At 38.3% G+C, this 72,089-nt stretch overlaps 4 protein-coding genes across 4 annotated transcripts; 3 read left to right on the forward strand and 1 right to left on the reverse strand.

Moving 5' to 3' along the window:
* Positions 1-22,812: 22,812 nt before the first annotated feature.
* LOC132175042 (amine oxidase [copper-containing] gamma 1) lies at positions 22,813-29,995 on the forward strand. The gene is made up of 4 exons (XM_059586847.2): positions 22,813-24,352; positions 25,892-26,005; positions 26,753-27,300; positions 29,691-29,995. The coding sequence occupies exons 1-4, from the start codon at positions 23,030-23,032 to the stop codon at positions 29,899-29,901; spliced, it is 2,196 nt and encodes a 731-aa protein (XP_059442830.2). The 5' UTR covers positions 22,813-23,029; the 3' UTR covers positions 29,902-29,995.
* Positions 29,996-50,532: 20,537 nt separating this feature from the next.
* LOC132176450 (labd-13Z-ene-9,15,16-triol synthase, chloroplastic-like) lies at positions 50,533-52,422 on the reverse strand. Its single transcript, XM_059588659.2, has 2 exons — positions 51,457-52,422; positions 50,533-51,162 (listed from the first exon to the last, which is right to left on the reverse strand). The coding sequence occupies exons 1-2, from the start codon at positions 52,420-52,422 to the stop codon at positions 50,533-50,535; spliced, it is 1,596 nt and encodes a 531-aa protein (XP_059444642.2).
* A 15,620-nt stretch (positions 52,423-68,042) lies between these two features.
* Positions 68,043-68,777, forward strand: LOC132174265 (uncharacterized). Its single transcript, XM_059585950.2, has one exon. It carries the CDS (start codon positions 68,043-68,045, stop codon positions 68,775-68,777), a length of 735 nt encoding a protein of 244 aa, XP_059441933.2.
* A 150-nt stretch (positions 68,778-68,927) lies between these two features.
* Positions 68,928-70,503, forward strand: LOC148586846 (uncharacterized). The gene is made up of 4 exons (XM_088514363.1): positions 68,928-69,153; positions 69,273-69,639; positions 69,909-70,117; positions 70,214-70,503. Exons 1-4 carry the CDS (start codon positions 68,928-68,930, stop codon positions 70,501-70,503), a joined length of 1,092 nt encoding a protein of 363 aa, XP_088370489.1.
* Positions 70,504-72,089: the final 1,586 nt, after the last annotated feature.

A 72,089-nucleotide genomic window follows, 5' to 3' on the forward strand; every position in this document is an offset into this window, starting at 1 on the left:
CTGAGGGTGCTGAACGATGGTGGACAGCTTAGAAGGAACACCTGCAACAACGACTAGTTGTAGGAGTAATCATTCCTTGGAAGGACTTTAAGGAGGCGTTCTTGGAGCGATTCTTTCCTCAAACAACCAGATAGGCCAAGGCCCAGGAATTTATAGATTTGATTCAAGGATCAATGACAGTAGAGCAATATCCTGCCAAGTTCATTGAACTCTCTCGGTTCGCGCCTTACTTGGTGTTCACAGAAGAGCTCAAAGCAAGAAAGTTTGAACGAGGGTTGCAAACAAGCATTATGAACTAGATTGTGGGATTTGAGATTGGTAAACTGACAGACTTGATCAACAAGCGACAGTAGTTGAGCGGACACAGAAAATCAACTCGGAATACTTTAATCAGAAGAAGAGAACTGCACCGCAAGGAAACTGCTCGGGGGGACAATCATTCCATGCCAATAAGAGGAGACTGAACCAACTAGCAGAGAGGAGTTACACGCCTCAGCAATTCCATAACCAAAGAGGGGGCGAGCAATGCTCATCATGCCAGAAGTGCGGTAGGATGCATACTGGGAATTGCCTCTACGGGCAATTAGGCTGCTGTAAGTGCGGGAAACCTGGACATATTACAAGGGACTGTAGGACTCCTGCCAACAACCAAGCCAATCAGAACCGCCTAGAAGGACAGAGAACCACAACACCTGCTTGGGTGTATGCTTTGACACCAAGCGATGCAGTGGCGTCAAACGACGTAGTAACAGGAACTCTTCCAATTTCATGTGGTAGAGCTTTTGTTCTTTTTAATTCAGGGGCAACACACTCGTTTGTGTCATATTTCTTTGCTAAAGCCTACTATCTAGAGTCTGAAGCCTTAGATGTAAATTTAGCAGTTGCTACACCAGTATGGAGTACAATTTTATGTACCTTAGTAGTTAAGGGTTGTCCTATTCTAGTTGAAAGCCATGTCATGCCAGGGAATCTCGTTATCTTTGAGATGAACGGGTTTGATATTATTTTAGGCATGGATTGGCTATCCATGTATGATTCTTGCATGGATTGTTTCCACTAGGAGATCGTCTTTAAACCACCGGGAGCAGCAGAGTTCAAGATTCGGGAGAATTAGAATACCAGCACATTCAAATTGATATCTGCACTACAGGCGACCAAATTAGTAAGAAGTGGGTGTTCAGGATACTTGGCTTGCTTGACAGAAGAAAAATCGGGATGCAAGATTGAGGAAATACCTATAGTACGAGAATTTGTGGACGTTTGTCAAGAAGAGCTGCCAGGGATACCGCCGGATAGGGAGACCGAATTCACCATTGACTTATTACCAGATACCCACTCATATCCAAGGCTCTGTACAGAATGGTGCCGCTGAAACTCAAGGAACTCAAGGATCAGTTACAAGAACTTCGGGACAAGGGTTTTATCCGCCCTAGTGTTTCTCCATGGGGAGCACCGGTTATTCGTGAAGAAAAAGGATGGGTCGATGAGACTATGCATCGACTATTGGGAACTGAATAAGGTGACAATCAAGAAAAGATATCCACTGCCGAGGATTGATAACCTCTTTGACCAGCTCCAAGGGTCATAGGTATTCTTTAAGATTGACTTTCGTTTCAGCTATCACCAACTCAAAATTCAAGAGAAGGATGTACAGAAGACGGTGTTCTGAACAAGGTATGGGCATTATGAATTCTTAGTAATGCCTTTTGGGTTAACTAATGCTCACTAATGCTCTGGCAGCTTTCATGGATATGATGAACCGGATTTTTGGAGAGCTTGTCAATTGGTGTGTGGTGGTATTTATCGACGACATCTTAATCTACTCAAAGACTCGGGAAGAGCATAAGGAGCATTTGCAGACGGTGTTGAGCATCTTGAGGAAACACCAACTTTATGCGAAATTCAAGAAATGCGAATTTTGGTTAGACAATGTGGCGTTCTTAGGGCATGTTGTTACCAAGGATGGAATCGTAGTAGACCCAGGTAAAGTGGAAGCGATAGTCAATTGGGTGAGGCCATTGAATGCCCATGAGGTGCGAAGTTTTCTCGGTCATGCTGGCTATTATAGGAGGTTCGTTGAAGGATTTTCTTGGTTAGCTGCACCATTGACCAGACTTACAAGGAAGAACGAGAAATTCCAGTGGTCGGAGGAGTGTGAACAAAGTTTCCAAGAATTGAAGTAACGTTTAGTCACCGCACCAGTCCTCACTCTCCCATCAGGATCGGATGGATTTATAATTTATAGTGACGCCTCACACAACGGGTTGGGTTGTGTACTAATGCAGCAAGGGAAAGTAATCACCTATGCCTCAAGATAGTTGAAGACTTAAGAGCATAATTATCCGACTCACGACCTTGAGCTTTCTGCGGTAGTCCTTGCTCTTAAGATATGGCGACACTACTTATACGGGGAGTGTTGTGAAATCTACACAGATCATAAAAGCCTGAAATACTTCTTCACCCAAAAAGAGCTCAATATGCCAAAGGCATTGGCTGGAACTCCTAAAAGACTACGATTGTACGACCAACTACCACCCAGGGAAGGCGAATGTAGTTGATGATGCTCTCAGTAGAAAAACCATAGCTAGAAGCGTATCTGCCATGTTCACTATGCAAAAGGAACTACTCCTTGACCTTGAAAGGGTCGGAGTAGAGATGATGGTGGGGGAAATCCAGTCTTACATGAGTAGCCTAACCTTGGAGGTAACCTTAATGGAGCAAATTCGAACCGCCCAGTTATCGGACAATGAATTTATTAGAAGCCGTACAGAAGTGGAAAAAGGGGTACAATCGGATTTTCATATGGGTGGAGATGGGATATTAAAGTTTCGCAACAGAGTGTGCATTCCCAAGGATGCAGATCTGAAGAGAGTCATCTTGTTAGAAGCCCATTAGTCCCTATATAGAGTCCATCCAGGTAACACCAAGATGTATCGGGATTTACGTAGAAATTATTGGTGGAAAGGAATGAAGAAGGATATCTCATGGTATGTCGAACAGTGCCTCACCTGTTAGCAGGTCAAGGCGGAGCACCAGAGACCTGCAGGACCTTTGCAACCACTACCTATTTCTGAGTGGAAATGGGAACATATTTCGATGGATTTTGTGTCAGGCTTTCCTCAAGCTCCTAGTGGCCAAGATGCAGTATGGGTCATTGTTGATCGGTTGACTAAGGCTGCGCACTTCCTACCCATCAAGATGACCTACAGTATGGACCGACTTGCCGAGATCTACATCAAGGAGATCGTACGATGACATGGGATTCCTGTGTCAATTGTGTCGGATTGTGATCCAAGATTCACCTTTAGATTTTGGCGGAGTTTACAGGAAGCATTGGGAACAAAGCTAACCTTCAGCACAACATTTCACCCTCAAACAGATGGATAGACTAAACGGACGATTCAAACCTTGGAAGATATGTTGCGACTATGTGTTTTGGACTTCAAAGGAAGCTGGATTCAGTACATTCCGTTGATAGAGTTCACTTACAACAATAGCTATCACGCTAGCATCGAGATGGCACCCTATGAAGCCTTGTACGGGAGGCGGTGTAGGTCACCATTATACTGGGACAAAGTAGGTGAAAGGAAACTGCTCGGACCAGAGATCATTCAAGACACCCGTGAGAAGATAACAATGATTAAGCAGAGATTAGCAGCAGCTCAGAGTCGACAGAAGAGCTACGCCGATGTTAGGCGACGAGAACTGGAGTTTGAAGTTAGCACAAAGGTCTTTCTCAAGGTTGCCCCTATGAAAGGAGTAATGAGGTTCAGAAGAAGAGGGAAGCTGAGCCCCATATTTGTGGGTCCCTTTGAGATTCTCGAGAAGATCGGCATAGTGGCATATCATTTGATACTACCACCAAACTTGACAGGAATTCACAACGTATTTCATATATCCATGCTAAGGAAGTACACACCAGACCCCACGCACGTATTGGAAAGCGAGCCTCGTATCTGTTTGAGTGAAAGTTGACGAGGATAGCGAGGTGGACGGGCCTCAAAGCGACTCTGACGCATCAAGTACTTTCCATAGTCGGTTGGTTAGTTTGTTTATCAAATTCCGAGGACAGAATTTTTATAAGGGGGAGGATCATGACAATCCTAAGTCCCTTTAGGGTGTTTTTAGTTGACTCATAGATTTTTAAAAAGGAGTTGGCTTAGGTTAACAATGAGAATAGACGAATTAAAAATATATAATAATAATAATAATAATAATAATAATAATAATAATAATAATAAAATAGTAAAATATAAATAATAAAATAAAGAAGAAAATATATATATATATATATATATATATATATATATATATATATATATATATCCCTAGGCGCCGACTACAAAGGAAAACCCTAAGCGCCTTAAAACCTATTTTCGTGTCTCTTTTGTACAACCTATTTAATGGAATCAAACAAGCTCTTGCCGCACACCAAGAAAGAAAAAAAAAAAAAAAAATTCTGCCGCTCACTGTTTCTCCTCACGTCGCCCTCCTAGTATTTTTTTCACCCAACCCTCAGTATGTGTCAGGTATGGTTTCTCTTGCCTCACAGATTGCTTTTCTTCTTCTTATATATATATATAGTTAGGGGTGGCAAAATAGGTACCTAACACGACCCGATTACAACCCTCGGGTACTCATTACACGATTATGACACGAAAATAGTCGGGTAGCCTGACATGACCCGTTTTACCCGTTTAAAATAATTGGGTCTAATCAGGTTGACACGACCTAATTACCCTAAACTATAAAGTAAAAAATAAAAATTCAAAATTCAAAATAGTAATAATAATACTAAGACATCAATACAGTCAATGCAAAAAATTGAGTTCCAAGATATTAAAGGCTTTAATAAAAGATAAGAAAAAGAAAAAAAAAAAAAAAAAAAAAAAAAGAAGAAGGAAAGTGACCATAATTGACAAATTGTACTCCAAGAGAAATTACTAAACTCATAATTTCACCTAAACTTAAAACAAGCAAGCATATTGACTAAGTTCATTTATTAAAATAATTTTTAGTATAAAGAAATTTAGTTTTGCTCAAATTACATTCCACTAAAAAAGAATTATGTATATTTCAACACAAAATATAATATATGTAATCTGTTGAAATTAAAGGTCTCATAACAGAGATGAATTTTGCAAATCATTTGAAAAAAAAAAAACAAAAAAAAAAAAAATTAAGGGCAAAAAGCAAGAAGAATTTTTTAAATTAAAATCATTTAATTAAATATTTAAATATAAAAAAGGCCCTACCTAAATTTGTTGTCTTAGGCCTCAAAATCTATTAAGTCGGACCTACTCGAGGGGGTGGTTTGGACGCTTGGTTACTAGTAAGCCACTTGGCCCTCATCGTAATACACCTCTAGGTAACTTTGCTCCTAGCTTTTGATAGTTGACATCTCCTTGCAGGCATAAAACTATCTATAAATTGTGTACATAAATATCATAGGAAGAAAATTAAATTTCTGATCACAAGTACAAGGCCAATCTAGGGCACATAGTTCACACAATGTTTTAGATTATAAACAACGGTCTTCAAGCAAACCGGCTACAGAAGTCCATAGAGGACAAATAAGAGAGAGAGAGAGAGACAGAGAGAGAGAGAGAGAGAGATTGCATGATATATGCACTGTTTTTCTTCTTCTAGATCAGTTTTCATACAAATGAAGAAGCTTCCACAAGAATATTAATGAGAAAGCTAAAGTGCCCGCGACGTGTATAAAATGATGCAGAAGATTGCTACACACCTTAGGCACTAGGTGGGATAAAATTAAAATTAAAATATGTGATACCACAAATATACATTGATGACCCATTACAATCATAACAGATGATCAAGAATGCCTCCAATTCTTGCCAGAAAAAATAGGAAAAATATTGAAGAGGTCCCTAAGATTTAACCTTTTATCAAAACAGTCCCTAATGTTTAAAATTAAACGAATCACTCTTTAAGACATGCTCTGCTATCAAATTGCTCCCTTCATATATCTATAGTCATCAATACCTCATAAAGCATAAAGTCTAAGTAGGGACAAAACTAAAATTTCTATTTCAAAATGATCAAAATATGAATGAGATTGAGGGGTAAAAAGTGTCAACATTTCCATCATAGCAATAAAGAAAAAGATAATAAAAAAAAAAAGCTAACAAAAACAAAATAATAAAGAAAAAAAGAAACAAAACTCAAAACTATATCAACATTAGATTCATAATTCCTTGCAAAATACAAATTAGGTTCCCATGGGCCAATGGCTATTATGCCACTTCACTTGAAGTCTTGAAGGATCCATGAAGGCAGCCATGATCCACCCATATAATCAAAGTCCAAAGATATGAATTATAAAACACCACAAATATGATCATTTTAAGAAATATTAATAGATTATGCTCCAAATGAATTTGGAATGTCACAGGAAATTGTTAAAACCTCATCTTCTTTGCCATCCAAGTCCAACTTCATTTGTGTGAGTTTTCTATCAAAAAATAAGAAGAATTAGTGTTATTTTATTATAGTGTAGTAAAAAAATAATACAAGTAAACGAAGAAATTAAATATGCAAATAACCAATATTACCTTCATCTCCATATAACCAATTTCTAGTACAAGCTAATGCCTCAGCAATATCAGGCTTGAGTGAGCTCCTATATTGATCAATCACACGTCCACCAGTGCTAAAAGTGGATTCCGAAGCAACAGCAGAAACAAGAATACTCAAAACATCACGAGCCATGGCAGCTACTTCATGATAACGAAATTGATTTCCTTTCCAAAATGAAAGGATGTCAAATGTATCATCCAAATCTATAGACCTAGGTTCCTCCAAATAAATGTCCAATTGATTCTTTTGGAAATTAATATCATCTCCAGCAAATGCTAAATAGTCCTACATGAAACAAAGAGAATATAAACATAAATAATTGAGTATATATATATATATATACTAAGTTACTAACAAGATAAGAAATTAATAATATTATTCACCCTTTGCCAAGATAGTTTTGCACTAGGTACTTGGGACCGCTGAATAGTTATGGAGCTTGAACTTGAAGTATTAGAAGAAGCACTATACTCCATAAAAATGTTCTTTATTTTCTCACGAACATTCTTGAACTGTATAGAATCCATAACTCCATAGATCTTTGTATAGTAATAATTTAAAAGGTGAAGCTTGTAACGAGGATCTAATATAACTGCTATGGCCAACACTGTACTGAATTCTAACCAATACTTCTCAAATTTAGAGATCATTTGAGTTGCCATTAATCTCTTATGCTTATCTTCGCTCACAAGGTCTTCCTTCAAGGATAAATAAATCATGGCAACTACGGAAAAGTATAAGTTGGCAGTGGGATACTTAGTTGCAGAAAAAACACATGTAGCTTCATAAAAGCAAGCTAAGAAACTACTGATATCACCCACATTTTTCCATTCAAGTGCAATAGGACAATGCGGCTTATAGTTTGAATCAGTCATCTCCAAATAACTAAAAGCACTCCCATAATGAATAGCACTCTCTAGCATAAGATAGGTAGAATTCCATCTGGTTGGCACATCTTATTTTAACCCCTTATGACTGTCCAATGACATTTGATTTACCGTATGAAGAAATTTTTGTTTTCACCCTTGTGATCCCTTAACATACTTCACGCTATCTCGAACCTTTTCGATAACATCATCAATTTCTTTTAATCCATCTTGCACAATCAAATTAAGAATATGGGCACAACAACGCATATGAAAGAACTCACCTTCACAAAGAAGGGCTTTCTCAATGTTCAGTGTTTGCTTTAATAACTCAACACAACGATTATTGGCAGAAGCATTGTCCAATGTTATAGTGAAAATCTTGTTCTCAATCCCCCATTCTTGTAGCAAATCATATATCTTTTCTTTCAAAGAAACACCATCATGTGGTGGGGGTATAAATAAAAAGTTTAACACCCTTTTAGTTAATACCCAATCTTTGTTAATAAAATGTGCAGTAAGGCACATATATCCATCAGTTGTAAAAGAAGTCCACATATCAGATGTTAAACAAATCCTCCCAAGACAAGCATGCAACATAGATTTAATCATTTCTTTCTCCCTCATATGCATCTTAACCAAATCTGCCTTAGCAGTATTTCTAGATATAGATGGTACATCACCACGCAGGTACTGTTGTAATTGTCTTACACCATCATATTCAACAAATGAAAAAGGCAAATCATGCTTAATAATCAAAGCAACCAACAATTTTCTATATATTTTGGGATCAAATTTAGAGTCACTTACTGACAGAGATCCTGCTTTCCTAGTTAAGAGCATCTGCCCAACATCACGAGTGTTGCCCCCCCGCAAACTTGAATGTGCTTTCTCAAATTCCTAGTTCTTTATGAACTTCGAGCCTTGTATTTGTTACCACATGTCTTGCATTTTGCCTATACCTCCGGGTCATTTGGATTAGCATTATTAATGACATCATAAAATTGCCAAACAGTTGAGGTCTTCCTCCGCTTCTTTCCCATTTTGTTACTCCCAGTCCCCATAGAAACAGAGTCATCTTGTAGTGAATGTAATTCAACCACATCGTTGTCAATGTCGAATGCATCTTCAATAAGTTCTTCAATATTCATCTATACACAAAATCATTAGTTCAAGTATATGACTATATGCTATATAACTATAAGGGAAAAATATAAAAAAGCCCCACAAACTACCAGCCGTTTTCGATTTAGCCCCCTAATGTTCCAAAAGTGATAAAGTAGCCCCCCAAACTACCAAATTATTGCATTTTGGCCACTCCGTTAGTCAAAACCGTCAGTTTGGACGGAAACTGCAAAACGACGTCGTTTGTTACAAGTAAGTTACTACAATGCCCTTTTGAGAAAAATATAAAAAAGCCCCCTAAACTACCAGCCGTTTTCATTTTAGCCCCCTAATGTTCAGAAAGTGATAAAGTAGCCCCCTAACTACCAAACAGTTGTAATTTGACTACCCCGTTAGTCATTACTGTCAAATATGATAGAAAATTCAAAACTACGTCGTTTTGACAATGGTAAGTTACTAAAATGCCCTTCTAGAAAAAAAAATCATATTAAAACAAGCACGCTAAATGGCGCCGTTTTGCTTGAAATTAGGGTTTCCTTACACTTACCAAAACGGCGCCGTTTTGATAAGTGTTAGGAATAAAAAGAAAAAACCTTAGACACCACGCAGAAAAAACCCCCAACCCCAGTTTATCTCTCTCCCCCAAACCGCCGACCACCACATCGTTCTATCTCGGGCAACCTTCTCCCTCAAGTGAAAAAAAGGCAACGCCCCTCTCTCTCTTTCTCTCAAAACGACTGCCCCTGCCACCACCATCCATCACCGCCGGCCACACCATCCACTAGCTACGAAGCGCCACCGAAAAATTCTTACCCATTGTAGAAATCAAACAAAAAAATCACGTTCGTAGATAAACAACACCGATCCGACAGCTATACTATGAAATACAATAAAAAGATTGAGTTATGGGTAAGATTTATAGGCTGTCGGAGATAGACGACGTGGTGGCCGGCGGTTTTGGGGACAAAGATAAACTGGGGTTGGGGGTTTTTTCGTGGGTCACCTACGTGGGGTCTAGGGTTTTTTCTTTTAATTCCTAACACATACCAAAGTAGCAACATTTTGGTAAGTGTAAGGAAACCCTAATTTCAAGAAAAACGGTGCCGTTTTGCTTGCTTGTTTTAATATGATATTTTTTTCCAAAAATGGCATTTTGGTAACTTACCATTGCCAAAACGATGTAGTTTTAAAATTTTCATCATATTTGACGGTAATGAATAACGGAGTGGCCAAATTGCAATTGTTTGGTAGTTTGGGGGCTATTTTATCACTTTTTGAATATTAGGGGGCTAAAATGAAAACGGCTGGTAGTTTGAGGGGCTTTTTTATATTTTTCCCAAAAGGGCATTGTAGTAACTTACCTGTAACAAACGACGTCGTTTTGCAGTTTCCGTCCAAACTGACGGTTTTGACTAACGGAGTGGCCAAAATGCAATAGTTTGGTAATTTAGGGGGCTACTTTATCACTTTTGGAACATTAGGGGGCTAAATCGAAAACGGCTGGTAGTTTGGGGGGCTTTTTTATATTTTTCCCTAACTATAAATTGAATATTTAAGAATAAATTAAAAGCCATATATAGCTAAGTGAAATAAAATAATCCAAAGCAAACAAATTCTCTGTATGCCCATTTATGTAAATTCTAAGTGAAATAAATTGATTAAATTCTAAGTGAAATAAAATTCTCTGTATGCCCACTTATGCAAACAAATTCTCACAGACACTGTGTCTAGAAGTTTACTCGTTAAACATATGTACATGTTCCAATAATTCCTCCTAAATCCTAATAAATTATAGTAATTCATCCCCTTGTTATCACAAGCACCAGGAATGCCCAAATCTTGCAAAAGAAACTTTCAATTTTAGTATATTTTTTATAATCAAGATTTTTGGCAGCCAACAAATGCATTACACTATTACAGCCCAAACCACCGAGGGAAAATTACAATTCCTTTAGCCTTTATTATATGAATAAACGTAACTAATGTTTAATGACACTGAACTCAGAAGAGGAAGAAAAAAAGTGTGGATTTTTGTTTGCTTTTCTTACTTTATTAGTTTATTTAATTAGTCCAAGACTTACTTCCAAATCATAACAGATTCACAAAATACCCAAAATCAGAGTCCAAAGATAGAGACTAGAGAGAGTAAGAGACATACAGCCATACCAGAGACAGAGAGGCGCGGCTGACGGCGAGGAGGCGTGGCTGACGGCGATGGTGACTTGGTGAGGACGGCGAGTTGGCAATGGTGAGGATGCCTTGACCCTTGCTAACGCCTAATGGCGATGGCGAGCAGGGAGACCCGAGAGAGAGAGAGAGCCGAGACTCTAGAGGGAGAGTCGGGAGACAGAGGGAGAGTGACGAGTGAGAGAGGCAGGTAGAGGCACGGTTTAGGATTCTAGGTTTATTGAATACTGAGTCTGAGTGCAAGCAATCTGAAGCAGAGAGGCAGAGAGTGCCGTTTGGCCCGTCTGCCTTATCTTGAAAAAAAAAAAAAAAAAAGGGTCGAACCCGCCAGACACAAAATTATCGGGTCTTAATCGGGTAGACACGATTACGACCCGAACCCGATAAGCCCAAACCCAATACCTATTTTTTCGTGTCGTGTTTATGTCGGGTTCACAGTTCGTGTCAAAATTGTTGGCCCTAGTATATAATACTTATTTAAGAGCACAAGTGTTTCGTCAAAATTTTAGTATTTTTCTTGCCTTCGTTGCCGTGTGGTAAGGTAGTATTTTTCTTGCCTTTGTGAACCCTTCACGTGATGCCATAGCTCACATCTAATTTGTCCCTTGTGGGAACAGGTGATGATTATGTGCCATGCTTATATTTTGACCCTAGCTAGTCAAATCTTAATATAGTATCTGCCTACACTCAAACCATTGACCTGCTAATAATCACTGCCATATATATATATAAGGAATAAAATAATTTCTGAATATTGTTGGGAAGCATACCTAGATACCTAAGTAAGTTCATTCTCAATTTATTAGCAAGCCAACTCATAATAGTAATAGAATGCTTTACTGTGATGCGTATGAGGGTAGTAGCGTGCCTGTATTTTTTTTTTCAGGAGATTAGTTAGCAGTCAGAGGTAAGTGAATTTACTATCCCTTCCAGAAAAAATTATCATGTCATGCTATTTACGCAATTTTGTTTCAAACTGCAAATGATTATTTTGTTTATATTATGGAATTATGCTGCATGGATGACAAGTTTGAGAAAAAGAAACATTGTGAAAATAGTGATGCTTATAAAGAGAATTTTGAGAAAATGATAGTAAACCCTCCTACATGATGTCCTACGATGTATCTAGAGATGTACAAAGAAAATACAAGAAGTGAGGAAAGAATGTTTTAAAATGAGGGCACATGTAGGGAGGAGTGTATTTTTGGCCCCAAGAGAAACAAGAGAGAAGCTCGGTACTGATGCTAAGGATGGAGGCGCAACCGTTGAAAGTGGCTCTGTCAGAAGGTGGTTCCATCATAGTTTTTTTTTTTGCCATGCGGAGTGCACCCAGAGTAAATCGGTTGGCCAAGGGACGGGGCTGCGGCCACTGTATCTCATCCCAGGTCGCACGGACTGCGCAACCCTAGTATACAGGGGTAACAATATACATGGGCCTTAGTATGAGATAAAGACTATCAACACTTTTGTTGATGATAATATATTTTATGTGCATTTTGTTTTCCTTAAAAAAATACTAGGAATATACGTAGTTATGAGTTCAAATTTTCAAAACGGGACAAGGAGTAAAACTGCTTATGGTTGTGGATTTCACTTACTGGGCCCTTTTTGGGCTCATCAGTTTTATTTCTTGTTTCAGGCGGTGATCAGGTTGCACTAGGAGGCCGGAATGGGGGCGGGCATATTTAGGATTTCTTATGATTTCATATTAGTCAAGTTAATAAGTGCGTTGGCACAGTTTTCTTTTTGAGATTGACAAATTTGTTTTAATAAGGATCTCTATCTCGTTGTGAGACATATTTTTGTTAAACAGGAACATTTCAGTTTAGATATTATTTTTGGACATGATATTCTAGACTTTCATGCATTCATTGTTATACTAGTATTGTTTAGTTGATAAACCTTATGGATCTTTGCGAGTAAGAAAAATTATTAACAAACCTAACCCTAATGGGCTAGGGATGTTACAATTAGCATGCTAAAGTAGCTTGTCCAGGTCTAGGTCACCTCTAAATTGCTCAAAACACTCGCCCAAAGGGTCCTCAAGACTAGGCTCCTTAACAATATCCTCAACATTTTCCTGATTCCTAAGTGTGGTTGTGGCTTAGACATTCTCATGATAAGAATTACTAGTGTCATCCTCATCAATCAATGTATTGCGCTCTCGCCATCTCCTAACTTTGAAGCTCTTTTTCCTCATTGTCATCCTCTATGCTCTCATTGTCCCAATATTGAGTCATTGGGTCAAGTTGATGTTCAGATGCATGTTCATTCTTACTCTGATCAATTCATTTTCCCATTACTGCGGTAGCTTGAGTGTCGGCATCTTTGAGCTCTTGTATGGATTGTCGTAGTTCTTGTATGCCCTGGTTGGCTATTTCCTTGAACACATTCAGAGTGTCTTCCAATGAAGATTGTTGAGGAGGATAAGTGCACGATAAAGGGGTAGAAAATTGATTGTCGAACTGTGGATATTCAGGATTGTACAGTTCGTAGGAGCGGGGAGCATAATTTTCTGTAGCATGAGCTTGCCACGAGATATCAAAATGATTGCTCTAGTCTGGAGTGTAGAAATTGAAATTTGATTTAGACCCCGAATTGGAGAAGTTGGTGTTCATCTGCTCATCTGAAAAATTGGAAAATTGTCCCCTAGATGGACAATTACTTGAACTATGATAAGGGTTAGAGCAGTATGAATATGGTCTATGTCGGTGAAAATGATGAGAATAGTTGGTAGGAGCGGGTGTCCTACAACTAGGGGTGGTATTAAAATTACCTAAAGGAAAATTCATGTTTATTCTCACTCTTTAAACAAAACACACTTCGACATGAAACATTAACCAATTTTTTTTTTGTTTTTTTTTTAAATAATTTTTTTTTTTTTAAAAAAAAAAACTCACAAAACGGACCAAACATAAGTTTGGCAAAATTTTAGGTGATGGCCCGTTTTGGTGCAGTCTGCGGAGGTGCGCTCGAGCATAAGTGTGCGTGATGTCCACTGCTAGTGCGCTTGATCATCACTGAAGTGCAATCGAGCGTGAATGCGCAGTGTGCTTGAGCGTAGGCCCGAAGTGTCGAGCATAGTTGAGGCTCGCTTGCTGCCCAGGTGTAGGAGTGCGCTCGATCGTAGGTGAGGTGCGATCGAGCTTATTGGCAAGGACAAGATTTCTACGAAATTGCAGAAAGGTAAGAACAACAATTTTTTTTTTTTTTTTTTTTTTTGGTTTTAGTAACTGTAATCAGAAACAAATAAAAACAAAAAGAAACAAATTGTAAAAGAAAATAATTAGTAGAAAAATAAAATCAATTTAAACAAAAATTCATTTGCACAAACAAACAAATCCCCGGCAATGACGCCAAAAACTTGATGTGCAAATTATAATTACTCGAAAGTGCATGAGTTGTGTGTAGTACAGATTATGCAAGTGCGAGGTCGATCCACAGGGAAATGCATTGCAAAAATTAATTTATATCTAAACTAATTATATTCTAACTTAGTTCCAAAGTTTGTCGTGCAAAACGATAAATTAAATAAATAAAAAAAACTGAAATAAAACAAATGATAAACGACACTAAGGTATTTAGCATCCACCTCACCAAATCAAAGCTCACATTCTCATGTTTCATTCATATATCCGTCAAGAAATTAAACTCTATGCATGTTCTATTGTTTTTATAAAATCCTATTGAAACATTCAATGAATCCATCTCTATTACGAAAAACAAAACATATCTAGTTTAGTTCGAAAGATCCAATGTATCCATGCTTTGCACAAAAGACAATGGATATCCAAAGTAAACCAAAAGATGAAATGTATCCGTTAGATGAAACATAATGAATATCCAACGTTTTCAGTATTTATAAACAATAATCAATTACAATTTTGTCACACAATTGAATTAAAGCGAACATACAATACATTAAACGACGGAATTGTACGAACAAATCATGAAAATACGTAAACAAATCAATGGTGAGGCTTTATCTTCAACCTTAGTTGAAGATTTAGCCTTTCATGACAACAGAAATCTTAAGAAAACTAAAGTTCTTCATTCAAATAAAAGTACTTACAAAAGAATTGGAGTTCAAAGCTCCAAAAACCCAGAAACCATGAATTTTGACAAAGTACGGCACCCCTAGCGCTTCTCCGTATGTTTACAATAGAAAAGAATGATATTTACAAGCTAATTTTAGGGTTTCAACATTGCCAGGTCGGCCGAGTGCCCTCGATCACACTCTAGGTGAGATCGATTGCATTCAAGCATGCACTTTCCAATTTCGATGGGCACGAGTGCGCTCGATCACACTATATGTGCGCTCGAGCGCACTACCTATGGAATTAGCTAAATCTTGTGAAATATTACTTTGTAGATCTTTGAGTTAGTTTTCCAATGACACCAAGATCGCTTCAATCCGAGCTCTATAACTTTAGATATGGCCTTTTTAGTGGGACTCGTCGGGTGCGAATCATTGCTCAATCCAAATTTGCTGCCAACGCTTCCTGAAGTGTCTTAAGCCCCAAAATTAATGGATTTTCCCTTTAAAGGCGTCGTTTTCCCTTTGCAACCTACAATACATTAAAACACTAAAACTAACCAAAACATCATAAAATAATAAAGCTAAAGGCTTAGCAAATGCAAATTAAGGGGTCCAAATATGCAATATTTGGCACTCATCACGCACCTCCACAGACAGCACCAACAGACCGGCAGTAGCTGAAAATTTTGCCAAAAATTTATTTTTGGTCCTTTTTGTGAGTTTTTAAGTTTTAGTTTTTTTTTTTTTTTTTTTTTTTTAATTTTTTTTTTTTGGTATTGTGTTAGTCTTTTTTTTTTTTTTTAGTTTATTTTCTTAAAAATAATAATAATAAAACACAATGGTTAATGTTACATGTGGGATATTTGCATGTTAAAGAGTGAGGGTGATGCATGAATTTTCATTTTGATGATTTTAATAATTTTTCTGTACAACATGATTCTCCTAGTTGTGAGACACCAACTCCTATCAACTACCCTCACAATTTTTACCCACATGAACCATGTTCATACTGCTCCAATCCTTAATCATCGTTCTAGTAATTGTCCATCTTGGGGACAATTTTCTAATTTTCCATATGAGCAAATGGACACTAATTTCTCCAGCCTGATGTTTGAATCAAGTTCCAATTTTTACACCAGAGGATGGAACAATCATTCTGATTTCTCATGGTCAGCTCAGGCTATAAAAAATTATGCTCCCCAATTTGATGAATTACACCATTCAGACTATCCGTTGTTTAATATCCAAGTCCTTTATCCTTCATCATGCAATCAAGTGCCACAATCGCAATTATCATTGGAAGACACATTCAAAGCATTCATATAGTCAAATAACCAAACCTTACAAGAGCTTAGGAATGTCACCTTGGGCAATAGCCAGTACATACAAGCTTAAAAATTACACTGTGGAGCTTAATAATGTTACCTTGGGCAATAGCCAGTGCATACAAGCTTAAAAATTACATTGTGGAGCTTAAGAATTCCACGATGGAAATGAAAGGTCTTGCCATGGCCAACACTCAAGCAATTGCCAAGTTGGAAGGACAAATCAATCATTTAGTTGCTAAACTCAACATAATAGAGGAAGAAGAGCTTCAAAGTCAATTGATGGTTGACAGGCACTACATGATTGATGAAGATGACTCCAGTAATTCTTATTATGAGCATGTCCAAGCCATCACCACACTTGAGAGGGAGGAAATTGTGGATAACAATGAGGAGAAAGAAAAAAAAGAGCAAGTTGAACACCCTGAGCAAGTTGAGCATCCAGAGAACAGTGAGTCCCCAGCAAATCCTAATCGGTCCAGTGACAAGTAAGTGAGTACTAAAGCTTCTGCCTGTACCTAGTGAGACACATCAAGAACCCAAAACTTTATCTCCTGAATGTCTCAAATAGCCATTTTATGTCAAGATACTCAAGGACTTATGCACCCAAGTGCGCAAATCTAGGAACCACTTTCTTAAGAAGATCCTTCGAAGAAAGCAAGTTGGCTACATAAGATGGCAAAACATCCTTACAGAGTCCTATGAAGTTTTGAAGAAGAAAGGGTGAAAGGGATTGATTGGACATCCGAATCATTGGGGAAAAGGGCTGTAAAGTTTTCTTTTCCAGTTTATTTTATGCACTTCACCCCATGTTGTGCCAAATACCACCTAAATTAATAGACAATATTCAGTACGTTTTATTCGCAAGTGCACAAACCAAAACGATAGTATAGCAGGCAAATACAAGATCATTTCCATGAGGATTGGTAATTTTGCTTGGAAGTAATTTCCTATTTAATTAAAGGAATTAGACTAAATGTCACAGATTTAATTTAATAATAAAATAAACTAAAAGATTAACTAAGACTAAAAAGGATTAGGGTTTTGAAATCCACAGCTAACCATACTCATATAAGATTAACAATATGCAATCGTTCCAATTATATCAAGATACCTAATGTTTGCCAACCTAAGGACATGGTATCTGCTCCAGCTATTGATTTCCCTAAGCAATGAATTAGGCATGGTATCTACTTTAATTCTTTTCTCTCTCGAAGGATTTAGCATTACACTAAATTGTTCTTCAAGAAAGCATAAATCTATAAAAATCGACAACCACATGAAGCATAGGGCATGGAATCTACTCCCAGTTTCCCATGTTGATTAATCGAAGAACCTATGATGGGGTTCTTTTGTCACTCTATTATACTCAGGACTCGGTCATCCAAATTGACACAAATAACAAATACAAATCCAAACACAGGCCTATGTTTGTCAAGCACATTCATATGAAGAATTTAATTAAACAGGAAATAATCAAGTTAAATATCAAAAACATAATTGTAGCAAAAACACCAATATTGCAATCATACAGAGACATGATTAGGGCTTCAAACTAGCCATAATTAAAATACTAACTACATAATAAAATAAATGGGGAAGAGAAGAAAAACCCAAAACTCTTCTTGATCTAGCCTTCAGTTCTTTATCCCGAGCTTGTGTCTGATTCTCCCTTCTTCTCTCCCTCTATTTGGAGGAATAGAGGATCTATTTCTAGGCTTAGGAATGACCTTGGACGTTCAGAAGCATCTAATCAACTCACAAATCGAGTTGGAATTGGATTTAGAGTTAGAAACTGTGTGGAATCGTGTCTTCAGTTTCCCAGCGCACAAGTGCACTTGATCGCATGCCTGCGATCGATCCCTTGGCTTGGGTGCTCGAGCGCAAGTCTACGCTTGCTCCTGGCTGTGTGCACGATCAAGCGCTGCTGTGCTCGATCCTAGCAGTGCTGCGATCTTGCCTTTTAAGTTTGAGACTTGCCAGAAATGCTTCATTTTCTTCCAAACCTTAATCTACTAGAAAACTCTAAAAAAAAAAAAAAAAAAAAAAAAAAAGAGAAAAAAAAGAGAAAAAAAAAAAGAAAGAAAAAAAAAAGCAAAACATCAAATAATAACAATACTAAGAGATTAACATATGTGAATTATTGGGCTAGAATATGAAATGTTTAGCACTTATCACACCTCCAAACTTACATATTGCTAGTCTCTTAGCAATTCAAAACTAAAAATAAAAACAAACATAAAAACAAAAAGATAAATCATTCTTTTGTTGTACGATTGCATTTAGTGTATGCAACAAGCCTTTTAAACCCATAGGCATCCTTAGAAGATGAGTGAAGTCTCGTGAGGGTTTAACATAAAGGTGACCCACAAACATTATGTATACATGTTATCCCCAAAAATGCAGCATCATAAAAATCATAGTTATCATTCATTAGCAGACTTAATACAACAAACTCCATCTTCACAATTCCAAGAAATTAAGAGTTACTCTCCCTCACATGTCATTATGAGATATCACAAGATTCAGCTAGTGTTCAGTGAACTTAACACATAGTTTTGAGGTCTTTAAAAACTAATCTCAATCATGCATGTATCAATACTCTAAATTCATTAGACTTCCCAATGGATGTAATAACCAAAACATAACTTTCTTTTCTTTCTTTTTGGCCAGGCTGTGCAAAGCTTAATTTCCTTAAGCTTTCTAATTGACCCATGTAGTGAGTGTTAAGCTAATGACTCCCAAACCAAATAGTTTTAGGGCATTAGGTGTAAAGACACCCCTAAGGACTTACTAACTCGAGTCAAAAAGGCTACGAAACCAAACTAGTCATGCTTTTAATCAAATTAAAATTTTCACATTTTGACGCAAGAGGTCCAGTTACTTAGTAAAAATCTCACAATGATCAATTTTTTTTTTTTTTTTAACAATATATGCCCATGTTATTTTTCCAACAAGTTACCTAAGTTCATCCAAGAAAATGACAACACATATTGATTTCAGATTTCATACCCCACAGACTACATGCTAGTGTGCTTGTGAAAATTGAATTGAAACAAGTAATATCTCATGCTGACAAGGAAGGTAACACAACTCTAGCTCCCTAGTCATGTGATCATGTGTTCATTATGCTAAGCTCACCAATGAATTTCAAACAAAAATTTAAAAATCAATTGCATGTTCAAGAACAACATGTGAACCCATACCTCCAAACTTAAATGGCACAATGTTCTCTGTGTGTGGACATATAAAATGAATCAATGTAGGGGATTAGAGTACCTAACCCGTCACTACGGTGTAGAAGATGATGCTCCTGAAGCAGGTGGCAATCGTGCTAGAATGGACCGCAGCAATTCTTCTTGCCTCTCTAATCTTTGGTCTGCCAAGAACTTGTCTTCCCGAGGCTCCCTTCTCTGATCAGCCAGCTCAAACCGGAGGTATGCCAACTCATCACAGATGAAATGATACTCTGAAATGCCCATGGTGACGGTCTCCTCCTCCTCCTCCTCCTCCTTCTCAGCTGCAGGCTCATCCATGTCCATAGGCTCCTCCTCCCTCTCTACTTCAGCTGCTGGCGCCTGTGGTACCCGTGGCATGTGTGAGTAGCTCTGGTTCCATTGGATTCTACCAAATTGCATGTGTTCGGTTACGGGTCCATCCGTTGGAGTGCCCTTAATGCCCTTTTTTTCCGAAGGATCGTGAGTGAGTAGAAAAGGGAAAGGTAATCCCCATTTGTTGGTATTCTCAGCTCCTCATAAATGCACCCCATGCCAGAACTTATGTAGCTGATTCCAGATGATATCAGGAATGGAGCACCAATAGCCTTTATGAAAGGCATATATTGCAGTGAGAAAGAGGTTTCGTCTCTGAGTCTTGTGTCCTAAGGGACACGCATTCCGATGTAGGATAAAGTCTACTAGCCAGAGTCGTGGAGGTAGCTTGGCTTTGCTGGCACAGTTGCAGTGCTCATCGGCGTATTGTCCCTCACACATGTCTTCAATGATGTCTTCAATAGTGGGTGTGGAGGGACAAACTGCAAATTGATCTTTTGACTGGGGGCACTCATCATGGCACTTGAGAGTAGTTGCGATGTCCATAGTAGTGACCTCAATGTCAACTCCCTCAATGGATAAGGAGATGATACCTAGCCGGTTGCAGTCGTGAGTGAGGTGCTCATAAAATTGCTTAATCATGTGCTCGTAGGCGGTTGAGGTGACTGGCTTGAACAAGATAATGATGAGACTTGTAAAACTATGCATGTAAAAGACGACTAAGGTTAATTGCATCATATGACACGGTACACCAACATGTGCAGAATAATGACCATGGGCTTACTATATAGGTTAACTTCATAGTCAAGTGTGTGTGTGTGTGTGGGCCTTGGATCCAGTGATTTTCATGACCGACGCAACCATTGTCATTTGGTTGGTCATTACAGGACGTACATCACTAGTAGCATGGGCTACCCGAGGTCGGACTTGGTTGGGGAGCTAGTGGTAGACGGTAATGTACAATGGTCGGGGCACCAGCATTGTATTACAGGTCCTTCGGGACAGCGTCAACCCTGCTGAGAATGAGTAATATTTCGGGTAGACCATACTGTTGAATTATGACATGATTCTCATATTACATCATATATATTATATCTATATTGCATCTATGATAAATTGTCACCTCATAATACTGCATGTACTTTATAAACAACTAAGTTCACTATTTAATGACGGATACGTCATGTGCGTTTATACTTACTAAGTCGTCAGACTTATCCTTGTATTTTTTCCCCTTTTTCTCTATATGTACAACTATGTTGTTATAGATAGTTTAGCAAAAGATGGATACCGCAAAGCATCCGCTTATAGTGGAGGACTTGATCCGAGTGACACTTGAAGACCTATTGCAAGCTTAGGCCGGTGCTCATGGTAACTAGTACTTATTATGTTGTAGACTTAAGAGTTTTGATGCATGCTTGCATAATAAGGTATAACATAGATCAATTGTAAAGACAACATCTATAGTGTGATTTTAACTACTTTGATGATTCTTGGTAGATGTTCTAGTTATAATAATTAATATTTATAGAATCTTAATGTTTTCACTGTTTAGTATCCTCCATTTTGAAGAGTATAGATCCCTAAGTCTTATTCCTCACAGAATAAGACTCGGATACGAACCGTGTAGTTAATTAATTTCTAGGGCATTACACCCACCCCGAGTCACTTGGTGGTGGACCCTTAGGTGTCGGGAGGTGGTTTGGCTTGGGTAGCCGAACCCATTTTTGTTTTTTTTGTTTTTGTTAATTACCTCCCATAAACTATCACTCATTTACAAGTTGTTTCATGAATTGACAATTGTCACACTTAGGCAGATTGAACTACAATTTTGTTAAAAAAAAAAAAAAAACTTTTTTCGTTAGTCAACATGGTAAATTTAGTTTACATAAATATCTTTAAAATAATAATAAAAAAAAAATTCTAAAAAATAATTAAAAAAAGAAGAAGCATTTAATGCATTGCAGATGACGATGAACAGTTTCTTGGAGAGACCAACATAACAAAATTAATTTCCCACTACATTTAACCATCTTCCTCCCCCCCCTCGGCGCGGGGACAATTAGAGCATTATTAGTAGTCTCAGTAAATTTTATTCACCAAAATAATTAAAAATACATTTTTCTCTATTTTTACTATTAATTTTTTTAGAGCTTTTCTAACGCCTCACTATTTTAACAATCTACTTTCGGTATTTCATTTAAATATTTCTTTTCAAAGATTTGTTTATTTAGAGCATCTCCAGCAGGCTTTTAAACTAACTTTTAAGTTAAATTTAGCAATTTTAGTTCTTCAGCAGACCCTTTAGAATAGTAATTTTTCTAAAATTTGCTATAGTAAACTTTTATATTTAAAAGTTCACTGTAGCATATTCTAAAAAGTTGATTTTGAGGGGCTAACATAGCCATCAACTACTGGAGATGCTCTTATTTATTTAACTATTAAATGATAAGAGCGAAACAAAAAATAAAAAAAAAAAGAGAAAGAGAAACCATTTTTTTTATTCATTTGGTGAGTGAACAGTACTCATTATTAATAGTACTTCACACACTATTTTTTTTTTTTTTTTTTTTTTTCGGGTCAAATTGGTGAGACTAAAAAGAAAGATCTTAAGACTTTTTCATCAAATTGGCTCAACAAAATAACAAAAAGTAGTTTTGGTGAGGCTACAAATAGTGGTCTTAGAGTATTATTAGTAGTCTTACTAATTTTACTCTACACTTGTCTCTAGTTTAACTATTAACTTTTTAAAAATATCTCTAACGGCCTCCCTATTTTAATAATTTACTTTTATTATTTTATTTAAATATTTTTTTTTAAAAAAATTTGTTTATTATTTCTTTGATTATTAAAGTAGGAGAGAGAAACATAAAAGATAAAAGAGGAAAGAGAGAAAGGAAAACTAATTTTTTATTTATTTGATTAGTGAATAATACTTGCTAACGCACTATTACTGTTTACTCAATATTAGTTTTGTTTTATTTTTTTTTTCCTTTTAATTTTTATTTTTGGGTTAAATTGATGAGGCTGAGAAAAAAAAAAAAAAAAATTTTAAAGTTTTTTCACAAAATTGGCTCACTGAAATAACAATAAAAAAAAAAAAAAAAAAGTCTTGGTTACGCTGCAAATATTCTTACATTTGATGTTCGCTCAGAAAAAAAGAAAGAAAAAGAAAAATCTACCATCTACTCTACCTTGGAAACTCAGGCTTATACCCATTTAAGCTTCAAGCTTGCCGTTCATACCTCCAGGCGGTCATTTCTCGCATAGTCGCTGAGAGCCTCCTCTTTACAAACGGCCTCAAGCTCTTTCCTTTTTTTCAGTGAGAGAGAGGCTATGGAAGCCAGAAACATCCTACGCTTCCTGTTTCTGTTTCTCTGTGTCGCTCTTATGCTACTCTTCACCTGGGTTCACCTCCCCTACGCGCCACCTTACGCGAACGAGCTTCTTGACTGCGCCACCAACTCACCATGGTGCACCTCCAAGAACCGCCTCCAATCCAAACAATCCAACCTCCTCACAGAGCCCCCAATCCCCACGCGCCACCGCAACCACGCGTCCGACACACCTCACCACCCTCTGGACCCTCTGACCATCCAAGAGCTCAACAAAGTCCGCTCAATCCTTTCCTCCCACCCACTCTTCAAATCGTCCACCTACGCGCTCCACTCCGTCGATCTCGAAGAGCCCGAGAAAGCGCTCGTCTTGAAATGGGAAAAGGGCGACCAGCTGTTACCCAGAAGGGCCTCTGTGGTCGCACGTGTCAACGGCAACTCGAACGTGTTGACAATAGACCTCAGCACCGGCCAGGTGACCGTTCGCGAAACCGGCTTGCCTTCCGGTTACCCCATGATGACGATCGAGGACATGACCACAGCCACGTGGGCCCCACTCGTTAATGGTGACTTCAACCGCACGATCATCCAGCGTGGGATTAATCTGGCCGACCTCGCGTGCCTGCCGATTTCGACGGGGTGGTACGGGAAGTCCGAGGAGAACAGGAGATTGATTAAGGTGCAGTGCTACTCCATGGAGGGCACTGTGAACTTCTACATGAGACCAATCGAAGGGTTAACTGTGCTCGTTGACTTGGATACGAAACAGGTGGTGGAGATTTCGGATAAGGGCAGCAACATACCCATTCCAAAGGCCGCCAACACTGACTATCGGTACTCCGCTCAGGAGCTCCATCAAGTAATGAACCTACTGAACCCGATATCCATCGAGCAACCCAAGGGTCCGAGTTTTACAATTGAAGATGAGCACTTGGTGAAGTGGGCGAACTGGGAATTTCACCTGAAACCCGATGCGAGAGCGGGTGTGATAATATCTCGGGCCAAGGTCCGGGACCCGGACACCGGGGAGCTAAGGGATGTGATGTACAAAGGGTTTAGCTCTGAGCTCTTTGTGCCTTACATGGACCCCACCGATGCTTGGTACTTCAAGACTTATATGGACGCTGGTGAATACGGGTTCGGGTTGCAGGCCATGCCACTTGACCCGCTTAATGATTGTCCACGGAACGCGTATTATATGGACGGTGTGTTCCCCACCGCTGATGGGACTCCATACGTTCGTTCAAACATGATTTGCGTGTTCGAGAGGTATACCGGCGACATCGGATGGCGTCACTCAGAGAGTCCAATCACGGGCATGCAGGTAAGGATAATTGATTAAGAGTAATTTGGTAGTTAAAACTAATTTTGAGATTTTTTAAAAATAAAAAATTGAGAATAATTTGAAATTATTACATCATAAAATAATTTATATAAAAAAAAATATAGCTTTTAGTATTGCCTTTCAATTAATATCAGCAAATATTGCACTAATTTGTAAGACATCTTAAAACAAAAATATGATTTTGCTCCCTTCATTGGCCGATTTGGGACACCTAAAACTATTTTCTTTTAAGAATAGTTTACTTTAGGAAAAAATATAATTTAACCTTTCAAACTACTAGTCATTTTCATTTTAGCTCTATAATGTTCAAAAAGTGATAAAGTAGCTACTAAACTACCAAACAGTTACAATTTAGCCACTCTGCTAGTCATTACCGTCAAATAGTATGAAAAATTTAAAATTGTGTCATTTTGGTAAGGTTAAGTTACTAATATGTCATTTTGAAAAAAAAAAAATCAATTTAAAAGATTTCCCCTAGAACGACATCATTGTGAGGAAAAAAAAAAATGGTGGTTTAGGGGTGGCTTGCTGGCCACCCCATGACCTATGGGGTGGCTGGCCATGGGGGTGGTTGGGCGGCCACCTCGGGCCTGTTGGGGTAGCTGTCCATTGGCTATGGGGGTGGCCGGGCTAGGGGTGGCTATGGGGTGGCTGGCCATGGGGGTGGTTGGGCGGCCACCTCGGGCCTGTTGGGGTAGCTGTCCATTGGACATGGGGTGGCCGGGCGCCCGGCCACCCCCATGGCCTGGGGGTGGCTCGCCGGCCACCCCAGGCATAAATCATTTTTTTTTTTCAAAACGACGTCGTTTTGGGGAAAAAAAAAATGGTGGTTTAAGGATAGCTCGCCAGCCACCCTCAAGCCTGTTGGGGTGGCTGGGCACATAGGCCATGGGGTGGCCGCCTAGCCACCCCCATGCCTGGGGGTGGCTCGCCGGCCACCCCAGGCATAAAACCACTTTTTTTTTTTTTCTTCAAAACAACGTTGATTTGAGGGAAAAAAAAAAAAACAATGGTGGTTTAGGGGTGGTTGGGTGGCCATCCCATAGGATTGGGGTGACTCCCCGCTAAACCACTTTTTTTTTTTTTTTTTTTTTTTTTCTTTTTCTTTTTCAAAACGATGTCGTTTTGGGGGGTATTTTTTGAATTGATTTTTTTTTTTTTTTCAAAAAAGCATTTTAGTAATTTAACTTTGCTAAAATGGCGTAGTTTTGAAATTTTCATTATATTTGACGGTAATGACTAACGAAATGGCCAAATTATAACTGTTTGGTAATTTATGGCTACTTTATTATTTTTTGAACATTAAGGAACTAAAATAAAAATAACAAATAATTTGGAGAGCTAAATTATATTTTTTCTCTTTATTAAAAAAGGTAAAGATTCCCCAATTACTAGTTTTTTATAAAAAAATAGTATGGAGTATATCTGAGTCATTGGATCAATTTGTGTTGTCCTTTTGTTAATGAGTTGTAATTAGTGCAGCACTAATGATAAAGTTTGCTTTATTTGTTTTGGCAGATTAGAGAAGTGAGGCCAAAGGTAACGTTGGTGGTTAGGATGGCAGCCTCGGTCGCTAACTACGATTACATTGTTGATTGGGAGTTTCAAACGGATGGATTAATTAGAATTAAGGTTAGTGGCATTTTATTATTTTTATTTGTTTTATTAGTGCAAAAGGAGAGAATCTAATGGAAATTGATAAATTAACATTTATGTTGAGGTTTAGGTAAAAATGTAAAGTTAAATATCTAATAGTATAAAAATGTCTCAGAGCTTGATCGTATATGCAAAAATAACAAATTGATTTCTTTGCTAAACTTCTATTTAATATTTTGACAAAAACGTTAAATCCCATATCATCACGAATTATAACACGTGTTGTTCATAATAATAATAATAAAAATTATTGAATATATAAATTTTTGTATTCTAGAAAAAAGAAAGAAAAAAAAAACCCTTAAACCAGAGGTGATGGAGCATGAGGTTTACCTGAATGAGGGTTGCGGAACCACCCAAATGAATAAAGATATAAACTTAATTAACGAGAGGAATGAGATATGGATTCTTTTGAAGGGGCTGAGAAAAATATCCGTTAGAAAAAGATTAAAACAATCCTATTTTTTTATTATTATTTTTATTTTGGGCTTCTTTGTTGCAGATTCCTTTGTTATTCTCTCCATGATTCCCAATTATACAAATATCTAGCTGGCTATGAATCCTACTTTTCGTCTTTTGTCCTCTTTACCAAGTGGATGGTCATCAATGACGATACATGTGCAACTTTTTTCTTCTTATGATATGTACACTGACTAATTTACCAGAAAACATAAAAAAAAAAAGAGAGAATATTCTGCTGATCACTACAATCTTTAATCTCAGGTTGGACTTAGTGGTATTTTGATGGTGAAAGGCACCGAGTACGACAACATAAACCAGATTCCGAATCAAGAAAATCTATACGGAACCCTGTTGTCCGAAAATGTCATCGGTGTTATCCACGATCACTACGTCACCTTCCACCTTGATATGGAGATCGACGGCTCAGATAATTCCTTCGTTCAGGTCAACATCAAGAAGGAGCAGACCTCAGCGGGTGAGTCACCACGGAAAAGCTACCTGAAAGCCGTACGAAATGTGGCTAAGACTGAGAAGGATGCACAGATTAAGCTCAAGCTCTATGACCCGTCTGAGTTCCACGTCATTAACCCATCAAAGAAGACCCGGGTCGGAAACCCGGTTGGATATAAGGTGGTTCCCAGTGGCACAGCGGCTAGCTTGCTTGATCTTCAAGACCCTCCCCAGAAGCGGGGTGCTTTCACGAACAACCAAATATGGGTCACTCCCTATAACCGGAGCGAGCAGTGGGCGGGCGGGTTGTTTGCTTACCAGAGCCATGGTGAAGACACTCTTGCAACATGGTCTGACAGGTATGCCCCTTTGAAAAATTTTACTCTTATTTTCGACTATGCAAAGGTCTTTTTATTTAGGAGTAATTACCTTTTTCCTCGTCAATTACAACGTATTATTACTTTGTCCTCATGAACCGACAACCTTATTGTCTAACCCCATCAAATTATTATTTTGTGCCCAAAATTCCATTCCGTCAATCAAATGTGTTAACTCAGACGGTTAATCCGTTACTTTACCCCCATAAATTACAACACGGTGTCACTTTACCTCCTTAAACTATACCACATTGTCACTTTGCCCCCATAAATTACAACGCATTGTCACTTTAATCGTTTGAGATAACGCTTTTAATTGACGAAATAGGGGTTTTGGGCACAAAATGGTAGTTTGATGGGGTCGGACAGTAGTGTTGTGAGTTCATGGGGGCAAAGTAACAATGTGTTGTAGTTAATGAGGAAAAAGGTAATTACCCCTTTTATTTATTTTTTTAATTTTAATGAGTTTGAGTGATTGAAAATATTAATGCCCATTTTGTTTGCGCAATAGACCCTTGGAAAAGAATGATTATTCCATAGGAATAATCATTCTTTTGTTTGGTAGGGGTTTATTCCTACGATTAGTTATTTCCATGAGAATGACTAATCTCATCCACACAGGGATAGCTATTCCTCTCACTTTTTAGAGGAATAGTTATTCCTTACGATAAGGACAAAGTTTTTTATTAAAATCATTTTTTTTTTCTGAAACTAAAAAAAAAAAAAATAATAATAATAAATCATGTGGGTGGCCAACCATCCCAATAGGTGGCCAGCTACCCACAAAAGGCCTTGCGCCATCCCTGGAGGGCCTCGCGGTGGACCAGCCACCCCCAGGGCCATCCGGGTGGCCTTGATCACCCCTCGGTGAGATTCTGGGGTGGCTCAATTCACATTGGGGGCGAGGTCCTCTGGGGTTGTTGCAGCTACCCCCAATGTGAATCCAAAATCTCGTCAAGGGTGGCCGTGCATGCTGTGGTGGTCAGCCACCACACGTTTAACTTATTATTATTATTTTTTTTTATTTGAGATTTGGAAAAATTAGAAATCAAATGGGCTTTTTAGTAATTTTAATTCAATTTCAATTATGAAACCTGTGTTGTTACCAAACTAGAGAATTAGAATAATTATTCCATTCCAATATCTTCCATTCCTAGTAATAACTATTTCATTTTCCAATAGAATACGCATTTTGCGAACTAAATGAGCCCTTATAGTCTTTATTACTTGCAAGTTATAAACGCTTTAAGTTACCTATTATATTACATGGCATTTTTCTCATTAGTTAATAAATAATTAATTTTATTTGTTAAATTTTGTTGCGTAATTTTTTAATGATTAATGTTATTTTTTAAATTTATCTATCACACTCAATATATATTAGCTAATGTTAAGTGATTTTTAAGTGTTTTTCATGTGACTTGAGGTTAAAAAAAAAAAAAAAAAAAAAAAAAAAAAAAATCTTAAAACATGTTGCATCATAAAAATGTAATAATTAAGTGCAACTAATGTAATAAATTAGTATGAATGATAGGGGTAGGGCTAAAGGGTCTTTCAAGGGTCATGTTCTCGTTCGTGTCCCATTTTTTGAAGGTTTGGATAGGGTTGAAAGGTCTTGTAACAGTCGTGACCATGTCCTCTTCTGTTTTGGTGCCTATACTGCTTTATGTGGCCCAATTTTTGGCTTTTGCCTAAGGTATAGAGGACCATGACATTTTTGACTCCTTTGGGGTCAGTAACACACCCATTTCCTATTTTGTGTTTCGAGTTTAGCACTTATGTTTTCGTTTTGGATTTGTTGTTAGGGAGCCCAACCTTCTTGAACTTTTTTTGACCCCTTTGTGATCATTAGCACACTCATTTCCTATTTGATGTTTCCAGTTTGGTGTTGTTTTTGTTTTGAGTTTGTTATTGGGGACACTACCATTTTTGGACTTTTTGTTTCTTTAACCCCGTCCCTTTTTATTGAAAAAAAGAAAGAAAGAAAAAAGTATGTAGAGGAAGAGAAATGCTACACACACTTTGTAGTGCGTACTTCTTTATATGACAGCGAAAATCATCATTGAATCCAAAATTTAATAATAATTTTTACTGTTACAAAAAGTATGCACCAAAAACAATAAAGAAATGTTTGATTTCATTCTCCAACACGTCTTTTGTTTATCTATGTATAAGTGATGCTTAAATTGACCATTAGACCTTATACATGATATTTTCTCATGCATGACATGACATAATTTTGTTCATGATTCAATGGCTGATGCAGCCTGCCTTGACAAACTTGATATTATCCATTAGATTTTCCCAGTTGGGCTTGACTAGTCAATATTTCAATGGCTAAAGTAATGCCATTAATGGGGTTGATTTTGCAGGGATAGAGCAATTGAGAATAAGGACATTGTCGTGTGGTACACGCTAGGGTTCCATCACATACCATGCCAGGAGGATTTCCCCATTATGCCCACCGTCTCATCAAGCTTTGATCTGAAGCCAGTCAATTTCTTTGAGAGCAACCCTATTCTGCGGATCCCACCTAATGTGGAGAATGACCTCCCTGTTTGCAAGCCTGCCGCTTCAGGTTGAACAAGTACTCTTGGGTCTTTTTGTGTCAATTATCTAGATACTTCTGTATGTACATATTTTCGAGATTTAATGAATAAATGGTAATTATCTTTCACTAGCTTATTTTGAATATGTCTTAAAAAAGAATAGTAAAAATATAAAAATTATTTGTTCAATATAAAAAAAAGTGAAAGAAAAGATAAGTTACAGAGAAATTTATTAAATTTGAACAATTGTTAGATTTTTTTTCCTATGTTAATGGTTGGGTGAATCGAATTAAACCTACGGTAAACAACAAAAAAAGCAGTCATAAAATGCTACTTGTAATAGATTTAGTTGTAAGAAAAGGCAATGTGAGAGGAAATTTGGCCAAAGTACCATGACCATCGCATTCCATGAATTTATAGAAGATTACAAGTAGTGTACACTGTTTACATGATTGTTTACTAGACAAAATAGATAATCTAAACTACTGAAATTAAACACATGATAGGACTCTCATGGCCTCAAATCTATTGTGATTAGAAGAAGACTTTGGGGGGTGGGGGTATTGGAAGGTGAAAAAATTTTGTTTTGAAGCGATTTATTTTATTTATTTGTATAATAGTAAAAAGTGAATGATGTGATAAAAAGTGAGAATATTTTGATGTTTATTTTTGGGGAAAATCTACTTTACCTCCTGAAGTTTTAGAGGTTTTTCAATTTGAACCCAAAAGTTTAAAAATTGACAATGTACCCTCTTAATATTTCAAAAATTTTCAATTAAAACCTTCCGTTACTAATTTTCGTTAAATTGAATGATTTTTTTTTTATTATTAAAAAAAGCCTGAGGGTAATTACATAATTTCATAGATTTCCGTCCAATTTAACGGAAATTAGTAACGGAAGGTTTAAATTGAAAATTTTTGAAACATTAGGGGGTATATTGCCAATTTTTAAACTTAGGGGTTCAAATTAAAAAATTCATAAAACTTCAGGGGGATAAAGTAGATTTTTCCCTTTATTTTTTAAAGGAATGAAGTGAATAGTGTTTGGAGGTGGTGGTATTGTTTGCCAAACAACCCCTTAGTACATGACTCTATATGTGAAGCCAGCTATGTGTCTTCAACATGAGGAATATTGGAACCCAATGTTGCAGATGATGCAGTGTTTGTACACAACACTGTAAGGGATGAGTTTGAATCCAACTCAATGTCTCGCACATAAATAGTCTTCTGTGATGACTCTTTAATAGCCCCTCTTAAACTCATTGGACGAGAAGCAATCATGAGTTTGTCACGGAGATAAAAGGAACTGAGAAGATGATAGCCCCTTAGTAAAAATGTCAGCACAATTATCAACTGTAGAAATAAACCGACAAGCAATATCCTTTTGTAGGACCTTCTTCTAAATGAAATGATAATCAACTTCAATATGCTTAGTTCTAGTATGATAAACCGGATTAGATGCTATATCAATTGCTCCCAAATTATCACACACAGTACTGGAGGAGTGGAAAGAGGAATATGCAATTCCTTAAAGAGCATTCTTAAGCAATACAACTTCGTTGTGGGAATGGCCATAGACCGATATTCAGCTTTAGTGCTTGATCTAAAGATGACATGTTGTTTCTTTGATTGCCACGATATGAGACAATGGCCAAAGAAAACTCCATAGGCACTAGTTGATCTAAGATCAATTGGATCCCCGGCCCAATCTGAATCATAGTATGCTTGCAACTGAAGTGGTCCAGGAGTAAAGTATAGTCCGTGATCAGTAGTACTCTTAAGGTAACGAAGCACCCTTTTAGCAGTAGTAAAATGGATGGTTGTGGGACAATGAAGAGACTGGCAAAGCTAGTTTACTGAGTATGAAATGTCTAGTCTAATGAGGGTACAATATTGAAGTGCCTCAACAATATGCTTATAGGTAGAAAAATCTACTAACGGGATCACCATCAAACTTGGTGAGTTTCTTCCTGAAGTGCAAGGAGCAGCTGTGATGCCCCAAAACTTTAAAATCAAGTCCCGACCATTAAGGAAAAATAAATATCTTCAGTAAATATTTTTATAAAACCAACATTACTTGCAATGTTTTAAAAACCCTTCTTATTTCAAGAAAATGGCCAAAACAACCTTATTTCGCCTCTGGCAGAACGTTCAGTAGGGGACCACCGAACGTTCGATGTTAACCTTAGTGCGTTCAACTAGGGAACACACCAAACGTTCAACGACCAAATAATAAAACCATTGGGTATTGACCAACGTTCAATTTGAAGCCCTAGAAACACTATGCACTAGTACACCAAACGTTCGAGTATAGTACCGAACGCTCAATGACAGTCTAAAGGAAAGCCTGACACGAAATCCATCGAAATACGTTCCCATTTCCACTAAGGAATAAATAGGGGTTGCAAAGGTCCTGCAGGTCTCTGATGCTCCACCTTGACTTGCTGAAACGTGAGGCTTTGTTCTACATACCGTGCGGTATCCTTCTTCATTCCTTCCCACCAATAATTTTTACGTAAATCTCGATACATCTTGGTGTTACTTGGATGGACTATATATGAGGACTGATGGGCTTCTAACAAGATGACCCTCTTCAGTTCTGCATCCTTGGGAATGCACACCTGGTTGTGAAACTTTAATATCCCATCTTCAGCTATGTGAAAATCCGATTGTACCCCTTTTTCCACTTTTTCACGGCTTTTGATAATTTCATTAAGGTTTGCTCCAAGGTTAGGCTACTCATATAAGACTGGATTTCCCCCACCATCGTCTCTACTCCGGCCCTTTCAGGTCAAAGAGTAGTTCCTTTTGCATAATGAACATGGCAGATATGCTTCCAGCTATGGTTTTTCTACTGAGAGCATCAGCAACTACATTCGCCTTCCCTGGGTGGTAGTTGATCGTATAGTCGTAGTCCTTTAGGTATTCTAGCCAACGACTTTGGCACATATTGAGCTCTTTCTGGGTGAAGAAGTATTTCAGGCTTTTATGATCTGTGTAGATTTCACAATGCTCCCCGTACAAGTAGTGCCGCCATATCTTAAGAGCAAAGACTACCACAGCAAGGTCAAGGTCGTGAGTCAGGTAATTGCGCTCGTAAGTCTTCAACTGTCTCGAGGCATAGGCGATTACTTTCCCTTGTTGCATTAGTACGCAATCCAACCCTTTGTGTGAGACGTCACTATAAATCACAAATCCATCCAATCCTGATGGGAGAGTGAGGATTGGCGCAGTGCCTAAACGTTGCTTCAATTCTTGGAAACTTTGTTGACACTCCTCTAACCACTAAAATTTCTTGTTCTTGGTGCCGCCAACCGAGAAAATCCTTCAACGAACCTCCTATAATAGCCAGCAAGACCCAAAAAACTTCGCACCTCGTGGGCATTCGACGGCCTCACCCAATTGACTACCGCTTCCACTTTACTTGGGTCCACTGCAATTTCATCCTTAGTAACAACGTGCCCTAAGAACGCCACATTGTCTAACCAGAATTCGTATTTCTTGAATTTCGCGTAAAGTTGATGTTTCCTCAAGACGCTCAACACCGTCCGCAAATGTTCTTTTTGCTCCTCCCGACTCTTTGAGTAGTGATAAGTGCCAAATATTCCATATTTGGACCCCTTTATTTACATTAGTTAATCTTTTAGTTGTGTCGTTATTTAATGTTTTGTGTTAGTTTTTTGTTTTTAGTATTTTGTAGGTCATTGAAGAAAACTATTGCTTTAAAGGAAAAAAAATGCAAAGTTCGGAAGAAAGCATACTTTGAGAAGACCTAAATGATGTGGTTAAGTTTAACCAAATCTAAGAAAATGTTAAATCAGATTAAAGATCAGATTGGATTAAAGTTCAGATTGGATAAAATTTTCGATTAGATTCAAATTCAGATTCTGCATATGTCTCAGTATTTTGACCATAAATTTTCACTCAAATATCGGATTGAAGTGATTCAAGTGTCATTGGAAAGCTAACTCAAAATAATACAATTCATTTTGAAATAGGATTTTCCTAATTCGGTCGGTTACTATGCCAAAATTGCCCCGTAATAAAAGGACACAAATCTAGATGATTCCTATTCCGATTTCAGACTTCTATTTTGACTCGGAGACAAACCTCCGAATTATCTAAGTTTAATAGGGCTTCAAGGACTTCTCTAAGCCTATAAATAGACTTCTTTGTATTCAAGAAAAGAATAGAATTCTAGAGAGCAAATTTCTAAAGTTTTTCTCCTTTCAGTTTAGGTTTCCTTTAGATTTATGTTTTATTTTTATGTGGAGCTAAATTCCCAACTAAGGCCGGGGATAAAGCCTCATCGATGAAGAACATCAATACTTTCATGTAAGTCTTTATTTATCTGATTTTATTATGTTTAATATTTCAATTATTTTACTTATTTTCAATGTGTGGAGTGATTTTTGGATATCTTTTGTGATTCAAGGATACACTTGATGATTTAAGATAATTTCACATAATTGATTGCTTGATTTTATTTGCCTAAATAATTGGATATCCCTTGTGATTTGTTCTACAGATACATTTGGTGTTTCAATTAAAATTGGATATCTTTTGTGATTTACAGATACATCTGATGATTTAATTGATATTGGATCCCTTTTGTGATTTGTGCAATGAATGGATACATGTGATGGTTTTGATTAATTGTTTGAAGCATAGTAAAACATATCTAAGATTTTAATTGTGAAAACTTCAGATTAATATTGATAAACATGGAAGTATGTTGTTATGATTCGGTGAGTGTGAATTCCCAAACCTTAGTATTTTTTCTCTTAGTTTATTTTAATTAGTTTATGTTTGTCTTTTAATTTTTAAAACCAAAATCGAAACCCTTTTTGGAACTAGATTAGGATTTAATTAGTTTAGATATAAATTGCTCTTTCAAAAACACAATTGCCTGTGGGTTCCACCTCGCACTTGCAAAACATTATATTGCAAACGATTTGTGCACTTGCGAGTATATTAAAATTTGCATAACAAGTAGATTAAGATGTCGTCGATAAATACCACCACACACCGATAGACAAGCTCTCAAAAAATTCGGTTCATGATATCCATGAAAGCTACCGGAGCATTAGTTAACTCAAAAGGCATTACTAAGAATTCATATTGCCCATACCTTGTTCGGAACGCCGTCTTCTGTATCTCCTTCTCCTGAATTTTGAGTTGGTGATAGCCGAAACGAAGGTCAATCTTAGAGAATACCTATGACCCTTGGAGCTGGTCAAAGAGGTCATCAATCCTCGGCAGTGGATATCTATTCTTGATTGTCACCTTATTCAGTTCCCGATAGTCGATACATAGTCTCATCGACCCATCCTTTTTCTTCATGAATAAGACCGGTGCTCCACATGGAGAAACACTGGGGTGGATAAAACCCTTGTCCATAAGTTCTTGTAACTGATCCTTGAGCTCCTTGAGTTCTAGCGGCGCCATTCTGTATGGAGCCTTGGATATGGGTGCGGTGTGTGGTAGTAAGTCAATGGTGAATTTGGTCTCCCTGTCCGGAGGTATCCTTGGCAGCTCTTCTGGGAAAACGTCCACAAATTCCCGTACAATAGGTATTTCCTCAATCCTGCATCCCGATTTTTCTTCTGTTACGCAAGCCAAGTATCCTGAACACCAACTTCTCAGTAATTTCGTCACTTGTAGTGTAGATATCAATTTGAGCATGCCTGTATTTCGATCTCCCCGAATCTTGAACTTTGCTGCTCTTGGTGGTCCAAACACGATCTCCTTGCGAAAACAATCCACGTGTTAAGTGTTAAAAATATTCATATTTTAGCCCTTAACTTATATGTGTTAATTCCTTAGTTGTTAGTTTATACTATTTTATTTCTTTTATGTGTTTTCTTTGTTTTTGTAAGCTTTTGGAAGAAAAGGAAGCAAATATGGAAGTATTGGGCTTAAAGAGCAAATTTGGGAAAAGCTAGAGGCTCTGGTAGTGCGATCGATCACAGGGGACCTGCGATCGAGTGCACTATAAGCAAAAGGACCAGATGAGTGTAGCCTTGTGCTCGTGCACACACAAGGAGACTCGATCACAGACCTTCGATTGAGCGAACATGGGCTGCGATTGATCGCACCCGTGTGCTGGGAATAGTTAGCTACGGCCAGAATTCCCTTTCCTTCCATATTAGGGTATTCCAAGTCCCACTTGTAATAGGACTAAACCCTACGAATTTTCTAGGTTTACTAGGGGTTCTAGGATTTCTTTAGGCCTATAAATAAACCTCTTAGCTTTTAGGAAAAAATGTGGAGAAAGAGGCACAAGCTCTGGAAAGGAACTGATGGCTAGATCAAGAGGAGTTTAGGTTTTTCTTCTCTTTCACTTTTATTTTGTTATGTAGTTTATATTTTAATTGGGGCTAGATTGAAGCCCTAATCAAGTCTTTTGTTTTATTTCCTTATTTTAATTCAATCGTGACAATTGAATTTTATATGGTAATTAAATAGGAAATTACTTCTAAACATAATTTACCAATCCTTGTGAGAATAATCTCGTATTTGCCTGCTATACTATCATTTGATCTTGTGCACTTCCCAGTAAAACGTACCAAGTATTTGCCTATTAATTTAGGTAGATATTTGGTATAATAAGTTTTCGGCGCCGTTGTCGGGGATTGTGTTAAATTATGTCTAGAATTTTTTTTTTTTCATTTAGTTTAATTTAGTTTCTTTTTATTTATTTATTTTTTTTCTCTCTCTCTTTTATTTAGTTTTTAATTTAGTTTTAGTTTTTTGTTTTTGTTTTTGTTTTTGTTTTGTTTTGTTTTTTTTGTTTTGTTTTTTTTGTTTTGTTTTTTGTTTTTTGTTTTTTTTGTTTCGTTTTGTTTTTTTGTTTCGTTTTGTTTTTTTGTTTTTTTGTTTCTGTTTATTTTTGTTTAATTTTTATGTTTTGTTTTTCGTTTATGTTTCTGTCCGCAAATCTGATTTAATTTGCGGCAGTGCGATCAAGCACAATCTCACTACGATCGAGCGCATTGTTGCCTGTGAGCCTTATATGCTTTGTGACAGTATGCTCGAGTGCCCATTCTTGGGAGATCGAGTGCCCAGCCAGATAGCAGTACTGAAGCTGCTGATTTCAATTTTGCTTTTATTTATTTTTTATTTTTGGCTATTTTTATTTTTCTTTTCTGTTTTCTTTTATTTTTATTTTTCATTTTGTTTTTTTGTTTCTATTTTACATTCTATTAATTTTTATTATTTTTATTTATTTATTTTTTTGTTTTTAATTTTTCTCTATTTTCTGTCCGCAACTTTGAGCTACCATGTTGCAGTGCGATCGAGCGCAAGTCCTCAACGATCGACCGCATGATTGCCAGACAGCAGTACTAAGCTGCCGTATTTCTAGTTGCAGTAGTGTGACAGAGCACCCAACCAGAGGAATCAAGCGTACCAATGCGATTGACCGCATGTCCCCTGCGATTGAGCGCATCTCCATCCAGCAGTACTGAAGTTACTGTAAATTCCAAATCTGATTGGCTTCTTTTTTCATATAGGGGTCATCAATCTTAGACTTTAGCCATAATTCCATACAACGCTTGCTCTATGCACTTGAGTCCTCCATCAGGCTAGGGTACATGATCTCCTTCCAGGTTTTTTTTTTTTTTTTTTTATTGTTGTCCAATTCAAATTCTTTGCTTATTTTTATACAACAATGTGTTGCAATTGATAGGTATTTGGTTGGAGTTTCATTGATCTATTCTAGGGACAAGTGTTCCTACATTCAAGCTTGGGGGTAAGCTAAGAGCCATACCTTTGTCCAACCAGTTTTCTCATCTCCCGATGACAAGTGTGCTTCCATTCAAGTTTGGGAGTGTGTTATGAGCCATGCTATTTCAGACAATTTCGTCCATATCTCAGGTAAATTTTTTTCATGTTATAAACACATTGGGGACAATGTGTAATTTAAGTTTGGGGTTAATGGAGACACTTTACACACACTTTGTCCCAGTTTTATTTTGTTTTTATTTTTATTGTTTGTGGAAAGAAAAAATATATATGTATATATGCATGTTCATGTTTGTCTTAAAATTTTGGTTGATCTTAAGAATTTTGATTTGATTTCATTGGTGAGCTTAAAATTTTGAACACATGATCTGATAATTGAGTTTTTCAGTTTGGTTACTTGCTTAGGACAGTTAAGAATTTACATGTTCGATCTGATCTACACAGACACATTAGCACATAATTTGTGGGGTATAACACGAAAGTCTGATGTGTGTGTTTCTACGTCTTGAGTGAAACGGGATGATTTATTATATATATATATATATATATATATATATATATATATAGCAGAATTAGGATCTGTGGATCACTTAAACTTAAGGTGAAGTCAGGGAAACAGTCAAAATGAATTGGTCCTTTATGAAGACTAGATTCAACGACTCCTAACATGATAGTGCTGTAATCTTTATGTCTTGCATCTCTTAAACACAAAAGTACAGAGGCATTAATTCCTAAATGGACTAGGGGTTTTACCGCAACTTGGATTAATCCTATGTGAAGGAAATTCATTTTCTTTTCTCTAAGTTTTTAATTACTTCTTTATAAAGCAATTGACATATATCATGATGTTTATTTAAAGCATAGACTTGTTCAACTGTTTTTACGCTGTAATCATTGCTAAAAGATAAGGGTGAAAAACTTGATTCATAAATTTCTTTGGTTGGAACCTTGGGTATGTTCCAATCATGTGAATCTATATTTGCTTCAGGAATGTTATATTCTTCTTTTTTAACTATATCAGGTAAAGAAGGTAAACTAGATCTAGAGCTCATAGAGGATGTGGATCTAAACAACCTAGACGTAATTCAAAATATTTGTTCAGGATAAGACAACAAAATTGAAGACTTTCTACTTCCAAATGCTTCTCTTTAACGGGTCTTTAAGTGTTTTGAAATAGCTATTTGTGTGTGCTATTGTGTGTCCTCCCAACTTACAAGCCTACCCAACCCAACTGCGCTGACGGCACATTGATGGCACAAAGCGTACATCCCATAGAACTCATAGATTTTGCTAAAGATAACATCTGAAAATATACTTGTTTGACATGAACAAAGTGATATTAGTTCATATATTTGTTAATTCCAGAAAACAAAATTGTCAAATTAGGAGTCGTTGAATCTAGTCTTCATAAAGGACCAATTCATTTTGACTGTTTCCCTGACTTCACCTTAAGTTGAAGTGATCCACAGATCCTAAATGCTTTAACCTTGAACATTAAAACAGCAGGTTACGATATGTTAGAAGGAAGCCAACCTTTAGCATTAATTTACAGATTTTATTATAAGTCAATGAAAACAAATCTTAATGTGCATGCTCTTGTTGAATCTCACTCCAAGTTCTTAGGATAATCAACATGGAGAATCGGGAGTATACACCCATACCCTAGACTTCATGTGTTTGTCGATTTCCATAGATTTATGCTTTCTTAAAGGACAACTTAGTATACACCTATGCTAAATCCTTTAAGAAAGAAAAGAATTAGAGTATATGCCCATGCCTAATTCGTTGCTTAGAGAAATCTATAGCTTAAGGAGTATACACTCATGCCCTTATGTTGTCAAACATTAAATATACCAGTATGATTGGCGCATTGGCATATTGTTATCTTAATTAGTCTGATTAGTGGTGGATATCAAAACCCTAATCCTTTATAGTTTTAGTTTATCTTTTATTTTATTTCTTTATTTTAATTCAATCGTGACAATTGAATTTTATCTGTTAATTAAATAGAAAATTATTTCTAAACATAATTTACCAATCCTCATGGGAATGATCTTGTATTTGCCTGCTATACTATCGTGTGACCTTGTGCACTTGCGAGTAAAACGTACTAAATATTATCTATTAATTTAGGTAGTATTTGGCACAACAAGTTTTTGATGCAAGCATGATACATGGATAGCCAATCCATGCCTAAAATATATCAAACCTGTTCATCTGAAAGATAACGAATTCGCTGGCATGACATGGCCTTCAACTAGAATAGGACAACCCTTAACTACTGAGGTGTATAAAATTGTAGTGCCTACCGATGTAGCAACTGCTAAATTTGCATCCAAGGCTTCATACTACAGACAGTAGGCCTTAGCAAAGGAATATGACACAAACGAGTGTGTTGCCCCCAAATCAAAAAGAATAAAAGGTCTACCAGATGAAATAGGGAGAGTACCTGTTACTGCATCGTCTGACGCCGTTGCATCACTTGGGGTCAAAGCATACACCTGAGCAGGTGTTGTGGTTCTTTGTTCCTTTGGGCGGTTCTGTTTGGCTTGGATGTTGGCAGGAGTCCTACAGTCCCTTGCGATGTGTCCAGGTTTCTCACACTTAAAGCAGCCTGATTGCCCGTAAAGGTTATTCCCAAAATGCATCCTATCGTACTTCTAGCATGATGGGTGTTGCTCGCCCCCTCCTTGGCTATGGGGTTGCTGAGGCGTGTAACTCCTCCCTGCTGGTTGGTTAAAACTCTTCTTATTGGCATGGTATGGTTGTCCCCCCGAGCGGTTTCCTTACTGTGTAGTCCTCTTCCTCTGGTTGAAGTATTCCGAGTTGATCTTCTCTGTCCGCTCAATTATCGTTGCCTTATTGATCAAATTTGTCAGTTTGCAAGTCTCAACTGTAACCCTCATTCAAACTTTCTTACTTTGAGCTCTTCGGTGGACACCAAGTAAGGCGCAAACCAAGAAAGTTCAATGAACGTGGTAGCATATTGCTCCACCATCATTGATCGTTGAACCAAATCTGTAAATTCCTGGGCCTTGGTCTATCTGGTTGTTTGAGGAAAGAATCGCTCCAAGAACATATCCTTGAAGTCCTTGCAAGGAATGGTTACTCCTACACCTAGTTGTTGTTGTAGGTGTTCCTTCTGAGCCGTCCACCATCGTTCAACTCCTGTAGTGAGGTAGAAGGTAGCAAACTTGACCCTTTGTTCTTTGATGTTATTCATCACGTCCATCAGCTTCTCCATTTGTAAAACCTAGTTTTTAGCAGCTATTGCGTTGGGTTGTCCCTAAAAAATTGGAGGGTGTTGCTGATTAAACTTCTCGAATATACACCCTCGTTGCCCTTTGCTGGTTGTTCCTCCCTCATGCCGAGTGTTGGCCCCCATCGCTAGAAAGTCCATTAGTTGTGCCGCCAACGCAGTCAAAGCTTCCGGTTCCTGGTTGGCAGTGGTGTTTCCTCCGTTCCCAGCCTCGTTGCCCTCGGTGTGACCCTCCACGGTGTTGTTAGTGCGGCTGCGAGTCGGGGGTGCCATTGTTCTATGACCAAGGTAAAAGAGAAGAAAAAATGAACAGTTAGAATGTATTCATGTACTGTCTATAAGTGACTTCAATAGACAGACTCTACTTGGCCGAAATGTGGCTTCCCATTACCCTGCTTCTTCTATCAATAGTTCTAATTCTAAAAGTCTACAGAACCTTATAACCTTTGCTCTTATACCAAAATTGTAACATCCCCAGCCCATTAGGGTTAGGTTTGTTAATCCTTTTTCTTACTCACAAAGACTAGTATAAAATGAATGCATGAAACTCTAGAATATCACGTCCTTAAAAATAAACTAAAATATTCCTGTTTAACAAAAATATGTCTCACAAACGATAATTATGTTCCTTATTAACTTGTAACGACCCAGGGAAAAGCGCTAGCCACATCTGCTCTATTACTCCAAAAGTACTAGTCAATTTGGAGCTTCCTTAGAATTCATTATAAAGCCCAGTTTCATATAGTAACTAGGCAATGTGGGACTTAGCACTCATGACTATCTTTATAAACCACCCAGTCTATGTGGGCTTTTTCCCCATCTTCCCAATATGGGATCGGGGTGTTACAAACTCTCCTTCTTAAATTTCCGATGTCCTCGTTAGGGCCACGTCATGCAGTGCTCTAGTACCACATGACCTAGAGTTACTAGGTGGCTCTGATACCACTTTTAACGACCCAGAAAAAAGTGCTAGCCACATCTGCACTATTACTCCAAAAGAGCTAGTCAATTTGGAGCTTTCTTAGAATTCATTATAAAGCTCAGTTTCACCTAGTAACTAGGAAATGTAAGACTTAGCACCAATGACTATCTTTATAAACCACCCACTATATATGAGCTTTTTCTCATCTTTCCAATATGGGACCGGGGTGTTATAAAGCCCAGTTTCACCTAGTAACTAGGCAATGTGGGACTTAGCACCCATGACTATCTTTATAAACCACTCACTCTATATGGGCTTCTTCTCATCTTTCCAATATTGGACTAAAGTGTTACAAACTTCTCCTCTTAAATTCTTGACATCCTTATCAGGGCCACGTCATGCAGTGCTCCAGTACCACATGACCTGACGTTACTAGGTGGCTCTGATACCATTTGTAACGACCCAAGAAAAAGTGCTAGCCACATCTACGCTATTATCTCAAAAGGACTAGTCAATTTAGAGCTTCTCTAGAGTTCATTATAAAGCTCAGTTTTACCTAGTAACTAGGCAATGTGGGGCTTAGCACCCATGACTATCTTTATAAACCACTCACTCTATGTGGGCTTCTTCTCATCTTCCCAATATGGGACTAGGGTGTTACAACCCTCATTGACCCTCACACTAGATGGTGGAACCATGGACTGATACAAACTATTTTAACTGAGGAGGAGATAACCAATATTTGTAGCATGACTCCTAGCCCTAGTGGACAACTTGATCAACTTGTCTAGCTTGATACTAAGAATGGTGTTTACTCTGCCTACTATCTAGACAAATCTATGGAGGAGAGGGACAACGGGGCAAGCTCCAACGCCAATGGAGCAATTGATTTCTGGAGGAAGGTGTGCCAGGTTAGAGGACCCCTGGTGGTGAGATTATTTATATGGAAGGCTTACAAGGGATGCTCTGTGTCCTATTTGTGGGCTAGAACCCGAAAGGACTGGGCATATTCTTTGGAGGTGTGGTTCGGCTAGGGATGTTTGGATGGAGAGTACCAGGAATATACAAAAGAGCTCCATGGATGAAATCACTTTTGCTGCCATGTTTGAAAAGTTGTTAGACTTGTTGGTAGCAGAAGAGATGCAACTCTTTCCGACTGTGACACGTTTGCTATGGTTAGGAAAGAACGGTTTTGTTTTTGGAGGACCATTGACTGCACTTGCTGAGGTGATCCGCCAGGCACAGGAACAAATGATGGCCTTTGAAAGAGCAAAAGTAGGGAGGAGTAAGGGACATCTCACACGAACGATGCATGAAAACACTACGTGGCAAAAACCAGCTGAAGGTTTTCTTAAGCTAAATTGGGATGCGTCTCTGGATGAGGCACAAAGACAAATGGGGATTGGAATAGTGATAAGGAATAATGAAGGGACAAAATTCATTGATCTTAGAGATTGGGAAGAATTTGTTGTAGAACTTGCTCAGCAAAATTTCCCAAGGTGATGGATCCAGAACCATTGTTTGTGTGAAACTTCATTCTTGTCAACAACATAGTGCTGCAATGTTTGTGGGTATCGTTTTTCTTAAACCCTCACGAGACTTCACTCATCCACTAGGGATGCCTAGGAGTTTAAAAGGCTTGTTGCATATGCTAAATGCAATCGTCTATCCCACGACAGAGGATTTATATTTCATGCTTTCATTTTATTTTTTGTTTTGTTTTGCTAAGGGACTAGCAAAATGTAAGTTTGGGGGTGTTTGATGTGTGCCAAATATTGCATATTTGGACCCCTTAATTTGCATTTGTTAATCCGTTGGCTATTTTATAATCTGATGTCTTGTGTTCGTTTTGTGGTTTTAGTGTTTTGCAGGTTGTTAAGGGAAAACTGCGGTCTTTTTGTGGAAGTTGCCAAGTTTGGAAAAAGTGCTACAAACGGAAGTGGGATTGAGCGCATGATTCTACACTCGAGCGCATCTGCGCCTATGCCCAAGCAAGGGAGTGCTCAAGCATACCCCCGCCTATGCCCAAGCAAGCAGTGCTCAAGTGCTGCACCGCAGGAGAGGAATTTGATGCTCGAGTGTGATCGAGCGTACTTGTTTGACCTGGCGCTGTTTTTTAGGTTAAAACCCTAACAAACCCTAGATTAAAGCCTATAAATAAAAGAGATCTCAGATTATTTTAGAGGAGGCTGCAGAGTATGGAATTTTAGAGGAGAAAGAAGAGAGTTTAGGGTTTTCCTAGCTTTTGGATCTCAAGTTTGAGGTTTTCAATTTGTAAACATCTCAATTTTCATGGATTCAATTAATTTTGTTTTGTCTTTCAATTTCATGAGAGGCTAAACCCTCAACTAAGGTTGAGGATGAAGTCTCACTTATGATTAGCAACATTCTTTCCATGTATATGATATTTTCCAATTTAACGATTTGATTTTCCTATTATTTTACTTCAAATTAATTTTGTGCAATGATTCTTGGATATCTTTTGTGATTCAAAGATATATTCGATGATTTGAGATAATTTCACATAATTGATTGCTCGGTTTTCTTTGTTAAAAAAGTTAGATATCTTTTATGATTTATTCTACGAATACTATTGATGTTTTGATTGAAATTGAATATCTTTTGTGATTTACAGATACAATTGATAAGTTAATTGAAATTTGATTTCTTTTGTGATTTGTGTAATGCATGGATACATGAGATGATTTTGATTAATTCTTTGAAACAAAAGTAAAACATACTTAAGATTTTGTTGTGAGAACTTTGAGAAATATGATTGATCATGGGAAGATGTTGTTATGAATTTGTGAGTGCGGATTCCGAAACCTTAGTACTTCATTAATAGATTATTTTCACATTAATTAGTTTAGCTTTCGATTTTAAATTCACAAAACAATCTCTCAAATTTTGGAACTAGGTTAGGGTTTGATTGATTTAGATCTAATTATGTTTTCAAGAACACAATTCCTTGTGGGATCGACTTCGCACTTGCAACCTTTTTACTGCAAACGATTCATGCACTTGCGAGTATTAAAATTTTCACAATAGGTATTCTACTGGCCTCAATGTGTTCGGTTAAGGAGTATGTCACAGACCCAGGCATTGCTGAGGCCCTAGCAGCGTGGCAAGCAGTAGAGCTTACTCAACGAGTGGTTCTAAGGCGAGTTGTGTTAGAGGGGGATGCGTTGGTGGTCATCAATATCTTCAAGATGGAAGAACCATGGATGGGAAGCAATGGCCACGTCATACAAGATGCAAAACAAATGCTTGGGCAATGCTTGGAGTGGAAGATTAATCATGTCTATCGTGCAGGAAACGACATGGCGCATAGTCTTGCAAAGCTTCTCACTAGGTCAAGAGGTGGTATGGTTGAATGATTTTCCATTATGTATTTGAGAACTTGTATTTACTGAGCAAGGCTCGAATTAATCAATGAATTCTACTTTTCTCTGAAAAAAAAAAAAATTAACGAAACGCAACCTCATCATTTTCTACCTTTTTTTTTTTTGCTTTATTTCTACTGATGAGCAATAAACCAACTGTACACGGTTTACAACTTTTTACTCCACACTGCCCCACATGCGTCTACACACTCCCCATGCACACTCCTCAGATTCCCAAGAATCATCTTGACCGTCCATCAACAAGTTGCATCCTAACCATCCATTTACTTTTAAGCCTAATTATTTTTTCTCATTCTCACATCTCACTTCACGCAACTACAACCCACATCACTTTTCTCTTCTATTTTTTACTCCTTCCTCCCCTTTCTACTTGAATTTTTCTTTCACAACACACAGAAATGCACACAACCCTAGCAATCTCACGATACTCACTCGATTTCACTATCTTTTGAAGCAACGAAGTTTATCGTTCTTTGGACATCAGACTACATCTCTCAGTCAAGGATTATCTTCACTACCTACTCTCTCTTTCTCTCTGTTGTGGTTTTTGCTTAGATTTTTTTTTTTTTTTTTTTTTTTAACGAGCTCCAACCATGTTGAGCCACTTGAGTACTCGGCTCGGCTTGAAATTGCCCTTGTAGCCATCCCGAGCTACTATACCTTCCCAATGAGCCGAATTCGAGCAAAGGTTTTGTGACGTCCCACATCGCCTGGGTATAGAGATGTGGATGTGCTTAAATGTATACTACACCCTTAATGACAACAACGCGTTTTAAAGCCGTGATGGTCATGATCCCATTAGAACTCTGCAGTTAAGCGTGCTTCTGCTAGAGTAGTACCAGGATGGATGACCTCTTGGAAAGTCTGGTTTGAGGGGAGCCAAAAGCGGACAATATTGTGTGTTACTGAGGTGAGGTGTTACAATGGTATCAGAGCCATTGCCCAGCTTGAGATGAGGGGAGCGTGCACAAGCCCATGAAGGTCGCTAGCAGGCACTTGCTGGTACGGACGCCAAAAATGGGCTAATCCCATAAGGGTCGCCAGTGGAGACGCTGGGTCCTAAGAGGGGGTGATTGTGATGTCCCACATCGCCTGGATATGGAGATGGGGATGCGCTTAAATGTATACTACACCCTTAATGACAACAACGCGTTTTAAAGTCGTGATGGTCATGATCTCATCAGAACACCGCAGTTAAGCGTGCTTCTGCTGGAGTAGTACCAGGATGGGTGACCTCCTAGGAAGTCTGGTTCGAGGGGAGCCAAAAACGGACAATATTGTGTGTCATTGGGGTGGGATGTTACAGGTTTTCCAGTTCGCCTTGAGCTCAAGACCGGCTCATTTATATGCCCTCTAAAACGAGCCGAGCTAGGATTGCCAAAACTCGGTTTGGCACGGCTTGTTTACAGCCCTACTTATATGTTTGCTTTAGATTTAAATATGCTTGTCTTGGTGGTAAAAGGTCTTGGGGTTCGTTTTTATTCCGCAGCGTAAAAAGAAATTTTTTTAAGTTTACTCTCATAAACATACACATCGATCCCAACATTTTTATTAATCATTGTCGGTGAATTTTTTGTAAAGATATTCAACGTATATACACCCAAGTATGAAATTGTACGTTGGAATGTTTTGGCCTATTAACAATTTTACTAGCCGTAAAATCATTTAAAATATTAAATTTTGGTTATTGGTGAGGTAAGAGTAATGTTATATACAATATTTTTATTCTACAATATTGATGTGACAGTCTCAACTAATCATTGAATCACCATTAATTGTTAAAAAATAAATCCAAGAGTTGGTTGAAACACTTGACAAGTTCAAAGTCAATTGGGATGTTGCTCTTAACCCAAAAACGAAATGCATGGGCACTGGGATTGTCGTCCGTGATGAATTGGGGAGGGTCGGTGCGGCCCAAAGCAAAACTTTGATCTCGTTCCAGGAATCGGTGGTCGGGGAAGTGTTGGCGGCGCTATAGGCGGTGAAGTTCAGCTGGGATCTTGGGTTGCTAGACATCATCCTTGAAGGTGACTCACTCCAAATTGTTAACATGATCGAAGATCATGAGGCTTGCTGGAATCAGTTCGGGCAAATAGGCGCTGATATAAAGGTGGTTCTGAGATCCTTTAGGAGTTGGGAGATAAAACACGTAAAACGGTTCCAAAACATTGCAACCCACAAACTAGCAAAGGAAGTAGTGTTGTGCCAAATACTACCTAAATTAATAGATAATATTTAGTACGTTTTAACTCGCAAGTGCACAAGATCAAAACAATAGTATAGTGCAGCAAGTATGAGGTCGAATCCACGGAGATTGTGATTTTATTTAGATTTAATTAAAAATATCAAATTGTCACAGATTTGATATTAAGAAAAATAAAAAGATATAAAGATAAAGTAAAGGTAAAGGCAGGGCTTTGATATCCACCACTAATTATGCTTAATTAATATAACAATATGCCAATGATCCAATCATATTATGAATACCTAATGTTTGCCAACCTAAGGGTATGGGTGTATGCTCCTTAAGCTATTGATTTCCCTAAGCAACGAATTAGGCATAGGTGTATACTCTAACTCTTTTCTTTCCTAAAGGATTTAACATGGTATATACTAAGTTTTTCTTTAGAAAAGCATATGTTTTATGGAAATCGACCAACACATGAGGCCTAGGGCATGGGTGTATACTCCCGATTTCCGATGTTGATTAACCCAAGAATCGCGGTGTGGATTCTTTTGTTACTTATGTTAAACCCAGGATTCGCTCATCCAAATTTATTTAACTAACTAGTCCATACCACATGCATATAATGGCCAGTCACATACATATGAGGAATTCATGAAAATAGAAATTAATCAAGTTATGCAACACAATATGATTATCACAAAGACGCCAATATTGAAATATTAAATAAACATAATTAGGGCTTCAATCTAGCCCTCCTTAAGAGTTAGTTACACATAATTAAAATAAAAGACAAAAGAAAAGGGAAAGAAAGAACCGAAAACCGCTCCTAGAAGTAGCCTCCAAATTCCTTTCCCCAAATTGTGCCTCTTCTAAGGATTTTAGAATGAATTAAATTGTGAGGCTTAGGGGTCTATTGATAGAGCTTAGGAGAGTCCTAGAAGCTCTAGTAATCCTAGGAAATTCGGAGTTTTAAGTTCAAGTCCAATTAGGATAAGAAAACCTAAGTCCAAATCGGACTAGGATTCGCCCAAGATTGCGGTCTTAACTTGCGGAGCGATTTTGGCCTTACCGCACTCCGAATTAGGGAAATGCTATTTCACAATGATTTGTAGAATTTTAAGTTAGCTTTCCAATGCCACTTAAATAATCTCAATCGGATATCTGAGCTAAAAGTTATGATCAAAATACCGAGACATATTCAAAATCCAATTTTGCATCCAATCCGATTTGACTTCAATGTGAGAAATTTCGAATTGATCCTTTCCTTTATTTGATTAAACTTAACCATGATGGGTTAAGCTTAACCATATCTTCTAGGTTTTTCCAATTTGCCCTTTAGGCTTGGAATTTGTCCAAAAATGCTTCTTTTCTTCCAAAAGCTTGTAAAAACATAAAAACACAAAAAGGAAGTAAAATGGCCTAATTAACCAAAACCAAAGGATTAATACATGCAAGTTAAGGGCTGAAAATATAAATATTTTAGCACTTATCAAGGAGTTAGGAAGGTTATGGATAGGGTGTGGATGGAAGAAATTACTTCTTTTTTTTTTTTTATCTATGACACTGCCTTCTCAGTGCAGGTTGCTCTTTTTGTTTAGAGTTTTATACTGTAGATTTGATTTTGATAATGAAGATCGACTACTTATTTAAAATAATAATAATAATAAAAGAGTTGGTTGAAAGGTATAGCTTTTTTTTAGTAGTTAGAATTTTGTTGATAATTCTAAGGCTAATTGGTGCAGTATTTTTGAAAGGTGCTATCAACTTATCATATGCTAGGAATCACTCTTGTGTTACTCAAAAAATGATGTGGCTTCTAAAATTATTGTTAGCCTTATAATTAATTATTATTGAATTTTAATCAAATTGTAATTTTAAAAGTCATTTTATTCTTAAAGTAACACAATAATGATTTCTAGAATTACGCTATTTAAATTCCTGGGCTCCTTTTAAACTAAGGAAATTGGTATCTTGTATATAATTATTACCCAATTTGCCAGTTTCTAAATTGAGCTGCTTCATTGGTTTATCAGTCATTAGTTTCAACCACCAACATGTTCATGGTGGGTGCTTCTGTTGTCAAAGTTTTTCTACTTTTTCATTATGGTCGTAGAGAATCCGGCAAACATCAGAACCACTGCCAATGGCTTTCATCGTTAGCATATATTAATAACACGGCCAATACTCACAAAAATAAATAAATAAATAAATAACACTGCCAATGACGTTTTTTTTTCTTTGATTTGTATTTATTTATTTGATTTGAACAATGATACCCTTGATCTATTAATATTATGATACCAAAATACTTTATTTGATTTATAATTGAATATTATTTTTTAAATATTTTGATTTATAATTGGAAATAAAGTATAGGGCTCAACCTGATAGAACCAAAGGCCGGTCCAGGAGCCCACCAAATTCACATGCCCATCTAACACTTAATTTTCATTGCAATATACAAGCATATACAAGTAATCCAAAGGAATGAGTGACTATTGGAAAGAAAGTATGGGACTCAACCTGTCAAGCCCATAGAACAACTAGCCCTCACAAAAATCCAACCTTGCATGAAGCACACACCCAAAAGAAAAACGTCATATTTGTCAACCATGTTTTATGGAAAGCGATGAATGCACTCCGCCCCCCTACAAATAAGACTTAAGATCCTCTCCATTTTATTTGAATAGGAAAATATCTAATTAATTACAGTAAAATGTATTTTTGTCCTATCAAACAGTTAAAAAATATGAATAGTGTAACATTTTTCTATTAAAAAATAAAAAAGGTTACTAGAGTCTCTCGGTCCCAAACCCAAATATTCTATTCCATCCTCAAAACCGTTAACGTTTGCGTGAATCACCACATGTGGTTGGATGGATTCGACATTGAGGGATGTTTGTTTTTTTTTTTTTTCTTCCTGTAAAAGTAAAATTAAAAGACTGAAAACAAAGAATAAGGGGCTGAAATAGGGCCACAGAAGTAGGAGAATTAAAAGATTTTTTTGTTGTTTTTTGGATGAATAATATTTTTCATTCCACACAGAAGAATAAAACATCTTTCCAGTAGGAAACACACAGATAATGCTAAGAGGATACAAACCAAAACATCAGGAGCGCCCATCACAAATAAAACATCTTACAATATTATTGTGTGTAGAGCTCCGGTTTAGACAACCTTGGTGTTGGAATTGCAAGCGTTGGATTTGCTTTCTTAGTAACAATACCGAATTTGTCTGCAAGATTAAGCTCGGTGCCATGTGGCAACTTCCACTCATACGAGTGCAAAAACGAAGCTAGCACGTACAATAGAGACCTTTCTGCTAGTGGAATCCCTGCGCATATTCTTCTCCCGGATCCAAACGGAAAATAATTAAAATTGTTTCCCGAGTAATCCAGTTTGCTTTGATCACTCAGGAACCTTTCCGGTTGAAATTCCAAGGGATTTTTCCAAATCTTTGGGTCCCTATGTATACCCCAAACATTTAGGAATACCCTAGTTCCTTTGGGTACCCAGTACCCTCCAATGGTGCTAGATTGGCCTGGACAACGGGGTACTAGGAAAGGGAGGGCTGGGTGCAAACGGAGAGCCTCTCTGATGACAGCATCTAGATAGTGTAATTTGGGCAAATGGGTGTCTTCTACTAAGCTATCCACCCCCACAATATCTGTTAATTCTTCATTCACTTTTCTCATTGCCGCCGGACATTGCAGCAGCTCCGCCATCACCCATTCCACCATGGTTGTTGTGGTGTCCGATCCACCCACCACTACGTCCTATTAAACATCGTAAAGGAACTCATCAATTGAACCCGCAAGTAACAAACATTAACCCTTATTCAAAAAGCTTAAAACTTTTTAATAGGCGATAAAATATTGAAGTGAAATAGAGATGAATGACTAAAACAAAGTTCCGGACACCAAGACCGTATAACAACAAAGACAACAATAATAATCAAATTAAATAAAAAAAGAATAGCCAAATTGTACTATAAACTATTAAGCTGGATATAGTTAAAGTTGTGTAGGACTCCTCATTTGATGGAGCACAAAGTAGAAAATTGGACATACCAGAAGCAAGGCCTTGAGTTGGTTCATGCTTATTGATTTTGCAGCGTCAACTTGATGATCCCTTATCTCCAAGAGAATTTGCAAGAAGTCCTTCATTTCTTCTACCCCTTCTTTCTCTTCCTTAGCCATATTCATCCGTTTTTCAATGACAGAATCAATAATGCTTTCAAGCCACAGGGAATTCCTCTTTGCTTGCCTCTCAATCCCTTGCAAATCAAACCTCGCAAGCAGAGGGAAAAAGTCAGAAACATTTGGTTTCCCAAACAGCACCATTTGCTCTGCCAACACACTCTTAAACTGAGCCCCAACAGCTGCCCCTTCCTCCCCTCGCAGCGTGCCACCCCACAACATGTTAATCGTGGAGTTGATGACAGTCAAAAATGCCAATTCCCCAAGATCGATGGGGCTGCCACTTTTCTCATACACATTTCTAATAGATTTTCTAACCTCTTCTCTGAGTAGAGTTTGAGAGCCATCAAGATTTGCACCACTTAGCATCTCCCGTACAAATATCTTGCGCAACTTCTTCCAATCATCCCCATATGGTGCAAACGCAATATCACCTCCCCCATATGAGGCAGCCAGGCCGGCTATGGGCGGGTCGCGGTTGGCAAACACTCTGTCCTGGTCACGAACCACCTCTTTCACCAGCGATGGTGAGCTAACCACTACGCACAATTTTTGCCCAAGCCAAAGCTTGTAGATGGGGCCATAGGAAATTGCCAGTTCCTCAAATTTCCTATGGAGCTCTGTACCTAGAAAGGGGAGGTAGCCGACTAGTGGCAAGCCACGGGGGCCTGGTGGCAGGGGAGGGACAACTTTTGTCGATTTCATGATTGCCCGTAGGAACCAGAACACTGCAAATATAGAGACAAAAGCAGTGAGAGTTGCTCTTGAACCATCGTGTTTCTGGTCCTCTGCAACCCACCACCACCACGACCGCATGGCAGAAATAGTGTTCGACATGTACGGATTTTGTTGATGATCAAAGAAAAACAGAGAAGTAAGAATTGATTAGAAATTAGAATGACAAGTCTTCTTGAAGCTTGGATTTTTATTTATTTTTTTTAATGTAAAAGATCTGTTTCCTTCTCTCTGGTTAGATGTTTGGCAGTTACTAGAGAGAAACTCTAATATGGGAAGATTTTGTAAAGATCCTAATATGGTAAAGTTAAGGGCTTTGTGGTGCAAAAGAAGCATCCTGTCATTTCATGGAAAACAAAAGGAATGAAAGAAGCATCCCGCTTGGAGTCCATGTAGTCCGTAATGCTATATGGTGCAATATTACAAATCCATTATCTTATTATAACGTTGGACTAATGCTACAAGTCTCTTTTGTATCCTTACAAGAATGATGTGGCTATTAAATTTACTATTGGGCTTGTGATCAATTATTATTGAATTTTGATCAAATGACAAATTTAATTGCCACATCATTATTGAATGGACTCAAAAGAGACACAAGAAGGACTTACAGAATTACTCATAATGTTGACGTGACACTATCCAATAGTTTTTGAATCAATTATTGTTTTTTTTTAAACAAAATTCAGTGTGATGTGATCATAATTACAAGATTCTTTTCTTATTAGAGTCGGAGTCTTAGTCCTAGAAGTTAAGACCTAATTGGTCTTTTATGTAATTATTAGTCGATTGTTTCTCTATTTAGAGGGAACTATCGATAGCAAAAGTTGGAGTTGATTATTAGCATTAAGTTTCCTTGTGTTTGTGAAAAATTGATTGTGGTTCTACTTTAACTCAATACGAAAAAAAAAAAAAAAAAAAGGATTAATGACGTTTTGAGATAGTATCTTTTGCGAAAAACATCACTAAACGATACTATTCACGAGTTAAATTGTGTGGTTTGAACAGTAATGTTATTCAAATGACACTCTTCACGCACCAGAAGTTGTGGTTTTGAACAGTAACTCTGTTTAAACGACACTATTTACACACCAAAATGTGTGGCTTTAAATAGTAACATTGTTCAAACGACAATAAATCATTTTTGAAAATTTGGCCCTCGAAATTGGCTATTATAAATAGGATATGTACCTCATTCTAGCTCAAAATGTCTCTCTCTCTCTCTCCTTGAATTTTTTTTTTTTTTTTTTAAGAAAGAAAGAGGGGTAGCTGCCAATCGGCAGCCACCCTTGGGGGAAGGGGTGGCTCACTGGCGACCCTCCCCTCAAGGGTGTGGCTTCCAATTTGTAGCCACCCCTCAATTTTTATTTTTATTTTTTATAAAAAAAATAATTTTTTTAAAGTATTAAAAAAATATTTTTTCCCATTCCCGAAATATTAAAAAAAAAATTGGTATAAAAATTTTAGTGTCGGTTGAATAGTGAAAAGTCACCTTAAGAAAAGTGATGTTTCACTGTTCAAATGTCACTATTCATAAGGTGATGTTTGAACAATAGCGACACCATTGCTAAGGTGTTGTGTAAGCAAAAAATTCTTCATGTTTAGTGTTGTTTGGCAAGCGTCACAATTTAAACGCACTACAAAAAAAATAAGGTTTACTAACGCTTGGAATAGGGGCGCTTTAATAAAATGTCTCTATATAGGACGTTTTAATGTGTAAACAACCCGAAATAAAATTAGCAACGCTTGCGCAGAAAAACTCTCCCTTAAAAGGGCGTTCCAATAGGGCACTCCTCAATTTAGTTAATTAGAAGCATCTTCTGGACATGCGCCCTTAATTAGGGGCGCCTGCCAGCTAAGCACCCTTGGCTGGCAAGCACCCTTAATTTAGGGCGACTGCGCCGGGGCGCTCCGAAATTATTTTTCATGGGACGGAAACTTATTTCCCGTGCCCAGTGCCCCCAGTACTTTCAGGATCCCCCTCAATATTTCCCTCTCCCCCGCTAGTCCGCTCCTCTCCATCTCCCTGACCTATATCCTCTCTCTCCGGCGCCCAGACAGAGCTCTTTCTCTCTCTCCCTGGCCGGCGATTATTCCACTTGCACTAGTGAGTCTCTCTCTCACTCTCTGCTTCTCTTTGTCTCTGTTTCTCCTAGTTGTCGATTTGGGATTTTAAACTTTGATTAAGATTTTTAGGAGTATTAGGGATTTGAAATTCCTGAGATTTAGTTTTATGAGAGATTTAATTCTACAGTAATAATTGTGAAGAGTTTGCTTGATGCTTCAAAGAGCCTCATGCACATATTCTGTTTTGCTTTGTGCTTGCTTGGACTGATGATTCAATTCTTATCCTCAATGAAAAGAAAGAAACATTTTCCTGCTCATTCTTCATATTTCTATTTTTATTTTAATGAACTTATTAATTACATTGATACCGATTCTTTCTTGTAATGTGCGGTTTGGATGCTTCATTTATCAAAGTGAATTGAATGCTTGCAAACCAGCAGCTGCCAATACTAAATAATCAAAAAATAATGGGAAAAATTCACTTTACCCCCTGAAGTCTCAGGGGTTTTTCAATTTGAACCCCAAAGTTTAAAAATTGGTAATGTACCCCCCTAATGTTTCAAAAATTTTCAATTTAAACCTTCCGTTACTAATTTCCGTCAAATTGGATGGAAATCTCTAAAATTACGTAATTACCCTCAAGCTTTTTTTTAAAAAATTTCCGTCTAATTTAACGGAGATTAGTAACGGAAGGTTTAAATTGAAAATTTTTGAAACATTGAGAGGGTACATTGCCAATTTTTAAACTTTGGGAGTTCAAATTGAGAAACTCCTGAAACTTCAGGAGGGTAAAGTGAATTTTCCCCAAAAGTAATGAATATCTTTAATTAGGAATGACAGTGGGTTGTGTTAATTAATTTACCTGCTCGGCCTCATTTATAGGTGAAGATTGGGGTTTAAACTAATTTTGGGGCGAGGTTGGGTTTGAAGAATCAAACATGAGTACAGGTTTAGGTTTTGGAGGTTTTGGCTTTGGTGAATTTTATTAGCTTGATGTCCCTTCATAAAATTTTGAGTTAAATTCACTTTACCCCTTAGAGGTTTTTCAATTCGAACCCTAATGTTTAAAAATTAGTAATATTCCCCCCTAATGTTTCAAAAATTTTCAATTCAGACCCTCTGTTACTAATTTCCGTCTAATTGGACGAAATTTATCCCACGTGCGTCTCACGTGAGATTTCGATGCCCTCTATTCCAATTTTGCCCTCATTAAAACCTATGAAATTATGTAATTACCCTCAATTTCATAGGTTTTAATGAGGGTAGTTACATAATTTCATAGGTTTTACCCTCAATTTCATAGGTTTTAATGAAGGTAATTACATAATTTCATAGGTTTTAATGAGGGCAAAATTGGAATAGAGGGCATCGAAATCCCACGTGAGACGCACGTGCGATAAATTTCGTCAAATTAGACGGAAATTAGTAACAGAGGGTCTGAATTGAAAATTTTTAAAACATTAGGGGGGTACATTGCCAATTTTTAAACATTGGGGTTCAAATTGAAAAACTCCTGAAACTTTAAGGGAGTAAAGTGAATTTTTCCCTAAAATTTTGATATAAACATGTAGATATATGTTTATTTTGGTGCCGTTGGTTGGGAATAAAATCAATGGCATTTCAAGGGTGAGGAATTTAGATTTTAGGAAATTTAATTGAAAAGGCACTTTCTTCTATTTCCTATAATGTGGGTGGTGGAGACAGATGCTAGCTGACTTGTTGAAGAAGCTTTTGTATTTTGATGGTTTTGTGATCTGGCTGTATTATCTTAAGTACTAATAATGAACTTTATGTGTGTCCCTTGTTGTCTTTAATAACTTTTCTTTGAACTTCTTTATCTGGTATTTTGGATGTATAATCTGAGGAATACACCTATGATCATGTAATTACTGTTTCTTTTCTCTCCGATATACCCACTTACCTGAAAAGGTTTCTTGGATGATTTCCTTAAATGCATTTTTCTTTGTTAAGAAATATCATGTGTTACGCGATCACTCAGTTTAAAATATCCTTTTCTAGGGTTTTTACTTGGATGATTGTGAAGGCAATTATAGATAGCTTGTCATACTGAGATTGTTTTCAGTTTATATATACAAATGTTGTTTCATTAGAGGAATACAGGGATGAAGAAGGGTAGTGTCAATGATGATTTTATTGATATTCAAAACTTGTTGAGATTTAGAAATATTGAAAACAAAGCATCAAATTTATATAATTTTTTTGATCTTTTTAAGTCAATTATTTCTAGAATTTGTTTGTTTATGGAGCTTTAACTATGTGAAGATTATAATAGTACTTCAACAACAGTCTAAACAAACCTGGGTCTTATTCATTATAACTTATAGACCTTTTATAATTAGTCACGCTATGGACAAGAGTTTGATAGCAAAGTCTAGGGGTTCGGAAGAGTATATGAATGGAGCCAAGTCATTTGTGGAATTTGCAGTTAGCAAGTTTACAAATAAGAAGTACATAATTTGCCCATGTACGAAGTGTAAATTCAAAAAGAGTCTCAGTCCAGAGGTGGTTTACACACATTTAACAGGTGGAACTAGTATTTTGCCTGGTTACACCGAATGGGTGTTCCATGGAGAAATGATGTGTTATCTTGTTACTCAAAGAGAACCAATAGTTGAAGGATTTGCTTCGGCCCCGTATCTGACGAGTCGAGAACTATGAATGCCTTGCTTCGTGATGTTTTCGACATGTACGAGGCAAGAGTAGATGAATTTGCTTGTCACATGGAAGTGCAACCTGATGTTGTAGAGTCAGTACAGGACGCAGTTGATGATGAGACTGTGAGAAAATACTACAACTTGCATATGAAAACAAAAAAGCCACTACATGATAAAACCAAACATAGCAAGCTAGGTGCTATTGTACATCTACACAATTTGAAGTGTATAGGTAGAATGAGTAACACTATATTCATATCGTTGCTTGAGTTCATCAATCAGTTGCTCCTGATGAATGGTGAAGCCTTGCCAAAAAATACATATGAGGCCAAAAAGTTTTTGAGGGACTTGGGGCTAGGATGTGAGATGATTCTGGCTTGTCGAAATGACTATATGTTATTCTGGAAGGATACTGAGCATTTAGATTTGTGTACAAAATGCGGATTATCAAAGTGGAAGGACGATATGAGAGCGGCTGAATATGGGCAGTCCTGACCATCTAAAAGACGACCCATTAAGGTGTTGCGATGGTTTTCACTGATACCACGCTTGCAAAGGTTGTTTATGTCGCAACATACCGCTGCCCATATGAGATGGCACATTGATGGGTGCACAAAAGACGCAGTGTTGAGGTATCTAGTGGACGATGAAGCATGGAAGGCCTTCGATCAGAAACACCCAGAATTTGCATTGGATCACGCAATGTAAGGCTTGGGCTAACATCAGATGGATTTAATCCATTCAGTAACATGAGCAAAACCCACAGCATTTGGACTGTCATGGTGATTCCGTACAACTTGCCTCATTGGTTGTGCATGAAACAACCGAATTTCATTTTATCCTTGATTATTCCAGGCCCAAGTTCACTTGGAATTGCAATAGATGTCTACTTACAATCCCTGATATCAGAATTACAGGAATTATGGAATGTAAGGGTAAGCACATTTGATGTATCGATGAAGAAGTTCTTTGTGTTGCGATCGACATTGATGTGGACTATAAATGACTTCTTGGCCTATGCAGATTTGTCAAGATATACTACAAAGGGAAAAAAAAGCGTGTCCAATTTGTATGGGTTCAGCATGGTCTAAATGGTTAACACATGGGATAAAATGTTGTTATATGGGGCATAGGCAATTATTGCCTATGGATCATAGGTGGAGAATGAACAAAAGAGCTTTCGAAGGTACACAAGAACTGGATGGTCCGCCTGTTGTGCAAAATAGCAAGGACATCCTGAGGCAATTAGACGCATTATTTGAATGTGGGGGACCATGAAGCACATAGAGGGACAAAAGACCGCGCAAGATATAGTTGGTACAAATTTTGATGTTGGGTGGAAGAAGAAAAGCATTTTCTTTAGTTTGCCATATTAGAAAGATAATTTGTTATGACACAACCTTGATGTGATGCACATAGAAAAAAATGTCATGGGCAATATACTTAGCACACTGCTTGACATTACAGGGAAGACAAAGGACAACCATGAAGCCTGTTGTGCAAAAATCTACTTAAATTAATAGGTAAATAATTGTACGTTTTACCTGTAAGTGCACAAGGTCAACATGGTAGTATAGGGTGCAAGTACAGGATCATTCCCACGAGGAATGCTGAATTTATTAAAAATAAATTCCTTTTTAATTAAAAGATAAAATTCAATTGCCACGATTGAATTCAATAGAATAAAAGATAAATAAAAACTAAAAAGGATTAGGGTTTTGATATCCACCACTAATTATATTCAGCTAATATAACAATATGCCAATGCTTTGATCAAATGATGCATATTTAATGTTTGCCAACCTAAGGGTTAAACTCTAACGCCTTAAGCTATTGATTTCCCTAAGCAACGAGTTAGGCATGAGTACATACTCTAACTCTTTTCTTTCCTAAAGGATTTAGCATGGTATATACTAAGTTGTTCTTTAGAAAAGCATATGTTATATGGAAATCGACAAACACACAGGGCCTAGGGCATGTCTACTCCCGGTTCCCCATGTTGATTAACCCAAGAATCCGGCGTGGATATCTCTTGTTACTTATGTTAAACCCAGGACTCGGCCATCCAAATTGATCTAACTAACAAGTCCATACCACATGCACATGTTGATCAGGCATACACATATGAGGAATTCATGCAAGCAGGTATTAATCAAGTTAAATAGCACAACATGAACATCACAAGACGCCAATATTGAAATATTAATTAAACATAACTAGGGCTTCAATCTAGCCCTAAATAAAGTATAAACTACATAATAAAGATAAAAAGGGTGGAAGAGAAAGAACCCAAACTCCTCTTGATTTAGCCTTCAGTTTCTTTCTAGAGCTTGTGCCTCTTTCTCCACACCTATTCCTAAAGGCTAAGAGGTCTATTTATAGGCTTTAGAAGTCCTTTGAAAAGTAGTAAACCCTAGGGATTTCGTAGGGTTTTGAATCCTATTACAATTGGGAGTTGGAAAACCCTAATATGGAAGGAAATGGAGTCTGTTCGCAGCTTCTAGAATTCTCCAGTGCACAAGTGCGATCGATCACACTACCAGAAACTCCAATTTTTCCAAAATTCTCTCTTTGAGCCCAAATCTTCCAGATTTACTTCATTTTCTTCCAAAAGCCTGTAAAAACATAAAAAACACAAAAAGGAATTAAAATGACCTAATTAACTACAACTAAAGGATTAAAACATGTAAGATAAGGGCTAAAAATATGAATATTTTAGCGCTTATCAAAGCCCATAAGGATCAACAAAAAATGGGGTTGAGAGAAAAACTTCATCCATTCATCAGCAACAATGGGAAAATATATCTGCGTACAGCTTGCCATACGATGTCCAATGTAGAAAAAATTAATTTCTTGAAAGTGATTAGAGATGTACGAGTGCCGGATGGATATGCATCAAATGTCTCCCGATGTGTCAGACTTAAGGAACCTACCATAGTGGGTTTGAAAAGTCATGATAGCCACATACTCATACATTACTAATGATCCAAACGATGTCGTTGAATGTTGCCGAAACGACCTACCTCCAACCGACAAGCCCATACCCTCCAAACAACAAAAGACCAAACGACCTACCTCCAAATGATGTGGGTATCCATTTTTTTAAAAATTATTATAATTGTTTATAATTACAATATATATATATATATATATATATTTATTTATTTATTTATTTTAATACATTTGAATGTGATCTCACCTTCCTTGTTTATCTTGTGGGTGAAAAACATGCCAAGGAAAAGAGCATGCTTGAAGTTACGAGCATGATAGCTTTCGGCGAGAAGACCGCCATCACAACAATCGGCTTCGAACGACGACGATGATACACAGGACCTGCAGGCCGGAATATACCTACCTATACTACCTCAGGATCAGGTTCATGATGACAGTGAATGGGCTAATGATCATCATGTATATACTAACATGGAGAGGTTAATCAATCCACAATTCAATCCATTCAATGGTGACGATGAGAATAGGCCTCACTCCACACATGGGTGAGATCATGAGTGCAATGCCACACAGGAGCCAGATGATCCTGTGTTAGCCCATAATGAGGTCCAAACAATAGGTACGTATGTATTTCGTATTTATTTATGTTATAAAATCTTCTATTGATGTTGTTCATATGCTATAATTATTACATATAACCTTATACGTGATTCATGTGTAAAACATAAATACAAATAAAGAAGGGAAATTTCATGTGTGGATTGTAAGTGGTTCGCTTAATATGTGGAATATCCCAAGGGGGAGAGGATTGTCGTTGAGTTTAATAGTGCGGGTTAGCCCGTAGTCTAAGCGACTAGAAATTACGTAGGTGCGTTGGAAATTATGTCCGTACCGATGGTATTGTGGGCATAGGTGCACCTACTTGGAAGCAGGTTCCAAATGACAGAAAGGAAGAAATCTGGAGCATGTTAATGGTATGTGTTTGATGTAAGTTATTGTTGTTTTTCTGTTGTTTTCAATTTATTTTGTGCATGTTTCTACTTGTGTCCCTTCTTTTTGTAGATGAGATTCTATGTCCCACCCCATCTATAGATGAATGATATTAAACGGTGCGCATTTATGGACTTCGGGAAAAAGTTGAGAAATTACAAGCATGTGGTGAAGAAATCTCTTAAACTCCAAGATGATGATACGAAGGAAAGCGTTCTATAGTCGACGTAGCACTTTGGACAAGTCAACCTAGTGGAATTGGAAAGTGCCGTCGGCATATGGATGACTAAGAAGAATATGGTATGTCTGTAGCGTCCCAGATTTTTAAAGTCTTATTTTAGAGATATTTATTTGATGATATATTATTCATATTAGGTAATGATATTTATTCTTGAGGAATTGATTAGATTGTATGAATATTATCGGAATGAATATTGATTTGAGATTATTATATTATGATGTTGATTTTATATGAGAACTTATATCTTGATTATTTTATTGGGAGATTTAAGAGATTTGATAATTGATGATTGATTAATATAATTTCGAGTATGATTGTAATAATTGGTGATTGATTTAATGAGATTTTATGAGTTGAGGAAATCGTGGGATTATTAATGGAAACTAGCTATTGGAGATCTTATTGGCTTATTTTAATGAATTTGAGTGTTTGGCCTAAACCACTTTCACGCCAACTTTCCCTAGCATCACTAAGTATTCTTTCAATTTTATTATTTCTCTTGCTTTCCCACTATACCGACAATGCTTCTCCTTTCTTTGTTTCTTTACTTATTTATTCTCATCCATTTAGTTGAACCAAAGCAAACGAGAGTGGGAGACTTGAGAGAATGAGAGTTTGGGCGAGAGAGAGAAAAAGAGTTAGTGAATGAGAAATTTCTGGGTAAGGATCAATTGCAGTAGAATGGGTTTCAACAAGTAATTACCTTTGATGATCCATTCCTATAATCACTGTAAGTATTCTTACTTACTGAGAGTGATATTGATATTCAATAATACAGATCTTTGTAGTTTTATTAAATATTTGGCCTTTTGATATAATTGCTTCTACAATGATATATATTATCGTGAATCAATTGACTCATTACTTTATAGTTTTTGTAGTGCTTGTAGGAATGGAAAGTCAAGGTAATTATGCAGTTGTGATTAGAGCTTCATATTTGAGATGTACAAAGATTCTAAGTTGGTGAAGTTTTGTCTAGAGTTTAGACACTCGGGTAGATTTGAATAAATACCTTATTCGTATAGTTGTGGGTATTTTGTATAAAGAAAAGTATTTTAACGGTATTGTTTTGTATTCATAATTACAATTTTTCCGTTGTGTGAGATTATTTCAGCGTAACACTCGAATTTATTTACAAGATAAAAGAAGAGAAATATTGGGATGTTACAATATCATCTTTGAGTCACTTACCATATTGATGCAATCGTATGAAGACTAACATATTTATAATGTAAATTGTGTAGGATATGGCTAAAAAGAACAAGGAAATACGAGACAAGTACAATATGCCACACTCGGCTGGGTCGAGGAACTTTACCTATATTGCACACGAGATTGTATGTTATTTTCAACATACTTAATTGTATTAGTATATATATTTGTGAGTAATAAATTTTATGTCTTTCTTTTTTTTTAAAAAGAGGAAAAAAGGGGAAACACCTATGAGGGTTGTCGTTTTCGACGTAACCCACACGAGAAAAATGGCACCTTTCTCAATGTAGACATTGCGGACAAAGTTGTATGTGTTTAACTTGTAGATTTAATTTGTGTATGCATGTGTTGATTTTTCCAAAAACACTGTAATATGGTAAGTCTTTATGAGTCGATTAGTTGGTGTGTAACACTTTTCCATATTCTATATATAGGAGAAGATGATGGCCTTGAGTTCATAAGACACTACAGCAAGCTTGAGCATGACCCAGATACTAGTAAATTGGGCACATGACGACGCTTATGCCAAGGTCATGGGGAAGGCAGAATACACTGGCCGTGTACGAGGAATGAGACCTGGGCATCTACTAGTCAAAGGCAGCACACATGCAAATAGATCATCGGCCTCAGCTACACAAGTCCTTGCAGTACTTGAGTGTATAAATGAACAAGACCAAAAGATTTCCAAACAAAACGAACAAATTGCTGCGTTAACATCTGCCTATGTCGACGTTTGTAAATTGATGGAAACTTTGTTGGCGAGCCAAGGATCGAGCAACATAAACATGTGTACTCCACATGACACTGAGTGTCCCGGTGTTGTGAGAGCGAGATCATCAGTTGCTAGTCGACCAGCTAATTAACTTAATTACCATATATTAGTTATATTTATATTTTCATAATTAAAAATGTTACTTCGACATTGTAGTTGACTTAAGAACATATATATGATTGCGTAATATACATTTGCAACGAATTATATGTAGGTGAGAATTCATTAATAAATGAAGATGAGTATCCAGCTGATGTAGAAGGCGATCATCATGGATCATCACTAAGTATGTGTAGATCTTCATATATGTGTCACTTACTTGTAATATAATCTAGTTATATATTGGTTTGCAATTCCAAAATAGTTAGATATAGGTTTGTAATTTAATATTTTTTTTTTCTTGTTTCATCATTTGCAGGTAATCGTTAAGTGACGTACGTGTACTTGACCTGTTAGGTTGGGTACATATTTGATGCCAAATGCTAAGCAAACCAGTTGTTTATATTTTATTTCATATGTATGGTAAAATTTTTATTAACTCTTTAAGATGGGGTGCACTTTGTGTTTATGATATCGTTTTGAATATTTTACTTCATATGTATGGTACAATTTTTGTTAACTCTTTACTTTTAATCTTTTCTGACGATCTATTACAAGATCGAAGATCCTCTCAATCCAAATAGATATCTTCTTCATATCCCTCTCCACCCCTTGTATGTCAAATCCCGCAAGCAATGGGAAGAAATTGAAAACATTTGGTTTGCCCAGAATTACCATTAGCTGCAACACTACTGCCCGAAGTTTTGCTCCAAGACTAGCCCCTTCCTCTGCTTCAAGTGTGCCATCCCAAAACATGCTGGTTGTTGGAGAGAAAAATAGCTCGCTAGAAGCGAGAAGAGGGCTCTCCCGAAGTGGGTCGCCTTAAGCCCCCTCGCCTAGCGGATGTGTCTCGAGAGGCCCACAGCATGGCCAGACTATCCCCATACTAGCGCAAGGACGTTCGTACGAGGAAGATGTCTGACCTGACAAGCGCATGTCCCAACACCACCAAATAGAAGATTTCGACCATCCCTTGTAGGATACTATACTGTGCACACGTATGTAAAGCATGCAGTGGTCAGATATATGCACATATATATATGTAAAGTGTGCATCCTGAATAAAAGAGAGGAATTCATTGTAAAGCTAAGCCTTGGCTTTGATCATCTTCCTCACTTCTTCTACCATTCTACTCTAAAAATATTTCTCCAATTGCAAATGGGACCCCGACATTCCCCATCACCTTAAAACAGTCCAAGTTCTCCAGGGTGACCGAAAATTATGTTAACAGTTTGGCACCGTCTGTGGGAAAGACAAGAAAAGCACTGTAGCTCTTTTCCACTAAAAGAAATATGTCGGTTACCGGAGCCCACGTCGGTGGACGTTCGACCACCATCGACGCAACCCGAAACCACCAACTCTTTCATACTGGTAACACCCACAAACATGACTTCCAGTCTTCTCAGACCTCCCATTAGAACCAGGCGTGATGATGACGCCAGAGTCTCCGAAGTCGGCAACCCCCAAGTGACCTACCTCAATTCTCAGTTGGAGCTAGAACGAGGGCAAGTCCGTGACCTCACATGGCAGAACGAAGAGCTATCACGACGAGCCAGCACCTGAGAGCCTCCTCTAGGGCAGCGAGGTAACAGAGAGTAGGGTTAGGAAGATGAAGAACGCGTCGAGTATGATGGGGCCATACCTGAAGCGTACTTGATGTGAAAAATATCTACCTAAATTAATAGGTAAATAATTGTACGTTTTACCTGCAACTGCACAAGGTCAACATAGAAGTATATGGTGCAAGTACAGGATCATTCCCACGAGGATTGCTGAATTTATGTTTAAAAATAAATTCCTTAAGTAAAACAAAGATTGATTGATTAAGTGATGATAATAAAAGGTAGGGCTTTGATATCCACCACTAGTTATATTTAGCTAATACAACAATATGCCAATGCTTTCATCATGTTATGCATATCTAATGTTTGTCAACCTATGGGCATGGCGTATACTCCTAAGGCTATAGATTTCCCTAAGCAACGAGTTAGGGATGGCATATACTCTAACTCTTTTCTTTTCTAAGGGATTTAGCATGATGTATACTAAGTTGTTCCTTAAAAAAGCATAAACTCTATGGAAATCGACAAACACATGAGGCCTAGGGCATGGCATATACTCCCGGTTCCCCATGTTGATTAACCCAAGAATCACAGTGTGGATTCTTTTGTTACTTATGTTAAACCCAGGACTTAGCCATCCAAATTGATTTAACTAACTAGTCCATACCACATGTATATGTTGATCAGGCACACACATATGAGGAATTCATGCAAGTAGGCATTAATCAAGTTAAATAGCACAACAAGATCATCACAAGGGCGCCAATATTGAAATATTAACTAAACATAACTAGGGCTTCAATCTAGCCCTACTAATTAAATTAGCTACTCATAAAATTGATGTTAAACATCTTCATGAAATAAAAGAAAAGAAAAGAAAAGAATAAACCCAAGCCTTGAACTTCAAGAGCTCCTCTTCTTCTCCTTACCAAGTCTATTTATTCTAGAGGCTTAAAGGTCTATTTATAGGTTTTAGAAGTCCTTGACAAAGTAGTAAACCTAGGGATTTCGTAGGGTTTTGAGACCTATTACAATTGGGAGTTGGAAAAACCTTATATGGAAAGAGGAAAATTCTGGCCGCCACTTTATGTGTCTCCTGCGCACGGGTGCCATCGATCGCAACCCGTGTGCGCTCGATCGCAGGTCTGCGATTGATCCTTCTTCTGTCCTGTGCTCGATCGCTCCTGGGCTTATTTGTGTTTAATCCTCTCGGGTACTGCGCTCGATCGCAAGTACCCTGTGATTGATCGCAATGTCAAGGAGCTCCAATTTACTCCATCTTCTCTCTTTGAGCCCAAATCATCTAGATTTACTTCATTTTCTTCCAAAAGCCTGTAAACGTATGAAAAACATAAAAAGGAATTAAAATGGCCTAATTAACTAAAACCAAAGGATTAAAACATGCAAGTTAAGGGCTGAAAATATGAATATTTTAGCACTTATCAATACAACAGGCAGAGCGAGCGTGGCAGCTACGATTCAACCCCTAGGGGAGAGTATTATGGCAGTTTCACCTTTGGAGATCAGGGCAGCTACGGTTCTTTGGGCACTTATGGGATTTAGGGTGACCTTCAGTACCAGAATAGTTGTGGTCACCTGGACTATGGTCTGTACCACCCCTACAGTGAACTAGAAGGCCTGTTCTACGACAGTGGCCAGTACCAAAACGAGAGCGCTTACAACCAGTATGCTGGGGGGTATTCGGAGTGTATGGAGCCCTACAAGCCGGCTGGCCATGGCATGCAGTACGCCCCCAAGTACGGCGATGGGATGATGTATGAGCATGAGAACTATGAAGTGCACAACCCGCCAAAGAAAGAAGTTGCAGAAGGAGCCTATGGGTGGCAAAGGTGGAATCTGGATAGGGGGCCCAAGCCCACAACAGGCAACCCAAGCCCCCAGCGTGTCAGGAAGATTGGCGAACCATGTATAGTGAGCTAAAAGATGAATGTAGGGCTATGGCTCGCCAGATGAAGGGAAAGGAAACTGCGATAGAAGACGTGCTGGAAAGTACAAACCTGCCCTTCACACAGTGAATGCTGAGTCATCCGCTGCCAGCCAAGTTTAAGGTCCCAACCATTACTCCTTACAATGGAACCATTGATCATATGGAACATCTTGAGTCATTCTGGACTCATGTCGCCCTCCGAGGGATACCAGATGAGATCGCCTGCAGGGCTTTCCCTCTAACCTAGGCCAGATCCGTGCTTTAGTAGTTCGCCAACCTCCCCTCGAACTCCATAGATGATTTCACAAGTCTCGCCAAGCTTTTCTTAACCCAATTCATGTCCACACACAAGCGGAAGATGCCTATCGCCTACTTAATGATGATGATGCAGTAGAAAGATTTAGAATCTCTGAAAGACTACATGGAGTGCTTTCAGAACACTTAATACTCATGTCCCTCTCAAATGGGATCCATCCTCAGACCCCTTTGGTCATGGAAGTAGCGTATAAACCCCCGGCGAGCCTCCAGGAGTTCATGGAGAAGGTGGCCGAGTAAATCAATGGAGAAGAAACCAAACGGGCCCTGACAGCGACGGGAAGGACCACGGCAGGTATCCCTAAAAGGGACCCCCCAAAGATAGCCTGTCACTAAACAAAGGATTATTCGGGAAGAGGGGCGAGAAGTGGAAGTAGGTTGTCCCACGAGAACCCAATCTTACCCCATTAAACGTTAGCCTAGTTGAGGTGCTATACGAGGTCATGGTGATCCCAGAAGCTAGGCAACCTCAGCCCATGCGGGTCCCCGCCAACAAGCAAAACCTAAACAGATATTGTGAATACCATCGAGATCATGGCGATGACACAAAAGATTTCATCTCGCTAAATATAGAAATAGAAAGGCTCAACAAGAATGGCAAGCTCACCAGGTTTATGGCGGACCAGAGACGGGCGCCCCATATGCAGGTGGGCCTCGCATTCAGGAGGATAGGAGGCCCCGGCCATGGGCTAGTGGCCTCGATAATAGGAGCTGGAGATTTGAAGAAGGTCAGGAAGGCGAACGTTCGGCGAGAGAATAGGACATAGTCCGCAGCCCGTGAAGGAATGCATGAGGAGGACTCCAGCGACAAGAGAACCTCGGCTATGTAGAGGACTCAGAGGAAGAACAGCCCCTCGCAGTCCAAGGCAACCATGGTTGCCAGGGAGCTATGCGAAGACAGGGGCCAGACAACCGCATCGTTGTCCACAACCGAGTAGTTGGCAATATAAACACGATTGCTGGGAGGTTCGCGGGAGGTGGAGAATCTAGTTTGGCTCGAAAGAACTACGCTAGAAGTTTCTCTTTAGAAGAGGTCTACTTTGTGGTGAGGCCCTCCAAAGCGCAGAGAAGGGAAAATCAACCGATCATCTTCACTGACGATGATCTCCAGGGAGTCGTGTCCCCACATGATGACGCCCTGGTGGTAACCCAACTCATCTCCAATTACAATGTTCATAAAGTCCTTGTGGACATTGGAAGCTCCGTGGACAATCTCTACATGAGTTCTTTTGAGAAGATGGCTTTAGACAAAGGAAGAATGTCACCAATGAGAGCCCTGCTAGTAGGGTTCAGTGGAGAGAGGGTTCGCCCCATCGGGGCAATATCACTCCCACTCAAGGTAGGACCTAAACCGACCCAGGCAACGGTCATGGCCGACTTTATCGTTGTCAACAAGCCATCCGCATACAACGCCATCATCGACAGGCCGACGTTGAATGCGTTGAGGGCAATTGCGTCGACATTCCATTTAGCCATGAAGTTCCCTACCGATTCAGGAATAGGAGTAGTCAGAGGTAGTCAGGAAGTGGCGCGATTCTGCTACAACACCACGTTGAAAGAACCTTGCATAAATGAAGCACTTGTGGTTGCCATAGAGGCGCACGATGAGCACAAGCTATGCTAATGTGAACCCGCAGAAGATCTGATAGAAGTACCGATCGATGACTCAGATAAGATTGTGAAGATGGGATCACAGTTGACCAGTGAAGCAAGGGCTAGCCTTGCGTGATTCTTGCAAGAGAATGCAGATGTGTTCACCTAGACTCACCAAGACATGCCAAGTGTTGATCCTGTTGTAATCACCCACAGGTTGAATGTAGATCCTGTCGCCACCCTGATAAAGCAAAAACTGAGGTTCATCTCGGTAGAGCGCAGTAAGGCCATAGCGGTAGAAGTTGAGAAATTAAAGCAGGCAGAGTTAATTAGAGATGTCAGATTCCCCCTAGGTGTCCAACGTCGTCATGGTCAGGAAAAACGACAGAAGATGGAGGACGTGCATGGTTTTCATAGACCTAAACAATGCCTGCCCCAAGGACAGCTTCCCATTGCCCCTGAATAGACTTGCTCGTTGACTCAACCACGGGCCACGAGTTGCTCAGTTTCTTGGATGCCTTCTCAGGGTATAACCAAATTCAGATGGATAATTTGGATGAGGAGAAGACGGCGTTCATTATGGACCGCAAGCTGTATTGCTTCCGAGTGATGCCGTTTGGACTCAAGAACGTCAGAGCAACATACCAGAAGCTAATGAACCACATGTTTAGGGACCAAGTGGGAAGAAATGTGGAGGTGTATGTAGTCGACATGTTAGTAAAGAGCAAGCAGGCGACCTGCCATGAGAAAGACCTCGAGGAAACCTTTCAGGCTCTAAGGAATTATCGTATGAAGCTGAACCCAGCTAAGTGTGCCTTTGGGGTCTCTGTTAGAAAGTTCTTGGGATTTATAGTGTCCCAGAGAGGGATTGAAGCAACCCAAAGAAAATCTAGGCAATATTGGATATGCAACCCCTAACCAACACCAAGCAGCTCCAACAACTCATGGGTTGTGTCTCAGCTCTCAACAAGTTCGTATCAAGAGCGACTGACAAGTGCTTGCCTTTCTTCAAAATTTTACGAAAGGCTTTTATTTAGGGGGAAGAGTGTGATGAGGCCTTTTGGCAACTGAAGGCGTATTTGTCAATCCCACCACTTCTCAACAGACTTTAGGAGGAAGAACCACTCTATCTTTACCTAGCAATTTCACCATTTGCGGTCAGTTTCGCATTGGTAAGAGAGGAAGTAGGGGTGCAGCGACCCATGTACTACTCTACCAGAGCCCTCAAAGGAGTAGAAACCAGATACTCGCGACCAGAACAGCTAACATTTGCACTGGTGGTGGCCGCCAAGGGGCTGCGACCTTACTTCCAAGCCCACACTATTAAGATTTTAACGGACTACCCGCTCAAGCAAATCTTGCGCATGCCAAGTACTTTAGGTTGCCTAGTCAAATAGGTGATAGAACTAGGGGAGTTCGACCTGGAGTATTTCCTAAGACCCGCATTAAAGGGATAGGCACTAGCAGATTTTGTAGCAGAGTTCATAGGAATCCCAGAAGAGGAAAAGAGTTGGCCTACGGAACCGTGGATCGTTTATGTGGATGGCTCTACAAATAAATGGAACAACGGAGCAGGTGTTGTCATCACACCCCCAGGAGGACCAGAGTGCAGATATGCTATCAGAATGGGCTTCAAGATTGCCAACAACGAAGTAGAGTATGAGGCCATACTAGCCAGACAGGCCATAGCGATAGAGCTGGGAGCACGATGTGTAGAAGTGATGAGTGATTCCAGTGTGATAATAGGACATGTTTAGGGCGAGTACAAAGCCAAAGAAGAAAGAATGCAGAAATACCTCGCAAAGGTTAGAGAACTCGTCGCGAAGTTCGAGCAGTTCGCAATTAAGAGAGTTCCACGAGCCTAGAATGAATGTACAGACAATTTAGCCCACTTAGCCTCATCATCAGAAACGGAGTTGGACTCCTGGCGTGAGCAAGTTCGTTTGGTCCTAGAGTCATCAATTGTGCCCACAAGAGAAGTTGCATAGGTAGAAGCGAGCCCAGATTGGGTGGAAGGTATTGTCCGATTCTTGGAAGAGGGAACCCTCCCAGAAGATCGCAAGGAAGCCAGGAAGTTCTGAATGAAGGTGGCAAGTTACACGCTTGTTCGAGGGGAGCTTTACAAGCGAGGGAAAACCTTACCCCTGTTAAAGTGCATCTTTAAAGCAGAAGGGGCCTACATTCTAGGGGAAATCCACGAAGGGATCTGTGGCAGCCACGTAGGAGGTAAGATACTCACCCACAAAGCTGTAAGAATGGGATACTTCTGGTCAGGCATGTACGCTGATTCCATGGAGAAAGTCTGGAAGTGCGAGAAGTGCCAGTTGTTATCTGTCGGCCTTAGGATCTCGCTTGAAGAGCTAACACGCATATCTTCCCCGTGACCATTCACGCAATGGGGAGTCGATATTGTGGGTCCACTGTCGACAGGAAAGGGAGGTGTGAAGTTCGTAGTTGTGGCAGTGGACTATTTTACCAAATGGATAGAAGCTGAAGCCCTCGCACATATAACCACCTACAAACATCACTCGATTCCAGTGGAAGTCTATAGTCACCAGATACGTCATCCCGCATGCCTTTGTCATTGACAATGGAAAGCAGTTCGACTGCCAACCTTTCAGAGACTGGTGCGAGGAGCTGAAGATCCAAAACTTCTACTCCTCCTCGGGACACCCTCAAGCTGACGGCCAAGTGGAAGCTACCAACAAAACCCTCTTCAGACTTATCAAAAAGAAGTTGGAAGACAGGAAGGGCGCATGGCGGACGAGTTGCATGAAGCATTGTGGGTGTATTACTGTTAAGTGCTAAAATATTCACATTTTCAGCCCTTAACTTGCATGTTTTAATCCTTTGATTTTAGTTAATTAGGTAATTTTAATTCCTTTTTGTGTTTTCCATACTTTTGTAGGCTTTTGGAAGAAAATGAAGTAAATCCGGAAGATTTGGGCTCAAAGAGAGAAATGGGAGAAATGGGAGCCCTTGACACTGCGATCGATCACAGGTTCCCTACGATTGAGCACAGTACCAAAAGACAAAGCATGAAGCAGGCCACGAGCACTCGAACGGACAACAGAAGAGGCTTGATCGTAGACCTATGATCGAGCGCACACGGGTTGCGATCGATCGCACCCGTGTGCAGGAGACACATCAAAGCTGCGGCCAGATTGTCATTCTTTCCATATTAGGGTTTTCCAACTCCCAATTGTAATAGGTTTTGAAACCCTACGAAATTAATAGGTTTACTAGTTTGTCAAGGACTTCTAAAGCCTATAAATAGACCCTTAAGCCTCTAGAGTAGGAGACCTTTAGAAGGAGAGGAATTGGAGCTCTTCTAGTTCAAGTC

The sequence above is a fragment of the Corylus avellana genome, chromosome 3 (genome assembly GCF_965113065.1).
Source record: "Corylus avellana chromosome 3, dhCorAvel1.hap1.2, whole genome shotgun sequence".
Taxonomy (NCBI): Eukaryota; Viridiplantae; Streptophyta; class Magnoliopsida; order Fagales; family Betulaceae; genus Corylus; species Corylus avellana.

Coding starts and splice junctions, on each gene's coding strand:
- LOC132175042 (XM_059586847.2), top strand. CDS start 23,030: ATGGAAGCCAGAAACATCCTACGCTTCCTGTTTCTGTTTCTCTGTGTC. Junction 24,353..25,891: donor GTCCAATCACGGGCATGCAG/GTAAGGATAATT, acceptor TTGTTTTGGCAG/ATTAGAGAAGTGAGGCCAAA. Junction 26,006..26,752: donor ATGGATTAATTAGAATTAAG/GTTAGTGGCATT, acceptor CTTTAATCTCAG/GTTGGACTTAGTGGTATTTT.
- LOC132176450 (XM_059588659.2), bottom strand. CDS start 52,422: ATGTCGAACACTATTTCTGCCATGCGGTCGTGGTGGTGGTGGGTTGCA. Junction 51,163..51,456: donor AACTCAAGGCCTTGCTTCTG/GTATGTCCAATT, acceptor GATGTTTAATAG/GACGTAGTGGTGGGTGGATC.
- LOC132174265 (XM_059585950.2), top strand. CDS start 68,043: ATGCGAAGACAGGGGCCAGACAACCGCATCGTTGTCCACAACCGAGTA.
- LOC148586846 (XM_088514363.1), top strand. CDS start 68,928: ATGCCAAGTGTTGATCCTGTTGTAATCACCCACAGGTTGAATGTAGAT. Junction 69,154..69,272: donor GAAGATGGAGGACGTGCATG/GTTTTCATAGAC, acceptor ATGCCTTCTCAG/GGTATAACCAAATTCAGATG. Junction 69,640..69,908: donor GCAACCCAAAGAAAATCTAG/GCAATATTGGAT, acceptor ATTTGCGGTCAG/TTTCGCATTGGTAAGAGAGG.